The sequence below is a fragment of the Triticum aestivum genome, chromosome 3A, assembly GCF_018294505.1.
Source record: "Triticum aestivum cultivar Chinese Spring chromosome 3A, IWGSC CS RefSeq v2.1, whole genome shotgun sequence".
In the NCBI taxonomy this organism is placed as follows: domain Eukaryota; kingdom Viridiplantae; phylum Streptophyta; class Magnoliopsida; order Poales; family Poaceae; genus Triticum; species Triticum aestivum.
The window spans coordinates 6,797,497-6,869,585 of NC_057800.1; the positions used below are offsets into that span (position 1 = coordinate 6,797,497).

Here is a 72,089-nt window from a genome sequence, read left to right on the forward strand (position 1 = left end):
TGCTCCCATCCGGGCTAAGCGAGGGTTTCGGCAAGGCGACTCCTTATCCCCTTACCTCTTCATTATTGTTACAGACGTACTGCAGAGAATGTGCTGCCATTTGTTCCAGGATGGCTCCCTGGTTCACCCACTCGGTTCGGACAGTTTCTTCCCGGTTCTGCAATACGCGGATGACACGCTGATCCTTTTTCAAGGCACTACGCAGCAGGCTGCAGTTGTTAAGTCAGCCCTCACAGCTTTCTGTGCGTTTTCTGGGCTCACCATAAATTTCCACAAGAGCACTCTCGTACCTGTTGCTGTGGACTCCAGCACCGCTTCGGCCATTGCCCAGATCCTAGGCTGCCCCGTTTCATCCTTTCCATGCAACTACCTGGGTCTGCCTCTCTCTCTGCACAAAATTACGCACGGTATGTTACTGCCTATTATACACAAGGTTGACCGTCGTCTTTTAGGCTGGTTAGCTACCTTCTTATCCTTAGGGGGTAGACTGACTCTCATCAACTTAGTTCTCACTGGTATACCAAGCTACTTCATGTCATGCTTTGCTTGGCCCAAGGAGTCTCTGGGGAAATTAGAAAGTCTCTTACGTGCTTTCTTCTGGCAAGGCAAGAACAAAGTCAAGGGTGGCCAATGCCTAGTGGCTTGGGATACAGTATCGTTGCCTCGTATCAATGGAGGGTTGGGAATCCGTCAGCTGCAAGCTCACAATCAAGCTATGATGTGCAAGTTTGTCTCCAAAGTTCTACAAGGTTCAGACATACCATGTTATAACTGGTTTGCCACACATTACTGTCGGGCTGTTCTTCCACAACGTGCTAGTAGCAGAGACACTACCATCTGGAAAGGGTTCAGAGATCTCGTTCCTATGGTCATCAACTCCTCTAAATGTGTTCTGGGATCTGGGCTTTTGATTTCCTTCTGGAAGGACCAATGGCTAGAAGTGGGCCGTTTATGCCAGCTCTTCCCGACGTTGTATTCCTTCGCGGCACAGCCAGCTTGCTCAGTACAATCACAGCATTCTAATGGTTCATGGGCTATTCAGCTCCACCCTAATCTCTCACAAACAGCCTCAACTGAGCTAGCTGCCCTGCAGGTTTTGTTGATGGGCATTGCTCCAAACTTACTGCATGAGGACAAACGGTCTGCTTCTGTGAGCTCAGGACAGCTTTGCACTGGATACTTCTACAGGCTACTCACCTTCCTAGGGGTTTTGACAACCTTTCACACTTGGGTTTGGGATGTGGTGATCCCCCTCAAACACAGAATCTTCCTAAGGCTTGCTTTCCGTGGCCGCCTAAACACTAAGGATAACATGGTAAAGAAAGGCTGGTCGGAGGCTGCCCCGTTTGCACATTGTGACAGTTGCCCCGCTGTTGAGTCAATCGATCACTTACTACTATGTTGTGCACCTGCCAGCGTTCTTTGGGGCAAGATGGAGCTGGACGTTCTGGCTTGCTCGGCTACTAATGTTCTTTCTTTTGTGGAGCAAGCACAACACCAGATCAGTTTCAGGCACAAATGGAATGTGGCTTTCGCGGCTTGTGCTATTGCCTTGTGGCATGCTAGGAATGACAGAGTCTTCAACTCCAAAATCTGGTCTGTAACATATACATGCCTTTATGCAGCAGACATGCTCCGTCTTTGGAGTTTCAGAACTCCAAATCAGCGCACCAGGGAGGTTCTCCAGGTTTGGAGACAAAAGCTGCTGCATAGTGTGTAGACGAATGATGTAATCCTTCTCCCCTCCCTTCCCCTTCCTCTTCCTCTTCCTTCCTCTTTTCTTCTTTCAGCCTGCTTGTATGTTGCACCTTGGTGCACCAAACAAGCTGTACTTGTACTGATACTTGTTACTTCATCAGGCTCTGGCCTGTTTTGAAATATAAGGTCGGCAGCCTGCTACCTTCTTTGTTTCATTTTGTTCCAAACAGTGATTTCACTTTTTTGACTCATCATTTTGTGTTGTTCAACTGTCTTGGATTGGCTTGCTTCTAATCGATACCTTAATAAACACACCAGCTACAACGCTTTCAGATACAGTATGTGAGACCAACTGATTTTACTTTTTTCATTTGTTGGAGACGTACTTTAAGGCTAGAGGGACATCAAGCTCGGAGACAGCAACTCTTATGCTTGAAGTGTATGGAGGCTGCCTTTGTAGGACAAAACTACCGTGGATGCTTTTATTAAACGAGATGATACCCCGCACGTTGTTGCGGGAATATTTGCAATACATTTCGATGATATGTGATTTCTATGGAACGTGAATAGTGATACTACAAAAACTAAAATTGCAAATCCATATGCTTTATTGTGTTTGATTAATGTATTGTAAAATATCTAATATATGTTTGCATGTTGAGGTGGACATTTTCATGTGCATGAATGCATGTTGTGATGGGCCTTTTGCCATGCATGTTGCTTGATGATGTGACATACTTGCATGTTGAGAGAAATATGTTAGTGGGGGCTAGCTATTTAGATATAGAAGATTAGGCCATGTTGACATCGTAGCCCTTTTAGTTTCAATTGCATTTTAAAAGTCCTTATCTCATTTTAGTATATAATTTCAAAGTTTTTTTATCTCTACTGTGAGTCTTGAAAACGTGTTCATTTAGTAGGAGGATGAGTCCATGCGGGGATAATACTTTTTCACCGGTTGCAACGCACGGGCATATTTTAATTGTTGTAATCTATCCCTATAATAATAAAGCACGGATTGACTCCGTGGGTTCACCGTCACAATACGCTTCTTTCCGTGAATTTACGCTTTCAGTTTTTTCACCTATATTATTTTCTACATCCGAGGTGGTACTATCCACCATCGCAAACTTCGTGGCTGGCCTCCTTATCTTCGTTTCATACGTCGTGTGCTTGGTTTCCGGAAATCAATCGCTACGTATGGGCCGGCCCAGTTAATTAGGAGCCACGGCTGATCGCATGACTAAGCAGCCAGCGACGCACGGCTGATCATATGTAATATACGTGGCATAGGGGTGCCCTGATCGTATGTAATATACAATGCACCAAGCCAAGCACACGACGGCTGGGCCGTCGGCATAGGTGCCCACGTGTCAGTTACTGGGATCTCTGCTTGAAGGACTATGCCGACGGCCTGGCCGTCGACTTAGTTTCAAACTATGACGACGGGCCAGCCGTCGGCATAGCCCTGGTCCACGAGAAGCGGCTGGTCGCCACGTGGCACCCCTATGCCGACGGTCTAGCCGTCGGCACAGTTTTTGACTAAGCCGACGGCGACGCCGTCGGCATAGGTGCTCATGTGTCAGCTACTGGGAGCTCACGCTAGCCCTATGCCGACGGCCTAGCCGTCGGCATAGTTTGCTTTTGCTTTTTTTTCTTTTTTCTGTTTGTTTTCAAATCAATTCAATTCAAATAGCAGCACATATCAGCAGATATATATATGATGGGATAGACATATAAAACACAACAGGATATCATCCGACACCATCACAACAATATATGCATAAGCATCATCACACACAAGTCTCTAAATGAACATCATCACAACCAACATAAGCATAAGCATATAGAGAAGCACACAAGTCATCTAAATGATCATCACCACACACAAGTCATCTCAAGCATCATCACCACACAAGGATCATCAAGCACCGCGGAGGTCGTCACCGCCAAGACGGCCAAAGCCCAGGTCGTCACTGCTAGCGGCAGCGCTACCGCCTCTGCCCCCACCTCCTCCTCCACCTCCGTGGACCGGAGTGGTCGGGCTCCGTGTCTCCAGAGTGCTGCGAAGACCACCGCCAACGGTAGATCCACCTGTTCCCTGCATGTTGAAAAGACATATGCACGGGATCTATGACTGTGTTGAAAGGCATGGCATGCTTTGGGTGAATAGATTGTGGATGAACTAACCGGCGAGGGGCCAGCGTTCTGTGCCACAAACTCCTCAAAGCTCATCAGCACTGGTTGTGCTGGAGGGCATTGTGCTGGAGGGACTATGTACTGGTCACTGGCTGGCTCGTGCGCTGGCTCAGGCTCGGGTCGATCCGACGAAGCTGTGTGTAGGAGATACTAGGAGTGATCACAGCATCGAGAACTGCGTCCCGACCGTGCTCCTTGGGCCCCATCCTCACCACCGCCATGTCGTCCAGAGGCGCCGCAATGGGGTCAGGTGTGTCAGGATGTAACTCCAGATACGCTTCGGAGTAGGCCTTCTTCCTCCCTGCGGTCTTCTTGCCATAGTACTTGGGCTCGCCAGGCTTGGGATCCTTTCGCGTATGGGCGATCTCCCACGCCTGCATGTGTGAGAGCGGCCGCTTCAGTTTCTCCTCCTGCACCACCAAACAGAGGTTAGTCATACATAAGAAAGTGATGGTAAATAGAAGAAGAAGAATGTTTAATGGGGTTAGTCATACATTAACTGCCTTGTGGAGATAGTGGTTTCGGTTTCCCTGAGCATGTACTCCCTCCGTCCCTCGATTAGCCTTATTTTGGGTTCTCATAGCCGCCCAGGCTCCAGCCTCATCACACCAAAGATCCACCAATGCCGCCCAGGACTCGTCTTTTCCATAACACCAATTTGGACACACCTACATAATAAAAGCATAATGGCATGTAGGTGTGTCCAAATTGGTGTTATGGAAGCATAAAGCATAATGTACCACAAGGTAATGAAAGCATAATGAAAAATCTTTTATACTTACTGCCAAGAACTCGGGCCTCTCCAAGGTAATGCCCATCCTCCGCGCTTCTTCCTTGGTCATCTTCACACCAAGATAGTCGTGGTAGTATGTGGAGATAGCCACATAGCGCACCTCGTACTGCATCTGGCGGGCCTTCTTCTTGCATTGGCGCAGCACGATCTGGTCCGCTCTAGCCCTGTGCTCTGGAAGAACTCGATAGAATTTCTACAATCATGCATGAAACAAGAATGGGAGAAGCCATGAGTTAAATCATTCATGAAACTAGAATGGACTTGTGCTTCTGAAGAGAACTCACCCAGAAAGTAGTGATCACGGCCTTGGCATGGGTCTCATGGTCCGCGTGGCGGGCCGCTTCCCAGTGGTCCCAGCTCGTGGCCAAAACCCGACGGTTCGGCTGCCTGACTGGATCAGGATAGTACAACCTCGGCCAATATAACTTCAGCAAGACGGTGATGAGGCCGTTGGGAATACAGACCCCTTTAGAATATATCCAGTTGCTGCAAAAGAATGAACTATTAGCATGTGACAAGAAAAATAAATAACAACCGGAATAAGCATGTGACAAGCAACATAATGAACCACTTACTCTTTTCCCGTGGGCTCAATGAGCCACTTCTGCTCCTTAGTAGCAGGAACCTGCTTTGGTAGCTTTGCGTTGCCACGCAGCCACCCCTTCGTGTCAACCCCCTTCCCGTCACCACCATCATCCCCGCCACCACCCTCCTCCTCGCCTGCCTCCCCCTCCCCAACCTCCGCCCCAACCTCCTCCTCCTCCTCCTCGCCCGCCTCCTCCTCCACCACCTCCTCCTCCTCCTCCTCCTCCCTAGAGTGTACCTCACTAGAGGAGGGTACCTCACTAGAGGAGGGTACCTCACTAGAGGAGGGCCTCGAAGACAACACCCCTAAGTCGGTGAGGGTGCGCTGTTTCTGGCCGCGACCCCCTGTAGTGGCTCTCCCCCCAGCACCTCGTCCTCTAGAGGCTCTCCCCCCGCCCCCTCCTCCTCTAGGGGCACCTCTCCCTCGACCTCCCCGTGAGGAGTCATCGTCAAGTAGCCGAGGGGGAGGATTACGTGCTCGACCCATATGAATCATCACTGTTGTAACCTCTTTCTCGGTGCTCGACCCAGAGGTGGAGGCTCTTCCTCGTCATCAGCGTCTTCGTTTAACTTTTCTAGCATAAGTATGTCATTTTCATTGACAATGGTCTCACCATCATTCCGTGCATCGTCGACGTTTGGGTCCACATCATCATCACCCAATGGTCTAGCGTCATCGTTTCTAACCACATCATCATCATCATCATCATCAGGTTGCTCTTGATAGAACACTCCCTCGTATGTCATGGGGTTAATGTTGCAGTAATCGTCTTCATTCGGGTCTGGTAGCTTACCATGTGGAGACACCTTGAACACAACTTCCCAACCCTTTAGATACACTTTCTGGCATGGGTAAGGCAGATAATATACTTGTGTAGCTTGGGTAGCCGCAATGAAGAGATCGGCTCCGGCATAGACGGTTGATGGTTTAACTTCAACCAAACCAATGGAAGCCGTATGTTTTACCCCCTCCCGCAGATCGAACCATCGGCATTTGAACACATGCAGACTTAGGGTCTCACGCCCCTGGCGGAATTTAACCTCGTATATATTTTGTACCCTTCCGTAGTAGTCTACTTCATTTTGACCGGGGGTGTACACTCCAGTATTTATAGTTTTGGGATCGGGGCGGCTGTTTTGGTGCTCCTCTGTATGGAAGCGATACCCATTCACATCATACTTTTTACATGTCATGACGGCAGGGTCAAAACCCATGGAAACCCATCTCAATTCATCATCCATAGATATGTTCGGATCTTTTCCCTAAAAGTATAATGGAAATTGTTGCATGCATTAGTTCGGTTAACTAATAAATGTTGAAGTAGGTATTTAATAGGGGAGTGTGGAAAATTACTTTGTCCATGAACCAAGCAACAAAATTTTTACGTCCAGGGTTTCCATGACGGAGAAGAGTAAGTGCCTCCGCCTCAGTAGGAGGATTCACTCCCGTCCATTCCTCTTGAATGAAATCACTAAAAAAAGATAAGCGGTGTTAGACCGGGACTAAGTGAACATGAAACATGATGATGTGGATGACATAAAGGAATGGTGTAGTGGAATTACCTCATCCACACTTCCTCAACTTCCTTGATGTTGTGCAAGATATAGAACATGAGGTCCTCCCACTCTTGTCGTGGAATGTTATAAGATTTCGAGGCCCCAGCCCTCCCACCTTGCGCGTTGAATAGATCGAGTCTGGGTTGATACTTGGGCTCTTCTATATTGTATCGAGGCACCTTGTTATGCAGATGGGGAACGTGGTCTGGATAGTATGATGTCCTGAGGTCTGACACCTCCTCTAGGATAACTGCCTCAGCTATGGAAGCTTCAATCTTAGCTTTGTTTCCACATTTCCGTCGGAGATGCTTATTCTGCCTCTCAGGGCCGTACTGCCAGCGATTTTGCACAGGGCCCCCCAACAATACCTCGTTCGCGAGGTGCAGAATGAGATGTGTCATCGGAGTAAAGAAGCCTGGCGGAAAGATCTTCTCTAGCTTGACTATCAACTCCGGTGCCTTCTTATGCAATTTTTCAATCACCTCTTTACTTACTTCTTTAGCACAGAGCGTGCGGAAGAAATGGCTAAGCTCGGCAAGCACTCGCCAGACATGCTCGGGGACATAGCCTCGAACCATCACCGGCATTATCCGCTCAATCCATACATGGTAGTCATGACTCTTCAGGCCGGTCACTTTGCCCGTTGAAAGATTGACTCCCTTACTTATATTCGATGCATAACCATCGGTGAACTTCAAAATTTGTTTCAACCAGATAAGTACTTTTTTCTGGCGGTTTAAGGACAAAGTCAGCATCTGGCTTGAACCAGTTTTTTCGACCGCTTGTGGGAGGCTTCATGTTCAGGCGTGGTCTATCACAAATTCTCTGTTGATCGGCTCTAGCTTTTACGTTATCCTTCGTATTATCAGGAATGTTGAGGATCGTGTGGAAAAGGGACTCTGCCACATTCTTTTCGGTGTGCATCACATCAATATTGTAAGGAAGTTTGAGGTCCTTGAAATAGGGAAGCTGCGAGAAGGGGGTAATGTGCGTCCAGTTGTGCGTCTCACCATATCCCTCGAAGCCTTTGGCTTTGGCTTTGCCTTTGCCTTTGACTTTAGGCTTGAGAGCTTTTAGCTGAGCAAGAACATCTGCCCCCGAAAATGTTGGAATCTCGGTTACTTCATGAACAACCCGGCCTTTCGTGAAGTTCTTCTTGTCTTCCCTGTCTGGATGGTCTGGAGGAGGAACTGTCGATGCAGGTCAAAGGCTACATACTTGCCACCCTTACTCAGCCAAATCATTCGCAGAGCCTGCATGCACACTGGGCATGGCATCTTACCACTTGTACACCATCCGCAGAATAGAGCATAGCCGGGAAAGTCATGCATGCAATAGTGCAACCAAACTTTCATCAAGAAATTTCTCTGCAGATCCCGGTCGTATGTCAACCTCGGAAAGTACCAAGAATGGTGCAAAGCATCCACAAGCGGCTGCATAAACACACCCAATTGCTTCCCCGGGTAGTCAGGCCCCGGAATGATGAGCGACAAGAACATGGTCTTCCGTTGCATTAGGGCACCGGGAGGAAGATTGAGCGGAATTACAAACACAGGCCAGCAGCTGTATGGATTGGACGACATACCATATGGATTCAACCCATCACCTGATATGGCTATTCTGACATTCCCAGCCTCGGCTGCTTCCTCGGGGTATTCTTCATCGAATGACTTCCATGCTTCCCCTCCCGATGGACGTATGATTTTTTTGGATTGTACCTTATACCTTCCTTGTGCCACTTCATCATTTTGGCAGACTCCTTCGTGATGAAAAGGCACTGCAGTCTTTTTATAAAATCAAGATACCGAAGAACCTTAACGGGGATGGTTAGCTGCTTTTTCTCACCATCCTCACCGACCACCTCAATGTACCGAGACGAACTGCACTTCCTACAGTACTTGTCATCCGCATACTCGTGCCTAAACAAAAGGCAATTCTTCGGGCAAACATCTATTTTCTCATAATCCATAGAGAGTGCCTTCATGATTTTCTTTGTATCGTACATGCTTTTCGGCAGTTCATGACCCTCAGGGAGGATGTTAGCCCATACTCACAGGAATGCTTCGAAGCATTTCTGGCTACAGCTGTACTCAGCCTTGACTGCAATCAGTTGTGAGATGGCATCCAGCTGAGATATTTTCGCACCCGCATAAAGAGGTTTCTTCGACGAGGCCAAGACCTCCAAGAAGGCCTTTGCGGTTGCCTCCGGCTCCTCCGGTTCATTCTCTGAAGGTGTCGCATTTGCCGTTTCTGCAACAATGACATCATCTAGCATGTCCCTGACCCCGTCGTCCTCATATCCATCGATGCGTTGTCGCATCACCTCCTCTCTACCACGGTCCTGCTCGGCTATGTTTATCAGCGGCATGTCAAAGTTTGGCATATATCCGTACGTGCGAAGGTGCTCACTCATGTCCGTTTGATTTCTACGGTGACGTCTGGCACATCTCGCACAGGGGCATGGTGGGATAATTCTCATTGGGCGACGGAATATCTCCTTCAAATAGACATCGGTTTTCGCAATCCACTCTGATGTTACTCGATTCCGACGGATAAAACCACTGTACATCCACTGATTATCTGCCGTCCTCTGCTTTTTTGCAACCCACACAACATAATTAAGGATTCACTTAAATTAATCACATCAAATTTTCAGTTTCTACCGCGTTTAATCCACCTACATCTCTAATAGGTAAAGATGGGTCCTAATCCCACCCGAGGATGTGTAGATTGAGTACGTTCTCCATTCTACCCCGTTCTGAGACAAAATTTCGGCAGCACCTCCCCGCTGTTCTCCAGATACACGTCTCGGCAAATTGCCGAGAGAATGTGCTCCGGAGAACAATGGGGAGGCGCCGCCAAAATCCTTTCTCGAAACGGGGTAGAACATGGAGAACATACCCAATCTACACATCCTCGGGCTGTCCGTGGAAAACGCTGGACAATCCGAAAGAGCTGCGATGATAAATATGCAATTGAATGCATATTTATCGATGCAAACCTTTCGGACGGGAGACACCTAGGGTACGCCAGTTGACTTGAAAATGAAATCTAGTGACATGATTAAAAGAGCGTAGGAGGTGTAGGTGGATTCGTAGCTCACCCTCGGCTGTAGAGGAAGTAGTCGAACAGAGGAGGGACGATCCTTGACCAACAACTCCGATGACGATCACTCCACTGACATGAAACTCTACAAAACCTGCAAATTCCAACGCGACAAAAATTTAGAACATCACAACTCATAAAGCATATTCATCATCAACTCACAAATTTAGGTGCATTCATTTATTCTTGAATCATGTAGTGTTATTTCATCACATATTCATCATCATCATCACAACTAACAATATTAAATAAATATTCATCATCATCATCATCACAACTAACAATATCAACAATATATTCATCATCATTGTCTATTCATCATCATCATCGATTCATCTCATCGAACAAAAAATTTATCTATTGATCTATCTATTCATCTGATCTAACAATCTATCTATCTAACAATCTATCTATCTATTGATCTATCTATCGATCTATCTATCTATATATCTAACAATCTATCTATCTAACAATCTATTCATCTCATCTCATTTATCATCATTTATCTATCTATATATCTATCTATATATCTAACAATCTAACAATCTATCTATCTAACAATCTATCTATCTATCTATCTATATATCTATCTATCTATATATCTAACAATCTATCTATCTAAAAACAGAAAAAAAAGTGGAGGTCTCACCGGAGTGGCAGGGCCGGGGTGAGGCGGAGCCAGGCAGGGCCGGGGCGAGGAGGCGACCGATGGGGCGACGCGGTGGTGGAGCGCGGGATGGGGGCGAGGTGGCGGCCGGCGGGGCAGGGCAGGTCGGGGCGAGGTGGCGACGACGCGGAGGAGGGGGCGGAGCAGCGCGGGTGGGGGGTCCGACGGAGGGGGGTGGAGATGGCGGCGGCGGAGAGGGCGTCCGACGGAGGGGGTGGAGATGGCAACGACGCGGAGGAGGGGGCGGAGCAACGCGAAGGAGGGGCGGAGGAGAGGGCGTCCGACGGAGGGGGTGGAGATGGCGGCGGCCGGTGGCGGGGCGAGCGGCTAGGGAGGCGTCGACGGCGCGGAGAGGGTGGCGGCGGCGGTTGGCTGTCGAGGAGAGGGAGTTGGATCGGGGTGCGAGGAGAGAAACGAGTGGAGGAGGAGGGCCGGGTCGAGGATAAGGTGGCCCTATGCCGACGGCTAGGCCGTCGGCATAGGAGTGGCCCCACCTGACAGCGAGAGGGCATTGAGTGGATAAGGGTGGCTCTATGCCGACGGCCAGGCCATCGGCATAGATAGGAGGCCTATGCCGACGGCTATGCCGTAGGCATAGATGGAAACTACTTTCTTATAAAAAATTGTCCCACCTCGCCGAGGGAAAAGAAATTAGACCTGTTTAAATAGTTCACTAATTCAATTATTACATTTTTAGATTCTTAGTTTACCGTCTGTATGGGACCCGGTACCCCGCACCTGGAGGGGGGAAACGGACGCGTGGGGTCGCCGACGGCGCCGTCCGTGAGGGGGGGCACGCCCCGGACACGCGTCCCGCCTCTTCGGACATGCCACTGTTGGGGAACGTAGTAATTTCAAAAAATTTCCTACGCACACGCAAGATCATGGTGATGCATAGCAACGAGAGGGGAGAGTGTTGTCTACATACCAACGCAGACCGACTGCCGAAGCGATCTCACAACGTAGAGGAAGTAGTCGTACGTCTTCTTCCCGATCCGACCAATCCAAGCACCGTTACTCCGGCACCTCCGAGTTCTTAGCACACGTTCAGCTCGATGACGATCCTCGGGCTCCGATCCAGCAAAGCGTCGAGGAAGAGTTCCGTCAGCACGATGGCGTGATGACGATCTTGATGTTCTACCGACGCAGGGCTTCGCCTAAGCACTGTAACGATATGACCGAGGTGGAATTTGGTGGCAGGGGGCACCGCACACGGCTAAGGAAAGATCTCAATGATCAATTGTGTGTCTAGAGGTGCCCCCTGCCCCCGTATATAAAGGGGCAAAGGGGGAGGGGTGCGGCAGCCATAGGGGCGCGCCAGGAGGAGTCCTACTCCCGCCGGGAGTAGGACTCCCCCCCCCCCCCAATCCTAGTCCAACCAGGAATCCTCAAAAGGGAAAAGAGGAGGAGGTGGACGGCCCCCTCTCCTAGTCCTAATAGGACTAGGGGGAGAGGGAGGCGCGCAGCCCATCTAGGGCAGCCCTTTCTCTCTTCCACTAGGGCCCATGTAGGCCCATTTGGCTCCCGGGGGGTTCCGGTAACCTCCCGGTAATCCGTTAAAATTCCCGATTTCACCCGGAACAATTCCGATGTCCAAATATAGGCTTCCAATATATCAATCTTTATGTCTAGACCATTTCGAGACTCCTCGTCATGTCCGTGATCACATCCGGGACTCCAAACAACATTCGGTACATCAAAATGCATAAACTCATAATAACTGTCATCGTAACGTTGAGCGTGCGGACCCTACGGTTCGAGAACAATGTAGACATGACCGAGACACGTCTCCGGTCAATAACCAATAGCGGGACCTGGATGCCCATATTGGCTCCTACATATTCTACGAAGATCTTTATCGGTCAGACCGCATAACATACGTTGTTCCCTTTGTCATCGGTATGTTACTTGCCCGAGATTCGATCGTCGGTATCCAATACCTAGTTCAATCTCGTTGCTGGCAAGTCTCTTTACTCGTTCTGTAATGCATCATCCCGCAACTAACTTATTAGTTGCAATGCTTGCAAGGCTTAAGTGATGTGCATTACCGAGAGGGCCCAGAGATACCTCTCCGACAATTGGAGTGACAAATCCTAATCTCGAAATACGCCAACCCAACATTTACCATTGGAGACACCTGTAGTACTCCTTTATAATCACCCAGTTACGTTGTGACGTTTGGTAGCACCCAAAGTGTTCCTCCGGCAAACGGGAGTTGCATAATCTCATAGTCATAGGAACATGTATAAGTCATGAAGAAAGCAATAGCAAAATACTAAACGATCGGGTGCTAAGCTAATGGAATGGGTCATGTCAATCAGATCATTCAACTAATGATGTGACCTCGTTAATCAAATAACAACTCTTTGTTCATGGTTAGGAAACATAACCATCTTTGATTAACGAGCTAGTCTAGTAGAGGCATACTATGACACTCTGGTTGTCTATGTATTCACACATGTATTATGTTTCCGGTTAATACAATTCTAGCATGAATAATAAACATTTATCATGATTTAAGGAAATAAATAATAACTTTATTATTGCCTCTAGGGCATATTTCCTTCAGTCTCCCACTTGCACTAGAGTCAATAATCTAGATTACACAGTAATGATTCTAACACCCATGGAGTCTTGGTGCTGATCATGTTTTGCTCGTGGAAGAGGCTTAGTCAACGGGTCTGCAACATTCAGATCCGTATGTATCTTGCAAATCTCTATGTCTCCCACCTGGACTAGATCCCGGATGGAGTTGAAGCGTCTCTTGATGTGTTTGGTCCTTTTGTGAAATCTGGATTCTTTGCCAAGGCAATTGCACCAGTATTGTCACAAAAGATTTTCATTGGACCCGATGCACTAGGTATGACAACTAGATCGGATATGAACTCCTTCATCCAGACTCCTTCGTTTGCTGCTTCCGAAGCAGCTATGTACTCCGCTTCACATGTAGATCCCGCTACGACGCTTTGTTTAGAACTGCACCAACTGACAGCTCCACCGTTTAATGTAAACACGTATCCGGTTTGCGATTTAGAATCGTCCGGATCAGTGTCAAAGCTTGCATCAACGTAACCTCTTACGGTGAGCTCTTTGTCACCTCCATATACGAGAAACATATCCTTAGTCCTTTTCAGGTATTTCAGGATGTTCTTGACCGCTGTCCAGTGATCCACTCCTGGATTACTTTGGTACCTCCCTGCTAAACTTATAGCAAGGCACACATCTGGTCTGGTACATAGCATTGCATACATGATAGAGCCTATGGCTGAAGCATAGGGAACATCTTTCATTTTCTCTCTATCTTCTGCAGTGGTCGGGCTTTGAGTCTTACTCAATCTCACACCTTGTAACACAGGCAAGTACCCTTTCTTTGCTTGATCCATTTTGAACTTTTTCAAAATTTTGTCAAGGTATGTGCTTTGTGAAAGTCCAATTAAGCGTCTTGATCTATCTCTATAGATCTTTATGCCTAATATGTAAGCAACTTCACCGAGGTCTTTCATTGAAAAACTTCTATTCAAGTATCCCTTTATGCTATCCAGAAATTCTATATCATTTCCAATCAGCAATATGTCATCCACATATAATATCAGAAATGCTACAGAGCTCCCACTCACTTTCTTGTAAATACAGGCTTCTCCGAAAGTCTGTATAAAACCAAATGCTTTGATCACACTATCAAAACGTTTATTCCAACTCCGAGAGGCTTGCACCAGTCCATAAATGGATCGCTGGAGCTTGCACACTTTGTTAGCTCCCTTTGGATCGACAAAACCTTCCGGTTGCATCATATACAACTCTTCTTCCAGAAATCCATTCAGGAATGCAGTTTTGACATCCATCTGCCAAATCTCATAATCATAAAACGCGGCAATTGCTAACATGATTCAGACAGACTTAAGCATCGCTACGGGTGAGAAAGTCTCATCGTAGTCAATCCCTTGAACTTGTCGAAAACCTTTTGTGACAAGTCGAGCTTTGTAGACAGTAACATTACCATCAGCGTCAGTCTTCTTCTTGAAGATCCATTTATTCTCAATTGCTTGCCGATCATCGGGCAAGTCAACCAAAGTCCATACTTTGTTCTCATACATGGATCCCATCTCAGATTTCATGGCTTCAAGCCACTTTGCGGATTCTGGGCTCACCATCGCTTCTTCATAGTTCGTAGGTTCATCATGATCTAGTAGCATGACTTCCAGAATAGGATTACCGTACCACTCTGGTGCGGATCTCACTCTGGTTGATCTAAGAGGTTCAGTAGTATCTTGATCTAAAGTTTCATGATCATCATCATTGGCTTCCTCACTTATTGGTGTAGGTATCTCAGAAACAGTTTTCTGTGATGTACTACTTTCCAACAAGGGAGTAGGTACAGTTACCTCGTCAAGTTCTACTTTTCTCCCACTCACTTCTTTCGAGAGAAACTCCTTCTCTAGAAAGTTTCCGAACTTGGCAACAAAAGTCTTGCCTTCGGATCTGTGATAGAAGGTGTATCCAATAGTTTCCTTTGGATATCCTATGAAGACACATTTCTCCGATTTGGGTTTAAGCTTATCAGGTTGAAGCTTTTTCACATAAGCATCGCAGCCCCAAACTTTCAGAAACGACAACTTTGGTTTCTTGCCAAACCACAGTTCATAAGGCGTCGTCTCAACGGATTTTGATGGTGCCCTATTTAACGTGAATGCGGCCGTCTCTAGAGCGTATCCCCAAAACGATAGCGGTAAATCAGTAAGAGACATCATAGATCGCACCATATCTAGTAAAGTACGATTACGACGTTCGGACACACCATTACGCTGTGGTGTTTCGGGTGTCGTGAGTTGCGAAACTATTCCACAATTTTTCAAATGTACACCAAACTCGTAACTCAAATATTCTCCTCCACGATCAGATCGTAGAAACTTTATTTTCTTGTTACGATGATTTTCAACTTCACTCTGAAATTCTTTGAACTTTTCAAATGTTTCAGACTTGTGTTTCATTAAGTAGATATACCCATATCTGCTTAAATCATCTGTGAAGGTGAGAAAATAACGATATCCGCCACGAGCCTCAATATTCATCGGACCACATACATCGGTATGTATGATTTCCAACAAATCTGTTGCTCTCTCCATAGTACCGGAGAACGGTGTTTTAGTCATCTTGCCCATGAGGCACGGTTCGCAAGTACCAAGTGATTCATAATCAAGTGGTTCCAAAAGTCCATCAGTATGGAGTTTCTTCATGCGCTTTACACCGATATGACCTAAACGACAGTGCCACAAATAAGTTGCACTTTCATTATCAACTCTGCATCTTTTGGCTTCAATATTATGAATATGTGTATCACTACTATCGAGATTCATCAAAAATAGACCACTCTTCAAAGGTGCATGACCATAAAAGATATTACTCATATAAATAGAACAACCATTATTCTCTGATTTAAATGAATAACCGTCTCGCATTAAACAAGATCCAGATATAATGTTCATGCTCAACGCTGGCACCAAATAACAATTATTTAGGTCTAATATTAATCCCGAAGGTAGATGTAGAGGTAGCGTGCCGACCGCGATCACATCGACTTTGGAACTGTTTCCCACGCGCATCGTCACCTCGTCCTTTGCTAGTGTCCGCTTATTCCGTAGTCCCTGTTTCGAGTTGCAAATATTAGCAACAGAACCAGTATCAAATACCCAGGTGCTACTGCGAGCTCTAGTAAGGTACACACCAATAACATGTATATCACATATACCTTTGTTCACCTTGCCATCCTTCTTATCCGCCAAATACTTGGGGCAGTTCTGCTTCCAGTGACCAGTCTGCTTGCAGTAGAAGCACTCAGTTTCAGGCTTAGGTCCAGACTTGGGTTTCTTCTCTTGAGAAGCAACTTGCTTGCCGTTCTTCTTGAAGTTCCCCTTCTTCTTCCCTTTGCCCTTTTTCTTGAAACTAGTGGTTTTGTTAACCATCAACACTTGATGCTCCTTCTTGATTTCTACCTCCGCAGTTTTCAGCATTGCGAAGAGCTCGGGAATAGTCTTGTTCATCCCTTGCATATTATAGTTCATCATGAAGCTCTTGTAGCTTGGTGGCAGTGATTGGAGAATTCTGTCAATGACGCAATCATCCGAAAGATTAACTCCCAATTGAATCAAGTGATTATTATACCCAGACATTTTGAGTATATGCTCACTGACAGAACTGTTCTCCTCCATCTTGTAGCTATAGAACTTATTGGAGACTTCATATCTCTCAATCCGGGCATTTGCTTGAAATATTAACTTCAACTCCTGGAACATCTCATATGCTCCATGACGTTCAAAACGTCGTTGAAGTCCCGATCCTAAGCCGTAAAGCATGGCACACTGAACTATCGAGTAGTCATCAGCTTTGCTCTGCCAGACGTTCATAACATCTGGTGTTGCTCCAGCAGCAGGCCTGGCACCCAGCGGTGCTTCCAGGACGTAATTTTTCTGTGCAGCAATGAGGATAATCCTCAAGTTACGGACCCAGTCCATGTAATTGCTACCATCATCTTTCAACTTTGCTTTCTCAAGGAACGCATTAAAATTTAACGGAACAACAGCACGAGCCATCTATCTACAATCAACATAAACAAGCAAGATACTATCAGGTACTAAGTTTATGATAAGGTTAAGTTCAGTTAATCAAATTACTTAAGAACTCCCACTTAGATAGACATCCCTCTAATCCTCTAAGTGATCACGTGATCCAAATCAACTAAACCATAACCGATCATCACGTGAGATGGAGTAGTTTTCAATGGTGAACATTGTTATGTTGATCATATCTACTATATGATTCACGCTCGACCTTTCGGTCTCTGTGTTCCGAGGCCATATCTGTATATGCTTGGCTCGTCAAGTATAACCTGAGTATTCCACGTGTGCAACTGTTTTGCACCCGTTGTAGTTGGACGTAGAGCTTATCACACCCGATCATCACGTGGTGTCTGGGCACGACGAACTTTGGCAACGGTGCATACTCAGGGAGAACACTTCTTGATAATTTAGTGAGAGATCATCTTATAATGCTACCGTCAATCAAAGCAAGATAAGATGCATAAAAAGATAAACATCACATGCAATCAATATAAGTGATATGATATGGCCATCATCATCTTGTGCTTGTGATCTCCATCTCCGAAGCATCGTCATGATCACCATCGTCACCGGCGCGACACCTTGATCTCCATCGTAGCATCGTTGTCGTCTCGCCAATCTTATGCTTCCACGACTATCACTACCGCTTAGTAATAAAGTAAAGCATTACATCGCGATTGCATTGCATACAATAAAGCGACAACCATATGGCTCCTGCCAGTTGCCGATAACTCGGTTACAAAACATGATCATCTCATACAATAAAATTTAGCATCATGCCTTGACCATATCACATCACAACATGCCCTGCAAAAACAAGTTAGACGTCCTCTACTTTGTTGTTGCAAGTTTTACGTGGCTGCTACGGGCTTAAGCAAGAACTCATCTTACCTACGCATCAAAACCACAACGATAGTTTGTCAAATAGACTCCGTTTTAACCTTCTCAAGGACCGGGCGTAGTCACACTCGGTTCAACTAAAGTTGGAGAGACAGTCGCCCGCAAGCCATCTATGTGCAAAACACGTCGAGGGAACCGGTCTCGCGTAAGCGTACGCGTAAGGTTGGTCCGGGTCGTCTCGTCCAACAATACCGCCGAACCAAAGTATGACATGCTGGTAGGCAGTATGACTTGTATCGCCCACAACTCACTTGTGTTCTACTCGTGCAAATAACATCAAACCATAAAACCTAGGCTCGGATGCCACTGTTGGGGAACGTAGTAATTTCAAAAAATTTCCTACGCACACGCAAGATCATGGTGATGCATAGCAACGAGAGGGGAGAGTGTTGTCTACGTACCAACGCAGACCGACTGCGGAAGCGATCTCACAACGTAGAGGAAGTAGTCGTACGTCTTCTTCCCGATCCGACCAATCCAAGCACCGTTACTCCGGCACCTCCGAGTTCTTAGCACACGTTCAGCGCGATGACGATCCTCGGGCTCCGATCCAGCAAAGCGTCGAGGAAGAGTTCCGTCAGCACGACGGCGTGATGATGATCTTGATGTTCTACCGACGCAGGGCTTCGCCTAAGCACTGTAACGATATGATCGAGGTGGAATTTGGTGGCAGGGGGCACCGCACACGCCTAAGGAAAGATCTCATTGATCAATTGTGTGTCTAGAGGTGCCCCCTGCCCCCGTATATAAAGGGGCAAAGGGGGAGGGGTGCGGCAGCCATAGGGGCGCGCCAGGAGGAGTCCTACTCCCGCCGGGAGTAGGACTCCCCCCCCCCCCAATCCTAGTCCAACCAGGAATCCTCAAAAGGGAAAAGAGAAGGAGGTGGCCGGCCCCCTCTCCTAGTCCTAATAGGACTAGGGGGAGAGGGAGGCGCACAGCCCATCTAGGGCAGCCCTTTCTCTCCTCCACTAGGGCCCATGTAGGCCCATTTGGCTCCCGGGGGGTTCCGGTAACCTCCCGGTAATCTGGTAAAATTCCCGATTTCACCCGGAACAATTCCGATGTCCAAATATAGGCTTCCAATATATCAATCTTTATGTCTAGACCATTTCGAGACTCCTCGTCATGTCCGTGATCACATCCGGGACTCCGAACAACATTCGGTTCATCAAAATGCATAAACTCATAATAACTGTCATCGTAACGTTAAGCGTGCGGACCCTACGGTTCGAGAACAATGTAGACATGACCGAGACACGTCTCCGGTCAATAACCAATAGCGGGACCTGGATGCCCATATTGGCTCCTACATATTCTACGAAGATCTTTATCGGTCAGACCGCATAACATACGTTGTTCCCTTTGTCATCGGTATGTTACTTGCCCGAGATTCGATCGTCGGTATCCAATACCTAGTTCAATCTTGTTGCTGGCAAGTCTCTTTACTCGTTCTGTAATGCATCATCCCGCAACTAACTTATTAGTTGCAATGCTTGCAAGGCTTAAGTGATGTGCATTACCGAGAGGGCCCAGAGATACCTCTCCGACAATTGGAGTGACAAATCCTAATCTCGAAATACGCCAACCCAACATTTACCATTGGAGACACCTGTAGTACTCCTTTATAATCACCCAGTTACGTTGTGACGTTTGGTAGCACCCAAAGTGTTCCTCCGGCAAACGGGAGTTGCATAATCTCATAGTCATAGGAACATGTATAAGTCATGAAGAAAGCAATAGCAACATACTAAACAATCGGGTGCTAAGCTAATGGAATGGGTCATGTCAATCAGATCATTCAACTAATGATGTGACCTCGTTAATCAAATAACAACTCTTTGTTCATGGTTAGGAAACATAACCATCTTTGATTAACGAGCTAGTCTAGTAGAGGCATACTAGTGACACTCTGGTTGTCTATGTATTCACACATGTATTATGTTTCCGGTTAATACAATTCTAGCATGAATAATAAACATTTATCATGATTTAAGGAAATAAATAATAACTTTATTATTGCCTCTAGGGCATATTTCCTTCAGCCACCACACCACCCCGCATGTATGAGGGCCCGGCGCGACGCTCCGGTGGCATTGCTACCCCCCCCCCCCAGTGCCCCCGTCCCGCCTAACCCTGTAGCGTTTGACCACGGGATCTAGCCCTTTGACTTTGCACGGACGGGTTTTGACCAGTGGACCTCCCCACCCGGTTGTGTTAGGTCAGCCTATAGGAACACTTTGGAGCAACATCCGGGCCAGACCCACAGCAAGATCCCCTCCGTGTAGACCCCACGCGTCCGTTTCCCCCTCCTGGTGCCTGCGGCGGCGCCGTCCGTGAGGGGGGGCACACCCCGGACACGCGTGCCGGGCGTTTGCAACCGCCACAATACTTCCAGACTTGTGAGAGGCCGCCTATGCAAGATTTGGCGGCATGCTAGCCCCCGGAGGCCGCCAGCCACAGCCGTAGACGCGCGAAGGGCAATCCGCGTAGAGGGAATTTTTCGGAGACTTCTCCATCACCAAAAATTATGAAAAAATACCATCGTTCCTATAGCACATGTGCCCGCGTCGTGCAAAAAAACTCATGATTTTATCGCGCTTCGAGTATTTAGTAATATTGACGCCGCATTGTTACCGCAGAACGTCTACTACCGTGTCATCGCCGTCCATGAGGGGGGGCCATGCCCCGGAGACGCGTCCCGCCTCTTCGGACATGCCACCACACCACCCCGCATGTATGAGGGCCCGGTGCGATGCTCCGGTGGCATTGCTACCCCCCAGTGCCCCTGTCCCGCCTAACCCTGTAGCGTTTGACCACGGGATCTAGCCCTTTGACTTTGCACGGACGGGCTTTGACCAGTGGACCTCCCCACCCGGTTGTGTTAGGTCAGCCCATAGGAACACTTTGGAGCAACATCCGGGCCAGACCCACAGCAAGATCCCCTCCATGTGGACCCCACGCGTCCGTTTCGCCCCTCCAGGTGCCGGCGGCGGCACCGTCCGTGAGGGGGGCACACCCCGGACACGCGTTCCGGGCGTTTGCAACCGCCACAACACTTCCAGACTTGTGAGTGGCCGCCTACGCAAGATTTGGCGGCATGCTAGCCCCCGGAGGCCGCCGGCCACAACCGTAGACGCGCGAAGGGCAATCCGCGTAGAGGGAATTTTTCGGAGACTTCTCCATCACCAAAAATTATGAAAAAATACCATCGTTCCTATAGCACATGTGCCCGCGTCGTGCAAAAAAACTCATGATTTTATCGCGCTCCGAGTATTTAGTAATATTGACGCCGCATCGTTACCGCAGAACGTCTACTACCGTGTCATCGCCGTCCGTGAGGGGGGGCCACGCCCCGGACACGCGTCCCGCCTCTTCGGACATGCCACCACACCACCCCGCATGTATGAGGGCCCGGTGCGACGCTCCGATGGCATTGCTACCCCCCAGTGCCCCCATCCCGCCTAACCCTGTAGCGTTTGACCACGGGATCTAGCCCTTTGACTTTGCACGGACGAGCTTTGACCAGTGGACATCCCCATCCGGTTGTGTTAGGTCAGCCCATAGGAACACTTTGGAGCAACATCCGGGCCAGACCCATAGCAAGATCCCCTCCGTGTAGACCCCACGCGTCCGTTTCCCCCCCTCCAGGTGCCGGCGGCAGCGCCGTCCGGGGGGGGGGGGGGGCACACCCCGGACACGCGTGCCGGGCGTTTGCAACTGCGACAACACTTCCAGACTTGTGAGAGGCTGCCGGCGCAAGATTTGGCGGCATGCTAGCCCCCGGAGGCCGCCGGCCACAGCCGTAGACGCGCGAAGGGCAATCCGCGTAGAGGGAATTTTTCGGAGACTTCTCCATCACCAAAAATTATGAAAAAATACCATCGTTCCTATAGCACATGTGCCCACGTCGTGCAAAAAAAATCATGATTTTATTGCGCTCCGAGTATTTAGTAATATTGACGCCGCATCTTTACCGCAGAACGTCTACTACCGTGTCATCGCCGTCCGTGAGGGGGGGCCACGCCCCGGAGACGCGTTCCGCATCTTCAGACATGCTACCACCCCACCCCGCATGTATGAGGGCCCGGTGCGACGCTCCGGTGGCATTGAGGGCCATGGGGGGACGGGGGCCCTGGGGGTAGCAATGGCACCGGAGCGTCGCACCGGGACCTCAACCGTGAGGGGGGCACTCCCCTGAGCCACGTGTCGGGTGCCTGCGCCTGCCACCATGCTTCCACAACCGTAGGAGGGCCCACCGCAACGCCTAGCGGCATTGCTACCCCCAGGTACCCCGTCCCGTCTAACCCTGACAAAGACGACCGCTGGGTCTAGCCCTTTGACTTTCGCCGGACGGGGTTTGACCGGTGGACCTTTTCACCTGGTTTTCATAGCCCAGCCCATAGCTAGACCCCCCAACACCGTCCCGGCCCAACCCACCCCAAGATTCCCTCCGTGTCGGCTCGACGTGGTCGTTTCCCCTCTCCGTGACACGGTGGCAGCGACGCCCGTGAGGGGGGCACACCCCGGAGCCGCGTGTCGGGTGCCTGAGCCTGCCACTATGCTTCCACAACCGTAGTAGGGCCCACTACGACACCTCGCGACATTGCTACCCCCCAGGTACACCGTCCCGTCTAACCCTGACACAGACGACCGCCGGGTCTAGCCCTTTGGCTTTCACCGCACGGGGTTTGACCGGTGGACCTTTTCACCTGGTTGTCATAGCCCAGCCCATAGCTACACCCCCAACACAGTCCCGACCCAACCCACCCCAAGATTCCCTCCATGACGGCCCGACGTTGCCGTTTCCCCCCTCCGGGACACGGCGGCAGCGACGCCCGTGAGGGGAGGGGCACACCCCGGAGCCGCGTGCCGGGTGCCTGCGCCTGCCACCATGCTTCCACAACCGTAGGAGGGCCCACCGCAACACCTGGCGGCATTGCTACCCCCCCAGGTACCCCGTCCCGTCTCCCCTCTCCATAACACGACGGAAGTGACGCTCGTGAGTGGGCAATTGATATATATATATATATATATATATATATATATATATATATATATATATATATATATATATAAGGCACATTTTAGTTAATCTAATTATTTTGAAAAAAAAATAAAAAGGAAAAAGAGAAAATAAATAAAATATGAAAAAAAAATTAGAAATCTATGCCTACGGCTATGCCGTCGGCATAGCTACAGCCACAGAAGGGTAGAGCCATGGATCGATGATGTGGCATATGGCGCGGATCGATGATGTGGGACCGTCCATGGGCCAAGCCTATGCCGACGGCAAGGCTGTCGGCATAGATATGCCACCCCACGGACGAGTGAGCGTTACGGATCGTTGACGTGGCAGATCACGCGGATCGATGACATGGCAGATATGCCGACGGCGACCGTTAGGCCCCGTCGGCGTAGGCTTCACGCCGTCAAAGGATGTCGCCGCCCGGGCAGTCGGGCACACAGATATGCCGAAGACAGCCTCTATGCCGACGGCCGCCGTAGGCATATTTATTGGGATGCCGACAGCCCATCTGTGCCGACGGCCCCTGTCGGCATAGGTGGACGTATGCCGAAGGCTTTTCTACGCTGACGGCCTGACCTGTGCCGTCGGATAGATCCGTTGATGCCGACGGGGGCCGTCGGCATAGATTTGGCCGTCGGCAATTGGGTAAATTCTGGTAGTGACGTTGTTCGTTTTGTAGTACAAAATCGCTTGCCTCTTTTTCCGTCGCCCCGCACATCCCTTTTTCCAGATCCGAGGTCAAGATCGAAGTGTTCGGCATCCAAACTCTTGCCCTCACATACCTATATATTACTTCAGCCAGGGCAGAAAACCAACTATGCGCCCGAGAATTCTGAGCATATGGCAGGCCTCGCCTGCGATCCGTCCTCGCCTCCATGACTCGCGCTGTCCCGGATAACTCATGTGCTCACGATGCGATCCGCCACCTCCGTACGAGCCCCAATCACAAGATCATCGGCCCCTCTCACGCCTTCCACCAGTCGCACTTCGGGGAGATGTCGTCCAATCAGGAAGGAGGGGATCGATGAGAAGGTCGCGAGAGGTGGCACGGCTGGGGGAGGAATTATGCTTCCATTGGTCCCTTCTGCAGGAGTGGAGGAGAAACAGGAAGCCATCGATTCGCCATGCAGGTCGGGTAGCTGGCTAGAGCAAGCATACCAATGCATGCATGACCTATGAACATACATGTATGCATGCGTGCGACCTCGCCGGCCTAGCCGATGCAAACTTGCACAGCGGCACGGCCTCATCCGTCACCACGGAATCCGGTGAGCTCTCTCTTCCGCCGTTGCCACTGTCACCATCACAAGGATACACTCGAGGCGATTATTCCCCCGACAAGTACTCCTTCGACTCCCCCCGCCCCCCGCTCGCCTCGCCATCTGCTGTCCGAGCTCGAGGAGGCTTCGGCGTCCTGCATCGCTGTGTGCAGGAGATCTCGGCACTCTGTGGTAAATAAGGTCACCACCCTCGAGGCCACGTTGGGCACGAGGCAGCCTTCCTCGCCAAACTGATCGGGTATGCCTTTAGGCTCTAACATGAGCTGAACGAGCTGATGCTGCAAGCCTCAACATGTCAGTGGACGTGACCAGGATGGCCTACTTGTAGAAGGTCACGCACGTTATGGAGCAATGGAGTCCTGCGAAACAAGTGCATACACAATAGCCATGCATTGGTAAAACCTTTATGCGTGATAATTATGATCAGAGATCTATGCATGCGTCAATGTACGGACTACTATATATTTTCTTCACTTTTCGGTCAAAAAATTGCACTGCACAAGATAAATCATACATGGCGGATCATCAAAGACACCATGCTGAAGTAGCAGAGAAACCCACGTGGCCAGTTAAGATGAATTCTTATATTAACTCGATCCACTCCATACAGGTGAGAGAGCCCAAGAGGTTTTTTTATATATGTATGATCAGTGGAGCAATCTTTCCATGTTGACTGTTTTTAACGAGGATGCCCTATAGTAATTCATTGTGTTGTTTGTTGACCACGGATGCAAATTGTTAATAGGCTTATATTGATATTATGATGCATAAAAATATTAAGTGGCTTGATGCATTGTATATTACATACAACAAGGGTAGTTAGCTGCTCTTTCTTGCACAGTGATTACTCGATGGTGATTGTCATTTTTTGATGTCTGGTTCTATGATTTTTTTTATCCTCAATTATGCCTTTCTCAGCGATTTAACATCTTTATCACCTATAGTTTCAAGAAGAAAAACTATACCAGAAATTGTTGACAAATTAATATTTAATGCAAACCTGCTACCCCCTCCATCCACACATATATAGGGCCTAATGCATTTTTCGAGATTGTCTTTGACTATTAAGATTAATTGTATATGAGATGTATAATGTCAAAATTATATCATTGGAAGCACCTTTCATGTACGTATTTGAGAGTATGCTTTGTCTATAACTTGCATAATCATATATTTTGGCTCTAACATGCGGTCAAAGTTACATCAAAAATGCATTAGACCCTATATAGATGGATGGAGGGAGTATATACAATTGAGCAGTCACAAGGTGACCTTGATTTGAAGGTGAACAAATGACCTAGGGGCTCTTTTATCCCGTTGCAACGCACGGGCTCTTTTGCTAGTTTTCTATCCCTAATAATAATAATAATAATAATAATAATAATAATAATAATAATAATAATAATAATAATAATAATAATATATAATGCACAGATTGACTCCGTGGGTTCACCGTCACAATACGCTTTTTTCCCATGAATTTACGCTTTCAATTTAAATTTGAAACATATTCAAGGTGGTACTAAATTTCTGTCTCGGTAATTCAACGAGGCGAATTCTGCGCCGGTTCGCCAACTGGCGCGCTTGTAATTGGGCCGGCCCGTTTTTCCTTTATATTTTTCAAACCCAAGTAAAAAAGGTAGTTAATGCGTCAGAAGGGTTCGAACTCAGGATCTCTTCGCGGAGACCGTAGGTGCACTAACCACTAGGACACTAACTCATTTGTGCACAAATACATGTTACCTTCTTTTATTCTTTCCCCGGTCGCGGTTCTTATTCCTTATTCCTTTTTCTGTTTTCTTCATTGCACGAATTTGGTTCAATAAAACGTACGTGTCGTGTCAAAGTCATGTACTACTACTAGAAAACCAATTAAATAAGAAAACAAAGAAACTCACGATGAGGACTTCCAGTTGAACCTTCCTAACCCTCCCATATATATGATGCCCGGGATCGCGTGCTCTCCTATACCTAGGCGAGACGCCGAGACCTCGCATCGAGGAAGAGCAGCGCCGAGTTCGAGGAAGCACGATGGGCGTCCTTGGTCTTCCTCCCGATCGAGATCGGCCACGGTGTTGCCCGAGGTCGTGTGCATGACTTCCTTGATCTCTCACGACGCGTATGTTTGTTACCTTGCTCACGTCCTCCTCGACTCGATCGGCTCCAGAGAGCTGGATCGTCTCTTGTGATATATAGATCGCAATGGCGGCAAAGGTCCCAAGAACGCCCGCTGGACTTCACTCCAGATCGAGCTCTACCAGTACCCGTTCACCCCATGAGATTTGTCCGCCGACCGTCTCCTCTGCTCAGCGCCGCCCCCGCTGGACTCTCCCGCTCCCGCCTAGCGCGTCCGTCAACCATGATCGGGCTCTTCTCTATCGGCACCGATCATCAGTAGGTCGCCGCCTCCCAACCCCATGCATCGATCATCCTCCACTCATTGCTCCCTTCATTGGCAGTTGCAGACGTATGTTCTCGCTGTTCGTCATGGTGCAGTGCTTAAGGTGTTCCGGGAGCCGCTGGCTGGCGCAGGAAGAAGCGTCTCGCCGGTTTACCACTCCATCGCCTATTAATGGCACCACCAAGGTATGTTGATCGAGGTCGAGGTTCACACAACATTGTGAATTAGAGATAGAGTCGTGTGCTTGGTGTAGTGTGGAGTGGCCTGTGACTCTGAACGTTGTTCCAGCTTTCCTTTTTCTCATATACTTCCCAAGCAGGTAGAAGAGCGTTGATCCCAATTTTCATGTTCTAACCTTGCTATGAGATGTAGAAGAGCGTGAACTACATCCTGGTGAGGTGATGGCTTTTCATGCAGGATGCAGCAGCAGCAGCAGCATGCAGGGATGGATGAAAGTAAGTAGCAGACTAGCATTTTGCACGTCTTATAGTTCTCCCTAATTGGTGATACGTTGCATCAGTAACGTATCCGTTCAACAATCCTTCTGTTATTGCTGCTGCTCCGGCCTATGAAGATATCTGTCCATGCATATCTTCTTGATGGACAGACATAATATCTTGGATGCCCATAAATATGTTAGAAAACATGGGTTGTGGGAATCACTTCCTTTTACTTAACATATATTTACATACAAGTTTTGGCTTTTATATGCTTCAACTGCAGTGCCAACTGGGTGAGACTTCGCGGCGAGGACAAGAGCCCAATTGGAGTGTCTGATAAGAAAAAATCCCGACATCATTTATGCATGAAAAAATAACTCTAACCTGCATGAGCAGACAGGGCCAAGCAAAGGTTGCATGGACGTGTGAATTAGTATACAAGTCTCCTATATATGCTTCAAAGAAAAACTCTGAGATCCATAGATGAGCTAGGTAAGTACAAAGCTACGAATTTTCCTGTAGCTATGTGAGTTTGTGATGTTTTCCATATGTATTTCCTTAAGACAACAAAAGCATCCTACTTTTCAGTCTATAAGTTAGTTTATGAGTTGATCCAGTGCCAAACACAGTTCAGTTGAACATGTTTGTTACAATATTTTTACGACATGAGCGTGAATTTTGAAGAAGTAATTGCCGGGTTAGATCGAAATATTATAGTATGTCTTTTAGAAAACGTTTCTTGAAATTCAGAATAATTCTTTGAATTATCAATTTCTTTTGACAACCAAGATATTTTTTCAAAAATGCGAACATTGCTTTAGTTTGTGAATAAATTTGAAAAAGGGTACATTTTCTTGCATTTGTAAATAAATTTTAAAAATCATGAGATGAGATGTGAACAAAATGTGGTCATAACCACTGAAGAATATGATTTTTTTTCTCCCGTTGCAACGCACGGGCCCTTTTGCTAGTAATAATAAAGCACGGATTGACTCTGTGGGTTCATCGTCACTTTTCATTAATAAAGTTGCAAATAATTACCCACCACTGCCATCCATAGGTGAAAAAAATGTTTCGCTAAAGATCTAAAAAAAGACATTAGAAAAAGATAAAAAAGAGAAAGAGCTACCCGACCCAACCCTTCACGACCCTGCCTCCCAAATCCCAATCCCATCTCGACTCCAGCGCGCCGACTTTCAAAAAAAAAAGACTCCAGCGCGCCGCCACCTCTTGCCCCGCCCGGCCGGCGCTCCGCCTCCCGTCGCCGAGCGCCGTCGCCCCTCCTCGCCGCGCCGCCGGACCGCCTACCGTCGTCACGCGCTGCCATGGCCTACCTTGCCGCCCCGCCTACCCCTACCCCAAGTTCCCCCACACCCGCGCCCATCACCGGCATCCATACGCGCGACCTGTTTCTCCGTTGCCGGGCGGCTGCAGGAGGTGGCCGGCGTCGCCCCGTCATCAAATCCCCTAGCCGCTTGGTCTCATCCGCCGCATGCTGGCTGCCCGTACAGGATTGACGCGCCCTATATCTGGCGACCCGCGGCTACTCCTCCCAGCCCCGGATCTCCTCTCCTGCCACCTACGACCCACGGCTTCAATGATCCACGACAAGGGATGATGACCAACTCGGCTGCCCCCTTCCCCGTGCAGCTGCCTCTGAGGCTGCAGCAGCCTTCGCACGAGGCCACTACGGCGCCACCTATGCTGTCCTGAAGTTCCGTCAGATTTGTCAATTTCAGTTTCATCAGTTTTTGTCAGATTAAGTTCATCAGATTCAGAAAATTCAGTTTCGTCAAAGTTTCAGTTGTAAGTTAATTTCTCGCGCACGTTGGCGCTCGGCGCTCGACGTCGTCCACTTCCTCACATCACTCGAGCCCAAGTGCATGCAGGTTACACCAGCCTTTGATTTATATACCTACCGTATGTCCACTGATCAGTGACATGAAGGTTGGGCGCTCTGAGCTAGAACATAAGCTGATTGATGAGATGAGTTAAAATGCTTCTGATTGGTTAGACCCTCAATATTCCAAACTGAAGTCCAAGGAAGAAGGATCAGGAATAGCAGGTACGAAGCCCATGAGTTATTTGTCTTACAGGCATGCACGTGAACAAGGTTCTACATAGTTCCAGATTTCCAATGGACGCTGGTGTTGTTGGCTGACATCTCTGGGGTTGTACATCATGATGGTTACCAAGACACGACAATGATCTAAATGCTACAGACCTGAATGAAATACCATGACCGCAGGTCGTTGCTTATTTGCGTTCGAAGAGGTGCAGCAAAAAGTGAGAAGCAACTGAGGTAATCGCTGATTGAAAAAAATACATGATGCACTGATGGATTATCATGTATATAATGCCTGTTATTGGAAAGACTGATGTTTTGCTCTGAACTTGTTTGTGTTAATTTTTGGAGAGCGGTTTTTTGTAGGACGGGCTACACGGTACCCTCTATCATAGCCGTCCAATGTGGGCTTTAGTGTATTTGGATGTGTGCCTAGATTTGAAAATAGTGGACGAGATGTCTCAAATATCCATGGTCTGTCAGAGCTTGCCAGTAATTAACAGAGGAGGAGCAGTGCACTCCTTGCTGCAGTGGTCATATGTTTGTCCGTGCACTTTCTCACCTTTAAATGACATCTTTTTTTTCACTCACGCACGTCACCTCTCTCTCTCTTCTCATTTCTCTCACACAACACCTCTGCTCCTTCATCTCTCACATCACCTCTCTCTCACGAGAAAATGTTATATGCTCTCTATCTCTAAAAACATGCTCTTTCTCTCTGCTCTCTCTCTCTCATAGCACCTCTCTTCTGTCTCACATCACCTTTTTCTCAGAAAAAATACGCTCTCACATCACCTCTCATAAAAAAAATGTTTTCTGTGTGCTCTCTTTCTCAGAAAACACACTTCTTTCTCTCTCTCATAGCATCTCTCTCTTCCCTCACGTCACCTCTTTCTCAGAAAAACACGCTCTCTCACCTCCCCTGCCCACCGCTTCCCTGGATCCCACTCCCCCTACCATAATATTCCTATTTCAAGGCATGCAAAGTGTTTGATGAAATTTGACAGTAAAATTGTTTTCTGTGCTGGCCGGTAGAACGGCCGCGTCGCCAAGCTGCAGCGGGTGCCGCGGCGGACGAGGCGCCGCTTGTGTCGGAGCCCGAAGCGCCCGCGGAGCTGGCACGGTGGTGGCTCTGCTGTATGTGGGAGCTCGGTTCCGTCCTCAACTTCCTCCACGTGCGTGTCCCTTTTCTACCATCATACCCTACCCCCAGCGGCCGGCAGATCGGCGTACTGGGTTTGCTTCTTCGCTTAGGCTTCTAGGAATTTACTGCTAATCTTTAGTTTTCTTACATTGACTATTTGAGCACATGGTACAGTAGCAGCATGGCTGATGCCTGCTATTTCATCGCTGGAACATACTTCATTCATTGATTTACTAGAGTAGATTTGATTGGCACTGTATTTGATCACATGCTCTGCTTAGGCAATACATGTTGTTCAGCCAGCATCTCTGGGATTGGTTATGTTGGAAACAATTTAATGCCAGTATTGATATTCCATTCACTAAACTAATAGAGATCCAAACTGCAGGTTGCAGAAGGTGATGTACCAATAGTTGCATCACATGGCTTAGTCCTGTACATGAGAATTGCTTGATCAGATATTCAGATTCAGTCTTATCTTCATAGTTTTTCTAATTGTTCGATCTTGTGCAGAGCTGAAATTGAATTGTACAAGGAGCTTGAACCATCGACTCGCTTACTGATCTTGAAAGCAATATGCGACATACGTGTCGAGGTCCGTGCTATTGCCATCCTAGGGAGGCAATGAAGTTTTTCAAAGTGCCAATCTTTTAAAATGTGCATTGCGGTAGAGAACTGTTACACCATTCTGATGTTGTATGTCTCAATTGTGTTTTGTGTTAAGTATATCAATCCTAACTTGGACTGACAGTTTAAACCGAGTTCCATTATGTTGATTCAGATTGTTAGAAAGCTTATTTCACTATGCTGAGAAGCGATACAGGGGCATAAAGCAAGCGAGCAGGTGTGTGCAGCGACCTGCTACTGCACTAATAGCCTTGACAGAGCACCGGGGCCGGCTCGACAGGGCATGCCGCCTGCCGGTGGACACCTGGATGTGCGCGCCGGAGATGGACCCGCTTCGTTGCCTCTGCAGCCTAGACAGAGCTCCGCCAGTGCTGGTGATGGCGCTCTCCATCTACTTTCTCCACCGTCTATCAGAGAGTAGAGATCATATCGTGGATTTGTTTTTTCTTCAGAGACGTGCTCCCGTCGTTGTTGGCTGTCGAATTTGCAATGCAATCCATCCCTATGTCGATGTCTTAACCACTTCGTATTTCGGCACAATCCGCAGAACATAGCAGCTGCCGCAATTTACCCATTGATTTCTTGGAGTGATCCAAACCTAGGAAAGCCTGCTACTTGTGCAAACAACAGGGTAAGAAGTTTCAGTTTTCTTACTAATGCACCTCAATTTGAAAGGTTAGAACATTTTATTCACCCGTCCTATTTTTTATCTATACTGATGATCATTTTTTCATCTCTGTGATCTTCTTTGCTCCAGTTGTGTTAATACTTTGTTTGCACGTCAGTGGAAATTAAAATTTCTTGCTACCATGAGAGTTACTCCATGTCAGTATGTACATGCAGATGTAAGCAATGGAGAAACTCGTGCAGATGATGATTGAAGCATTCTTCACGAATTTTCCAACCTAAACTGGCTACAGAGTTGGGGAAAAGACGAGTCTAGGCTCTTGATGAACACATCTTCTTTCCCAGATGACTAACAGTTGGCACCTCTATACATTACATCAGGCCAACGCTACAAAGCCCCTGTATGCCTCTGCCTGCCTGCCTCAATGGACATTCCGGTCACAAAAAAGTAGATAAAAATACTAATCAGTTTGTCAAAATACATGTTGGTTATCTTATGACCAAGTATAGCTGTCAGCAGAGTACAAGAAAATATGTTTCAATTTTTCCATGAAGCAAACTTATATTATGATTATCACATTTTGATCTTGGAGTAATGGTCGACTTTAGTAGATGTTACTGCAGTATACACCAGTCCCCTATTTCTACCTACAAGTCTGAGCTCCATCGGAATAATCAGATTAGTGTATCACAACCTTGATGTTTTTAAACATGCATATTTTGTAGTTATTTTAGTATTATGCAGAATGCATACCTATCCCTCGAATTTATGTATAAATTCTGCAATTTCTTGGCATTTCAGGTTTGGGAATATTTGACTCAGAGCTTTTGCTGAATGGTATTGTCGTCCAGAAGCTAGAGTTCGAAAGGTATGTCCTGGTGCTCCTCACTTTCTGGGATGATCAATCTCCTATTATACATGGCGACGTACACAGGACAAGCCCAAGCTAGCTGATCAAAAGGCACACAATCTGTGTATGCAGCAAGAGTTGTTGGCGGCTAAAATCATGAAGCAACGGACTAACAAATTGTGGCCAGCATATACGCAGGCGAAGATAGCCAATGTATTTGCATGTTTTCTTGACTTAGACTACAATGCATTTTCCATGAAATAAATTATCTTGCCATCTGCTCTTTAGATACAGACATACAATAGATTAAATGTATAGACGTCGGCACAAATTTCAAATTTTGGGACGTAACCAAAATAGTTGGCTAAACTTTGGGAGACAAAGAGAATAATTGTAGTTGTGTACAACGAGAAGCTCCCTTTCTTTTGAAATCATAGTCTGAAATCATACTATATAAGAGGGTATTTTTGCAACATGTGCATTTTCTTACTTCCGAAATCATACTATATCTTCCCTAATACTTATATATATATATATATATATATATATATATATATATATATATATATATATACTAATAATAAAGCAGTTACTGTTTCTGGGCGTCCGTCGTCGCTAGCGATTTTGCATAAAAGTCCCTTGGTTTATAAGAAATTAACCCGCAGTCCCTGTTTTAGTAGGTCTCTATATAACATTTCAATTTTACAAAAAAGCCCCTCTAATCCCGCACGGGCGCGAAGCGGACCGCGCCGCCGCCCGCAGCTCCCGCCTGCCCTCGCTCCCCTCGCGCCCGCAAGCTCCCGCCTGCCCTCGCTCCCCTCGCGTCCGCAAGCCGCCTCGCCGGCGACCCCACCCCTCCGCCACGCCCCGCCATCGGCGACCTTCACCGCCAGACCTTCGTCTGCTTCGCTGCCTCGCCCCTCTCGCTTCTCCTCCTTCTTCTCAATCTCCTCTCACCTCTCTCCCTCTTTCTTGCTGGACAGGGGCCTCCATGGTGCCGCCGACCCTCAATCTCGCCGGATCCGGCCGCCCCCACGCCAAATCCGCTGCAAATGGATCCACCCCCGGCCGGATCCGACCGGGCCCCGCTGTCGTTGCCACCGGAGCGCTCCTCCTCCCCACCGTGGCACATCCTCTCTAGGTCGCCGGATCCAGTGCCATGCCGGCCACGGCCAGAGTTGGAGGAGCTGTTGTCTACTACCTTTCCCTAAAGCGGTGAGCCCTCTACAATGGAGACGACGTCGTCTCGTCGTGCACACCACGGGGGTTAACGGCGGAGCAGAAGCCCGCGCCCCTACTCCCCACCGCGCCATATCCTCTCCAGGTCACCGGATCAGGCGGAGATCCCTGCCAGCCGATGATGAATCATACCCTTCATATATATACATCCCCACCCCCCTCAAGAGAAATCTGGAGGCAAGAATAGGTTTAAGTTCTCCCACGGCTGCTCTTCTAATTTTTTACTTAAATTAGGTAAAGATTTGCTTGTTCTCTCTCTGCAATTCAAATGTGCTAGACGCTTGAAATACTTAACCTCATTTGGTTTAGAGAAATAAATAATTCACCCAGATAGTAGAATACTTAGACGACTTTGAGAAACTTTGGTCATTAAAACTGAGGATATATGAGTGAGCATAGAAGAACACAAGTCTATTCAAAGCAACAGAATGTAGTAGTTACTTAACAGGCCAGATTAGTTTCTGTAGTTACCTATTTTTGCTCTGTCAAAGTGTAAGATAATGTTCATCTCAATCCAAGAGGTGTAAATGATCATGCCATCTAATAATGGTATCGATGTTTGGCTTTGTTTGGCGACTGGAATTTTCTATTTCGAAAAGTTACTGGTGATGGTACATCAGAATCGGCAAACTCTACAGGGTTTAAGCAAGTGGTACTAAAAAGTACTTCTAGAAATTTACAATGCCTAGGTGGTTTGATGTTCCATGTTCATCACTTTTGCGAATACTTTGATAGGACTAAATGAATAACAGAACCCTTTGTGCTCTATATGATTTACCGAGAGGATTGGGCTAGGAGTTAGTTTAATTTGTATGTTAGGACAAAGATGATTCAGTGATGAAATTACAGTTGCTAATTCAATGTATAGATCCTACTCTGTACACATTGACATTCTTATCAGCAATTTAATATGTCCTATCTTTTTGACCTCGGAACAGTAGGGGAGCCCCTATGGTATTTTAATATGACCTATCTCATTCGCCGTTATTTCTGCTGAAGATTATTTGAAATTATCAGGCAGTGGCCCTCTTCAAGTCCTACTTTGGTGGAACTTTTGATCAAGATGCTATCAGGAATAACTTGGTGCTAATATACAAACTTCTTGATGGTAAGGGCACATCCAGTTTTGGACTTTGCTTGCTGCTTCACTTTCCACCATGGAATGTTTTTTGTTTGTAATATTGACTCTGTGCAACAGTGCAGAGATTATGGACTTTGGTTATCCTTAGAATCTCTCACCTAAATTTTTGAAGTTATACATAACCCAGGAACGTGTACGGTCGCCATTTTCCTCCAAGGTCAGGAGTATATGAATAATGAGTCTGCTGTATTGGATTTACAAAAATAATTATGTATGTTCCTATTTATTTTCTAGGTAAGTAACTAAATCACATATCCTTTTCTCTATATTGATAGCCTTCAGATAAGCCTGTTCTAAATGCGACCCTGCAAGTTATCGGTGTTGTTGGTTGGAGAAGAGATGGTATTGTGTACAAGAAGAATGAGGTATTTGAATTAAATTGTAGGGAGGCTTCAGTTGTATTCAGAAAAAAAACATAGCACCAACATTTATAATGGTCCTAGGTTCCTATCAGAGCGGGGGCTACTAGCAATGCCATCATCCTACATACATTTTAAAATGCATCTCAGTTCTAATACATATTGTACATGAACCAGCATTCGTGTTAGAACAATGGCCCATATTTTCCTCTGTTTTTGTTTCTTTGTTTTCTTTAATGTCATCTCATTTTTACATTCTGTTCTTCTCGCATGTTAGGTTTTCTTGGACATTATTGAGAGCATAAACCTTCTTATGTCTTCTAAAGGGATTTTATGGACCATCAAATTTTACTTATCTGGTCTGAGGTTTCTCGTGTCTTTCCTGTTCAGCTATTTGATGTCCATTGTGTATATTTCTTACATTTCTGCAGGGCGTGTTCTATGATGTGACGTGACTGGAAAGATTCCAATGAAGTGTTTCCTTTATGGAATGCGCCTATCTGAAGTTGGGAATAAATGCCAAAATTTAAATGGCTTAGTAACATCATTTTTTCTTTGGGATGTGTGTCTCCTATTGAGTGTCATGGCTATTGGCATTCTTATATTCAACATAAAAAGGTATTCATAGCTTTTTCAGGCTATTGGCATTCTTATATTCAGCATAAAAATTATATTCATAGCTTTTTCAGAGTACGCATAAATGCTCAATAAACTATTGCATAGAATTTTAATTAAGCGACATGTGAGAATTTTTCTGGTTATAACCTTTAAGAGGAAATTAGTTTATTTTGGTAGTATTTTTCTCCTAACTTGAATGAATGCAAACTTTGTATGTTAAGGTTATAAGCACGCTTACTTGGATGGTTGGATGCACAAACCTCTAACCACATTAGTGAACTACAGTGTCATTTTTCTGGCCCTGTAAAATTGTAATTATGCATATTCAATGCGACATTTGCACGCTATAATTCTGTATTCGGTGCTAATATGCTCGCTACCATGTTGGTCTTCTGAAGCCTTCATCTCTGCAGGGTCAAACTTTTGATTTTGGCACTTAGTAAACTGCATCTTGTGCATTGGAGGAGGTAGCCCCTGGACTGGTGAAGACGTGAAGGGCGACACGAGGAGGCTTGTGGTGGTTCCAGGAGCATCTCTTCGACAAGTAGCAGTGCACTACGTTGGACAGCTACCAACCGAGACGGCCGGCTGCCTGACAAGGACACCATTTCTGGTCTTACAGTCCTGGAGCGGTGAGCATCTGAGCTTCCATCACCGATCTGAATAACAAACTTGCGGCGCTCCTTAGCGTCACTGATTGAAACATTAGCAACAACAATACTTGCTTCAGGTGTGTGCTCCTCCAATCAATATATTTACAACTGTGTGTCACACGCTGTTTATTGATGAAATTCAGGATAGACACCTTAGCGTCACTGATTGTAGCATTGTCCATCTAATCTTCCTTTTTCTGTTCATAATACTTGATATGTCTGATTACTAGGCTTAAGGAGTAAAGAACGGCAAGCATGGATGACAGAGGGACAACACCTGCTCCAAATTTGAAAAATCCAGGAGGTTTACAACAGGCATGCAAGGTCCTCGAAAAGTTCAAGTAAGTGCTATACGTGACGTAGAGGAGAATGCTATATAGGACATGCACATGTAGTTGCTGCTTCTAAAGAACGGCACAAGTTTAGACCAAACGCTGGGAGAATACAAAAGGTATAATTGCATAAAGTTTACTACTGTAATAGATCCAGGTTGCAGTGATGAAGAGGACAATGATGTGTAGGACATAGTGGTCGTTACTTCTATAGATTCAGAAGGATGCAGGTTCGGATCAATTGTCAAGATGATACAAAAGGTGTTGCACAAATTTTACATACTACGTTGGGTGATTTGTTTGGCATTCATTCTCTGTTATGCCTGATGCATGTGTCTTAAGCCTACTAATAACTTTTTGGATCAATGGTAAATCTACTGAACAAACTCCTGTCTTATCCCTATTGTGTGTCTTAAGGTTAATCTATTCATGGTTAGTTTTCCTTACTGTACAAATATCTTCTCTTTTTTGTATATTTTCTCTTCTCTGTCCTTTACGGTAATATAGACCGTGCTCACATTGTTGCAGCTTGCAATTAGTTCTAGATTTGTTCATGAGTGTCATTCGAGGTCAGAGTAAATATTTTGGCAGAGTAAACAATGATGGAAGTGTCATACAATTTCGTCTTATATAGCTATAACAATTTTGATACATATTTTTATCTGATTAACTTGCACTTCTGCACCACCATAACAAGCGGTGGAGATCTGCCTCTTTGTTTTCAATTAATGTGAGAACTTCTAGCCTTCTAGAACAAGAGTGGTAGTTTCTTTAACTTTGTGTTGTAACAAATATTGTATATGGTCAATCCAGGATGATCTACTTATTAACTTTGTTAATCTGGTTACAGTCAATCTAGGGGGTGCTTCTTTCGCTTCGGTATTTATCAGTAATATTGGTAGTTCTCTGTAGTACTCTGTATTAGTTTTTACCTCTTTGTCCTTCATGATTGCTTAGTTGCATTGTTTTTGCTTCTGACTATACTGCTCTGCTACAGATGATAACGCCATTTGATAAACGTTTGGAAATTCAAGCCTGGTCTTGTTCCGCAACATGTGACCTTCTACTTCTTAATGGACTTTAAGTTTTAGTCACCCTTATATAGTTAGGTAATATAACAAGGTTATTGTTTAGATCATATAATCAAGCATGTCTGCTTATCGAAAAGTTAAGCTTTCCCACCTTGCACGCAACTGCTACCATTATTGCTTAGAAGAGGCAACTTAGTGATACAATCTCTTGACTATAATGCAGTTAGTGATTGCCATGTTTGTTGAATTAAAGTTTCACCTGTCAGATCAGTTTACACACATTGAATTTTACTTAGTGTGCCTCTAAGGTTTTACCTTCTACAAAGCTATAGCACCTACAGGTGATCCGCTTTTTCTTCTTCTAGATCCCCCTGTGTGTGTATAATCTTCTTCTAGATCCCCCTGTGTGTGTGTATAATCGACAGACATTGTCCTTCTAATTTCTTTTTCCAGTAGATGATTGTGGACAAAGTTTCCAATCCATGCCTTTTTGCTATACTAATTTTTTTGGGTGATGCAGCATAAGTTATATAATTGCTGCACTTAAGTAACTGATTTATCTGGCAATAGATTGTCACAATGATAGATCTAACCTTTGTGCCAACAGTCTGAAAATTGTAGCATTATGCTTTAATATTTTTTAATGTTCTTTAGGTGGTTGTTTCTCAGAAGTAGTACACTTGGCATAGCTTTTCAGAAGACAACAGTTCAGTAGGAAGCAAGTGAATGAAACATTTTCGTTGTTTTCTACTCCATAGTTATGTACAAACACACAAGTGGTGCTTAAACATTTTGTTGCTATTTATCCTTTCATGAGCCGGATGTGCCATTGACGGCGGTGGCAAGCCTGGATTAGTTGGATTCAGAAGGTGGATTGAATTACCAAGTTGTTTTACCACCATGATATTTTTTTAAAATTTTGAACATTTCTTCAATTTGTGAATAAATTTTAAGAAACACTTTCTTGCATTTCTTAATAAATTTTCAAAATCATGCGATGAAATGTGAACAAAATATGGTCATAGCTATTGAAGATTATGATTTTTTTTCTCCCGTTGCAACGCACGGGCCCTTTTGCTAGTATTATTTAAAAAATGTCGTGCACACAACGTTTCTTGGCCGATATGCACATGACACTCTACTTGAGTGGGGTAGAAGTGCTGGCCAACTGCATCCGATGGTTGCCACAGCGTGTCGACCATAAATCAGACACAGTTTTGTGGTTCTCATGGCACTGTTCTATTATTTTCTCCCTTCCCCTCTCATCTTCTTGATTTTGAATAGTTTATATATTAATTCAAGCTCAGCCTTACCTTCAAGCCTTAAAATTATTGTTCTGCCAGGTTTAGACAGAGCTGGTGGACAGGAAGCCAATGGGCTACATTTTAGCTCTTTAATTTGTTCATGCTTGTCTTATGCTGACAAGTTTTTTCTTCCTTTGTTTCCTAGGAAAAAGTAATCAAACAATCCCACTCGCAACTGCAACATAGCATTAGTTACACACGAACGCTCATCCCCTCTTGAAAATTTCCAATTAGTTTAGTACTACCTTTTTATGCAGGTAAACAATCTGTTGATTGTGTGTAGGATAAGCTGTGACGTGTGTTGGGCGTTGTGTTGAAATAGAGGACATGGACGCGTTGTTGTGTGTGGGAGACGAGGGTGTGTGTGTTTGGCGTACAGGCCTATGATATATTTTATTTTTCCCGTTGCAATGCACGGGCATGTTTCCTAGTCCCTAATAATAAAGCACGAATTGACTCCATGGGTTCATCGTCACAATACGCTTTCTTCATATGAATTTACGCTTTTAGTTTAAATTTAAAACATATACGCGAGGTGGTACTAAAGCGTTGATAGATTTCGCTCGGATCGTTCGGCACCAAGAAAACGAATGAAACAACCCATCGAGAAAAGGCCAAGCGAAGAAACAGCCCATATCAACCGGGGAGCCTCTCCACCGTCATGTTCCACATGGGCACGCAGTTGAACTGGTACTTGACGCCGGTGAACGATGAGAAGCCGAAGTAGGCCCGCTTGCCGAGGAGCACTGCCGAGAGGTCCAGCGGCGCATCGAGCAAGGCCACGCCATGGCGACGTACGCCCGCGCGCGCCGCGACGCACCGTCGTAGTTGACCCAGACCATGTAGAAGCCGTCGTTGACTGTGGTGTCGATGGGAGCGAGCTGGATGCCGAAGGGCGTGAGCGAGGTGGCGTGGGTGCAGCGGACGCCGTTCACGTCGAGGCCGACGTGGTTGTCATCGAGGTTGTAGGGCTGCTTCACCCTGTCCAGCTCCACGACCGCGAACCCGTTGGCGGGGTTGCCGTCCATGGACGCGTTGGTGAGGCCTAGGTACCCGCCGTGGCTGCCGGGGGGCAGGCCGCCGCCGCCGTTGCTGGACGCGACGGCGAACGCGAGGCCTTCGCCCTTGCTTGTCGCGTTGGTGCGGTAGAGGTTAATCCGGAACACGGTGGAGAAGGAGGCGACGTACCTGCCACCGGAGGCCGCCTACGCAAGATTTGGCCGCCTACGCAAGATTTGGCGGCATGCTAGCCCCCGGAGGCCGCCAGCCACAGCCGTAGACGCGCGAAGGGCAATCCGCGTAGAGGGAATTTTTCGGAGACTTCTCCATCACCAAAAATTATGAAAAAATACCATCGTTCCTATAGCACATGTGCCCGCGTCGTGCAAAAAAACTCATGATTTTATCGCGCTCCGAGTATTTAGTAATATTGACGCCGCATTGTTACCGCAGAATGTCTACTACCGTGTCATCACCGTCCGTGAGGGGGGGCCATGCCCCGGAGACGCGTCCCGCCTCTTCGGACATGCCACCACACCACCCCGCATGTATGAGGGCCCGGTGCGATGCTCCGGTGGCATTGCTATCCCCCCAGTGCCCCCGTCCCGCCTAACCCTGTAGCGTTTGACCACGGGATCTAGCCCTTTGACTTTGCACGGACGGGCTTTGACCAGTGGACCTCCCCACCCGGTTGTGTTAGGTCAGCCCATAGGAACACTTTGGAGCAACATCCGGGCCAGACCCACAGCAAGATCCCCTCCATGTGGACCCCACGCGTCCGTTTCCCTCCTCTAGGTGCCGGCGGCGGCGCCGTCCGTGAGGGGGGCACACCCCGGACACGCGTTTCGGGCGTTTGTAACCGCCACAACACTTCCAGACTTGTGAGTGGCCGCCTATGCAAGATTTGGCGGCATGCTAGCCCCCGGAGGCCGCCGGCCACACCCGTAGACGCGCGAAGGGCAATCCGCGTAGAGGGAATTTTTCGGAGACTTCTCCATCACCAAAAATTATGAAAAAATACCATCGTTCCTATAGCACATGTGCCCGCATCGTGCAAAAAAACTCATGATTTTATCGCGCTCCGAGTATTTAGTAATATTGACGCCGCATCATTACCGCAGAACGTCTACTACCGTGTCATCGCCGTCCGTGAGGGGGGGCCACGCCCCGGACACGCGTCCCGCCTCTTCGGACATGCCACCACACCACCCCGCATGTATGAGGGCCCGGTGCGACGCTCCGATGGCATTGCTACCCCCCAGTGCCCCCGTCCCACCTAACCCTGTAGCGTTTGACCACGGGATCTAGCCCTTTGACTTTGCACGGACGAGCTTTGACCAGTGGACCTCCCCACCCGGTTGTGTTAGGTCAGCCCATAGGAACACTTTGGAGCAACATCCGGGCCAGAACCATAGCAAGATCCCCTCCGTGTAGACCCCACGCGTCCGTTTCCCCCCCTCCAGGTGCCGGCGGCAGCGCCATCCGTGAGGGGGGGGGCACACCCCGGACACGCGTGCCGGGCGTTTGCAACCGCGACAACACTTCCAGACTTGTGAGAGGCTGCCGGCGCAAGATTTGGCGGCATGCTAGCCCCCGGAGGCCGCCGGCCACAGCCGTAGACGCGCGAAGGGCAATCCGCGTAGAGGGAATTTTTCGGAGACTTCTCCATCACCAAAAATTATGAAAAAATACCATCGTTCCTATAGCACATGTGCCCACGTCGTGCAAAAAAAAAATCATGATTTTATTTGCGCTCCGAGTATTTAGTAATATTGACGCCGCATCTTTACCGCAGAACGTCTACTACCGTGTCATCGCCGTCCGTGAGGGGGGGCCACGCCCCGGAGACGCGTTCCGCATCTTCGGACATGCTACCACCCCACCCCGCATGTATGAGGGCCCGGTGCGACGCTCCGGTGGCATTGAGGGCCATGGGGGGACGGGGGCCCTGGGGGTAGCAATGGCACCGGAGCGTCGCACCGGGACCTCAACCGTGAGGGGGGCACTCCCCTGAGCCGCGTGTTGGGTGCCTGCGCCTGCCACCATGCTTCCACAACCGTAGGAGGGCCCACCGCAACGCCTAGCGGCATTGCTACCCCCAGGTACCCCGTCCCGTCTAACCCTGACAAAGACGACCGCTGGGTCTAGCCCTTTGACTTTCGCCGGACGGGGTTTGACCGGTGGACCTTTTCACCTGGTTTTCATAGCCCAGCCCATAGCTAGACCCCCCAACACCGTCCCGGCCCAACCCACCCCAAGATTCCCTCCGTGTCGGCCCGACGTGGCCGTTTCCCCTCTCTGTGACATGGTGGCAGCGACGCCCGTGAGGGGGGCACACCCCGGAGCCACGTGTCGGGTGCCTGAGCCTGCCACTACGCTTCCACAACCGTAGGAGGGCCCACTGCGACACCTCGCGGCATTGCTACCCCCCAGGTACACCGTCCCGTCTAACCCTGACACAGACGACCGCCGGGTCTAGCCCTTTGGCTTTCACCGCACGGGGTTTGACCGGTGGACCTTTTCACCTGGTTGTCATAGCCCAGCCCATAGCTACACCCCCAACATAGTCCCGACCCAACCCACCCCAAGATTCCCTCCATGTCGGCCCGACGTTGCCGTTTCCCCCCTCCGGGACACGGCGGCAGCGACGCCCGTGAGGGGAGGGGCACACCCCGGAGCCGCGTGCCGGGTGCCTGCGCCTGCCACCATGCTTCCACAACCGTAGGAGGGCCCACCGCAACACCTGGCGGCATTGCTACCCCCCCCAGGTACCCTGTCCCGTCTCCCCTCTCCATAACACGACGGAAGCGACGCTCGTGAGTGGGAAATCGATATATATATATATAAGGCACATTTAAGTTAATCTAATTATTTAGGAAAAAAATAAAAAGGAAAAAGAGAAAATAAATAAAATATGAAAAAAAATATTAGAAATCTATGCCTACGGCTATGCCGTCGGCATAGCTACAGCCACAGAAGGGTAGAGCCATGGATCGATGACGTGGCATATGGCGCGGATCGATGACGTGGGACCGTCCATGGGCCAAGCCTATGCCGACGGCAAGGCTGTCGGCATAGATATGCCACCCCACGGACGAGTGAGCGTTACGGATCGTTGACGTGGCAGATCACGCGGATCGATGACGTGGCAGATATGCCGACGGCGACCGTTAGGCCCCGTCGGCGTAGGCTTCACGCCGTCAAAGGATGTCGCCGCCCGGGCAGTCGGGCACACAGATATGCCGAAGACAGCCTCTATGCCGACGGCCGCCGTAGGCATATTTATTGGGATGCCGACAGCCCATCTGTGCCGACGGCCCCTGTCGGCATAGGTGGACGTATGCCGAAGGCTTTTCTACGCCGACGGCCTGACCTGTGCCGTCGGGATAGATCCGTTGATGCCGACGGGGGCCGTCGGCATAGATTTGGCCGTCGGCAATTGGGTAAATTCTGGTAGTGACGTTGTTCGTTTTGTAGTACAAAATCGCTTGCCTCTTTTTCCGTCGCCCCGCACATCCCTTTTTCCAGATCCGAGGTCAAGATCGAAGTGTTCGGCATCCAAACTCTTGCCCTCACATACCTATATATTACTTCAGCCAGGGGAGAAAACCAACTATACGCCCGAGAATTCTGAGCATATGGCAGGCCTCGCCTGCGATCCGTCCTCGCCTCCATGACTCGCGCTGTCCCGGATAACTCATGTGCTCACGATGCGATCCGCCACCTCCGTACGAGCCCCAATCACAAGATCATCGGCCCCGCTCACGCCTTCCACCAGTCGCACTTCGGGGAGATGTCGTCCAATCAGGAAGGAGGGGATCGATGAGAAGGTCGCGAGAGGTGGCACGGCTGGGGGAGGAATTATGCTTCCATTGGTCCCTTCTGCAGGAGTGGAGGAGAAACAGGAAGCCATCGATTCGCCATCCAGGTCGGGTAGCTGGCTAGAGCAAGCATACCGATGCATGCATGACCTATGAACATACATGTATGCATGCGTGCGACCTCGCCGGCCTAGCCGATGCAAACTTGCACAGCGGCACGGCCTCATCCGTCACCACGGAATCCGGTGAGCTCTCTCTTCCGCCGTTGCCACTGTCACCATCACAAGGATACACTCGACGCGATTATTCCCCCGACAAGTACTCCTTCGACTCCCCCCGCCCCCCGCTCGCCTCGCCATCTAGCTGTCCGAGCTCGAGGAGGCTTCGGCGTCCTGCATCGCTGTGTGCAGGAGATCTCGGCACTCTGTGGTAAATAAGGTCGCCACCCTCGAGGCCACGTTGGGCACGAGGCAGCCTTCCTCGCCAAACTGATCGGGTATGCCTTTAGGCTCTAACATGAGCTGAACGAGCTGATGCTGCAAGCCTCAACATGTCAGTGGACGCGACCAGGATGGCCTACTTGCAGAAGGTCATGCACGTTATGGAGCAATGGAGTCCTGCGAAACAAGTGCATACACAATAGCCATGCATTGGTAAAACCTTTATGCGTGATAATTATGATCAGAGATCTATGCATGCGTCAATGTACGGACTACTATATATTTTCTTCACTTTTCGGTCAAAAAATTGCACTGCACAAGATAAATCATACATGGCGGATCATCAAAGACACCATGCTGAAGTAGCAGAGAAACCCACGTGGCCAGTTAAGATGAATTCTTATATTAACTCGATCCACTCCATACAGGTGAGAGAGCCCAAGAGTTTTTTTTATATATGTATGATCAGTGGAGCAATCTTTCCATGTTGACTGTTTTTAACGAGGATGCCCTATAGTAATTCATTGTGTTGTTTGTTGACCATGGATGCAAATTGTTAATAGGCTTATATTGATATTATGATGCATAAAAATATTAAGTGGCTTGATGCATTGTATATTACATACAACAAGGGTAGTTAGCTGCTCTTTCTTGCACAGTGATTACTCGATGGTGATTGTCATTTTTTGATGTCTGGTTCTATGATTTTTTTATCCTCAATTATGCCTTTCTCAGCGATTTAACATCTTTATCACCTATAGTTTCAAGAAGAAAAACTATACCAGAAATTGTTGACAAATTAATATTTAATGCAAACCTGCTACCCCCTCCATCCACACATATATAGGGCCTAATGCATTTTTCGAGATTGTCTTTGACTATTAAGATTAATTGTATATGAGATGTATAATGTCAAAATTATATCATTGGAAGCACCTTTCATGTACGTATTTGAGAGTATGCTTTGTCTATAACTTGCATAATCATATATTTTGGCTCTAACATGCGGTCAAAGTTACATCAAAAATGCATTAGGCCCTATATAGATGGATGGAGGGAGTATATACAATTGAGCAGTCACAAGGTGACCTTGATTTGAAGGTGAACAAATGACCTAAGGGCTCTTTTTATCCCGTTGCAACGCACGGACTCTTTTGCTAGTTTTCTATCCCTAATAATAATAATAATAATAATAATAATAATAATAATAATAATAATAATAATAATAATAATAATAATAATCTTTACCTACTAATAAAGCAAATAGTGCTTCTGCCCGTACGTCATAGAAATTGCCCTCGAATTTGGCATAAATTACCCGCCATGCCATCCATAAGTAACATGATTCGGATTTATTTCAAAATCACCGCAGGTTTATTTCTTACAGGGCGATACACTTATATTGCACAATCCTCCGGTAGCGCAATGGCCATGGCGTCGGCCTACCACGCAGGAGACCAGCGTTCGATCCCTGGTTCCTACACCTTTTTGCCACGCAGGTCTTCCACCCCCGCGCGCTAATAGGCCGGCCCATAATTGGCTGGGGGTGGGCCTGTTTACTATTCTTTTTTTTGCTTTTTATTTCCTTATTTCTGTTTTTATTTTTTCTTATTTAAATTAATTCAGGATTTTTTAAAGAATAAAATTCCGAAAAGCTGCGGGATTTATTGAGAAGTAATAAAATATTCATGACTTCAAAATATTTTTTGCATATCATAGAAAAAATTCGGAATATCAAATAGATGTTCATGAAATAAAAAAATCATGATTTTTAAAATAATAATCCAGTAGTCTGGGATATCAATTAGAAAAAAATGTACATGGCACGCCCATGTGCGGCTGGTTGCGCCTGTTTTCTGTTTCGTTTTTTGCTTTTTACCTTTTTAATTCTGTTTTTGTTTTTCATTCTTTACAATCATTCAGGATTTTCAAAAGAACCAAATTTCAAAAATCTGCGAGATTTATTGAGAAATCATAAATTGTTCATGATTTCAAAGAAAAATCGCATATCATAAAAAAAAATCACAATATCAACTAGATGTTCATGAAAAAAACATGATTTTTTTGAAATGTTTCCAAAATTAAAACAGGCCCGTAAATGATGAACAAAACGAAACATCGCCTGCGTCGAAGTTTTAATAGGGGATCTGTAGAGGTCAATTTATGATTTTATTTAGTCCCTCGCATCGGGTAAAAAAAAGGTTTCCATGTTTCGTACGACGCTGAAGCCAAAAAATATTGACACAATTTTCTATGGGTTAGTTTTTGTAAACTATATAAAATGACTAAATGTCTATTTTGCCTCCATACACAGCTATGTTTATTCTGGTACCATGGTAATTGTTAGGACAACCACCGCTACGCTAGGTCAAGATTATATACATCATTCATCAGTCTAGCTTAGGTAGGGTTCATCAATGCAGTTTACTCAGCCAAAACTAATTCGTTGTGGCGCCTTAGGAAATCAAATCATGGTCAAACCATCACTTTTTTTTAAATGACTTTTCAAAAGTCTCTTATCTCATCATGACATCACTTAGACATAGTTTTTGAAATGACATTTTAAAAGCCCTTATCTCACCTTGGCATTTTAAAAGCCATTATCTACCACTCCCGCATAGTTTGATAGTTTTTCCTCCCGTTGCAACGCACGGGCATATTTGCTAGTAATAATAATGCACGGATTGACTCCGTGGGTTCACCGTCACAATACGCTTTCTTCCCGTGAATTTACGCTTTCAGTTTAAATATGAAACATATTCAAGGTGGTACTAAATTTCTGTCTCGGTAATTCAACGAGGCGAATTCTGCGCCGGTTCGCCAACTGGCGTGCTTGTAATTGGACCGGCCCGTTTTTCCTTTATATTTTTCAAACCCAAGTAAAAAAGGTGGTTAATGCGTCAGAAGGGTTCAAACTCAGGATCTCTTTGCAGAGACCGCAGGTGCACTAACCACTAGGACACTAACTCATTTGTGCACAAATACATGTTACCTTCTTTTATTCTTTCCCCGGTCGCGGTTCTTATTCCTTATTCCTTTTTTTGTTTTCTTCATTGCACGAATTTGGTTCAATAAAACGTACGTGTCGTGTCAAAGTCATGTACTACTACTAGAAAACCAATTAAATAAGAAAACAAAGAAACTCACGATCAGGACTTCCAGTTGAACCTTCCTAACCCTCCCATATATATGATGCCTGGGATCACGTGCTCTCCTATACCTAGGCGAGACGCCGAGACCTCGCATCGAGGAAGAGCAGCGCGAGTTCGAGGAAGCACGATGGGCGTCCTTGGTCTTCCTCCCGATCGAGATCGGCCACGGTGTTGCCCGAGGTCGTGTGCATGACTTCCTTGATCTCTCACGATGCGTATGTTTGTTACCTTGCTCACGTCCTCCTCGACTCGATCGGCTCCAGAGAGCTGGATCGTCTCTTGTGATATATAGATCGCAATGGCGGCAAAGGTCCCAAGAACGCCCGCTGGACTTCACTCCAGATCGAGCTCTACCAGTACCCGTTCACCCCATGAGATTTGTCCGCCGACCGTCTCCTCGGCTCAGCGCCGCCCCCGCTGGACTCTCCCGCTCCCGCCTAGCGCGTCCGTCAACCGTGATCGGGCTCTTCTCTACCGGCACCGATCATCAGTAGGTCGCCGCCTCCCAACCCCATGCATCGATCATCCTCCACTCATTGCTCCCTTCATTGGCAGTTGCAGACGTATGTTCTCGCTGTTCGTCATGGTGCAGTGCTTAAGGTGTTCCGGGAGCCGCTGGCTGGCGCAGGAAGAAGCGTCTCGCCGGTTTACCACTCCATCGCCTATCAATTGCACCACCAAGGTATGTTGATCGAGGTCGAGGTTCACACAACATTGTGAATCAGAGATAGAGTCGTGTGCTTGGTGTAGTGTCGAGTGGCCTGTGACTCTGAACGTTGTTCCAGCTTTCCTTTTTCTCATATACTTCCCAAGCAGGTAGAAGAGCGTTGATCCCAATTTTCATGTTCTAACCTTGCTATGAGATGTAGAAGAGCGTGAACTACATCCTGGTGAGGTGATGGCTTTTCATGCAGGATGCAGCAGCAGCAGCAGCATGCAGGGATGGATGAAAGTAAGTAGCAGACTAGCACTTTGCACGTCTTATAATTCTCCCTAATTGGTGATACGTTGCATCAGTAACGTATCCGTTCAACAATCCTTCTGTTATTGCTGCTGCTCCGGCCTATGAAGATATCTGTCCATGCATATCTTCTTGATGGACAGACATAATATCTTGGATGCCCATAAATATGTTAGAAAACATGGGTTGTGGGAATCACTTCCTTTTACTTAACATATATTTACATATAAGTTTTGGCTTTTATATGCTTCAACTGCAGTGCCAACTGGGTGAGACTTCGCGGCGAGGACAAGAGCCCAATTGGAGTGTCTGATAAGAAAAAATCCCGACATCATTTATGCATGAAAAAATAACTCTAACCTGCATGAGCAGACAGGGCCAAGCAAAGGTTGCATGGACGTGTGAATTAGTATACAAGTCTCCTATATATGCTTCAAAGAAAAACTCTGAGATCCATAGATGAGCTAGGTAAGTACAAAGCTACGAATTTTCCTGTAGCTATGTGAGTTTGTGATGTTTTCCATATGTATTTCCTTAAGACAACAAAAGCATCCTACTTTTCAGTCTATAAGTTAGTTTATGAGTTGATCCAGTGCCAAACACAGTTCAGTTGAACATGTTTGTTACAATATTTTTACGACATGAGCGTGAATTTTGAAGAAGTAATTGCCGGGTTAGATCGAAATATTATAGTATGTCTTTTAGAAAACGTTTCTTGAAATTCAGAATAATTCTTTGAATTATCAATTTCTTTTGACAACCAAGATATTTTTTCAAAAATGCGAACATTGCTTTAGTTTGTGAATAAATTTGAAAAAGGGTACATTTTCTTGCATTTGTAAATAAATTTTAAAAATCATGAGATGAGATGTGAACAAAATGTGGTCATAACCACTGAAGAATATGATTTTTTTCTCCCGTTGCAACGCACGGGCCCTTTTGCTAGTAATAATAAAGCACGGATTGACTCTGTGGGTTCATCGTCACTTTTCATTAATAAAGTTGCAAATAATTACCCACCACTGCCATCCATAGGTGAAAAAAATGTTTCGCTAAAGATCTAAAAAAAGACATTAGAAAAAGATAAAAAAGAGAAAGAGCTACCCGACCCAACCCTTCACGACCCTGCCTCCCAAATCCCAATCCCATCTCGACTCCAGCGCGCCGACTTTCAAAAAAAAAAGACTCCAGCGCGCCGCCACCTCTTGCCCCGCCCGGCCGGCGCTCCGCCTCCCGTCGCCGAGCGCCGTCGCCCCTCCTCGCCGCGCCGCCGGACCGCCTACCGTCGTCACGCGCTGCCATGGCCTACCTTGCCGCCCCGCCTACCCCTACCCCAAGTTCCCCCACACCCGCGCCCATCACCGGCATCCATACGCGCGACCTGTTTCTCCGTTGCCGGGCGGCTGCAGGAGGTGGCCGGCGTCGCCCCGTCATCAAATCCCCTAGCCGCTTGGTCTCATCCGCCGCATGCTGGCTGCCCGTACAGGATTGACGCGCCCTATATCTGGCGACCCGCGGCTACTCCTCCCAGCCCCGGATCTCCTCTCCTGCCACCTACGACCCACGGCTTCAATGATCCACGACAAGGGATGATGACCAACTCGGCTGCCCCCTTCCCCGTGCAGCTGCCTCTGAGGCTGCAGCAGCCTTCGCACGAGGCCACTACGGCGCCACCTATGCTGTCCTGAAGTTCCGTCAGATTTGTCAATTTCAGTTTCAGCAGTTTTTGTCAGATTAAGTTTCATCAGATTCAGAAAATTCAGTTTCGTCAAAGTTTCAGTTGTAAGTTAATTTCTCGCGCACGTTGGCGCTCGGCGCTCGACGTCGTCCACTTCCTCACATCACTCGAGCCCAAGTGCATGCAGGTTACACCAGCCTTTGATTTATATACCTACCGTATGTCCACTGATCAGTGACATGAAGGTTGGGCGCTCTGAGCTAGAACATAAGCTGATTGATGAGATGAGTTAAAATGCTTCTGATTGGTTAGACCCTCAATATTCCAAACTGAAGTCCAAGGAAGAAGGATCAGGAATAGCAGGTACGAAGCCCATGAGTTATTTGTCTTACAGGCATGCACGTGAACAAGGTTCTACATAGTTCCAGATTTCCAATGGACGCTGGTGTTGTTGGCTGACATCTCCGGGGTTGTACATCATGATGGTTACCAAGACACGACAATGATCTAAATGCTACAGACCTGAATGAAATACCATGACTGCAGGTCGTTGCTTATTTGCGTTCGAAGAGGTGCAGCAAAAAGTGAGAAGCAACTGAGGTAATCGCTGATTGAAAAAAATACATGATGCACTGATGGATTATCATGTATATAATGCCTGTTATTGGAAAGACCGATGTTTTGCTCTGAACTTGTTTGTGTTAATTTTTGGAGAGCGGTTTTTTGTAGGACGGGCTACACGGTACCCTCTATCATAGCCGTCCAATGTGGGCTTTAGTGTATTTGGATGTGTGCCTAGATTTGAAAATAGTGGAGGAGCTGTCTCAAATATCCATGGTCTGTCAGAGCTTGCCAGTAATTAACAGAGGAGGAGCAGTGCACTCCTTGCTGCAGTGGTCATATGTTTGTCCGTGCACTTTCTCACCTTTAAATGACATCTTTTTTTTCACTCACGCACGTCACCTCTCTCTCTCTTCTCATTTCTCTCACACAACACCTCTGCTCCTTCATCTCTCACATCACCTCTCTCTCACGAGAAAATGTTATATGCTCTCTATCTCTAAAAACATGCTCTTTCTCTCTGCTCTCTCTCTCTCATAGCACCTCTCTTCTGTCTCACATCACCTTTTTCTCAGAAAAAATACGCTCTCACATCACCTATCATAAAAAAAATGTTTTCTGTGTGCTCTCTTTCTCAGAAAACACACTTCTTTCTCTCTCTCATAGCATCTCTCTCTTCTCTCACGTCACCTCTTTCTCAGAAAAACACGCTCTCTCACCTCCCCTGCCCACGGCTTCCCTGGATCCCACTCCCCCTACCATAATATTCCTATTTCAAGGCATGCAAAGTGTTTGATGAAATTTGACAGTAAAATTGTTTTCTGTGCTGGCCGGTAGAACGGCCGCGTCGCCAAGCTGCAGCGGGTGCCGCGGCGGACGAGGCGCCGCTTGTGTCGGAGCCCGAAGCGCCCGCGGAGCTGGCACGGTGGTGGCTCTGCTGTATGTGGGAGCTCGGTTCCGTCCTCAACTTCCTCCACGTGCGTGTCCCTTTTCTACCATCATACCCTACCCCCAGCGGCCGGCAGATCGGCGTACTGGGTTTGCTTCTTCGCTTAGGCTTCTAGGAATTTACTGCTAATCTTTAGTTTTCTTGCATTAACTATTTGAGCACATGGTACAGTAGCAGCATGGCTGATGCCTGCTATTTCATCGCTGGAACATACTTCATTCATTGATTTACTAGAGTAGATTTGATTGGCACTGTATTTGATCACATGCTCTGCTTAGGCAATACATGTTGTTCAGCCAGCATCTCTAGGATTGGTTATGTTGGAAACAATTTAATGCCAGTATTGATATTCCATTCACTAAACTAACAGAGATCCAAACTGCAGGTTGCAGAAGGTGATGTACCAATAGTTGCATCACATGGCTTAGTCCTGTACATGAGAATTGCTTGATCAGATATTCAGATTCAGTCTTATCTTCATAGTTTTTCTAATTGTTCGATCTTGTGCAGAGCTGAAATTGAATTGTACAAGGAGCTTGAACCATCGACTCGCTTACTGATCTTGAAAGCAATATGCGACATACGTGTCGAGGTCCGTGCTATTGCCATCCTAGGGAGGCAATGAAGTTTTTCGAAGTGCCAATCTTTTAAAATGTGCATTGCGGTAGAGAACTGTTACACCATTCTGATGTTGTATGTCTCAATTGTGTTTTGTGTTAAGTATATCAATCCTAACTTGGACTGACAGTTTGAACCGAGTTCCATTATGTTGATTCAGATTGTTAGAAAGCTTATTTCACTATGCTGAGAAGCGATACAGGGGCATAAAGCAAGCGAGCAGGTGTGTGCAGCGACCTGCTACTGCACTAATAGCCTTGACAGAGCACCGGGGCCGGCTCGACAGGGCATGCCGCCTGCCGGTGGACACCTGGATGTGCGCGCCGGAGATGGACCCGCTTCGTTGCCTCTGCAGCCTAGACAGAGCTCCGCCAGTGCTGGTGATGGCGCTCTCCATCTACTTTCTCCACCGGCTATCAGAGAGTAGAGATCATATCGTGGATTTGTTTTTTCTTCAGAGACGTGCTCCCGTCGTTGTTGGCTGTCGAATTTGCAATGCAATCCATCCCTATGTCGATGTCCTAACCACTTCGTACTTCGGCACAATCCGCAGAACATAGCAGCTGCCGCAATTTACCCATTGATTTCTTGGAGTGATCCAAACCTAGGAAAGCCTGCTACTTGTGCAAACAACAGGGTAAGAAGTTTCAGTTTTCTTACTAATGCACCTCAATTTGAAAGGTTAGAACATTTTATTCACCCGTCCTATTTTTTATCTATACTGATGATCATTTTTTCATCTCTGTGATCTTCTTTGCTCCAGTTGTGTTAATACTTTGTTTGCACGTCAGTGGAAATTAAAATTTCTTGCTACCATGAGAGTTACTCCATGTCAGTATGTACATGCAGATGTAAGCAATGGAGAAACTCGTGCAGATGATGATTGAAGCATTCTTCACGAATTTTCCAACCTAAACTGGCTACAGAGTTGGGGAAAAGACGAGTCTAGGCTCTTGATGAACACATCTTCTTTCCCAGATGACTAACAGTTGGCACCTCTATACATTACATCAGGCCAACGCTACAAAGCCCCTGTATGCCTCTGCCTGCCTGCCTCAATGGACATTCCGGTCACAAAAAAGTAGATAAAAATACTAATCAGTTTGTCAAAATACATGTTGGTTATCTTATGAACAAGTATAGCTGTCAGCAGAGTACAAGAAAATATGTTTCAATTTTTCCATGAAGCAAACTTATATTATGATTATCACATTTTGATCTTGGAGTAATGGTCGACTTTAGTAGATGTTACTGCAGTATACACCAGTCCCCTATTTCTACCTACAAGTCTGAGCTCCATCGGAATAATCAGATTAGTGTATCACAACCTTGATGTTTTTAAACATGCATATTTTGTAGTTATTTTAGTATTATGCAGAATGCATACCTATCCCTCGAATTTATGTATAAATTCTGCAATTTCTTGGCATTTCAGGTTTGGGAATATTTGACTCAGAGGACAAGCCCAAGCTAGCTGATCAAAAGGCACACAATCTGTGTATGCAGCAAGAGTTGTTGGCGGCTAAAATCATGAAGCAACGGACTAACAAATTGTGGCCAGCATACACGCAGGCGAAGATAGCCAATGTATTTGCATGTTTTCTTGACTTAGACTACAATGCATTTTCCATGAAATAAATTATCTTGCCATCTGCTCTTTAGATACAGACATACAATAGATTAAATGTATAGACGTCGGCACAAATTTCAAATTTTGGGACGTAACCAAAATAGTTGGCTAAACTTTGGGAGACAAAGAGAATAATTGTAGTTGTGTACAACGAGAAGCTCCCTTTCTTTTGAAATCATAGTCTGAAATCATACTATATAAGAGGGTATTTTTGCAACATGTGCATTTTCTTACTTCCGAAATCATACTATATCTTCCCTAATACTTATATATATATATATATATATATATATATATATATATATATATATATATATATATATATATATATATATATATATATATATATACTAATAATAAAGCAGTTACTGTTTCTGGGCGTCCGTCGTCGCTAGCGATTTTGCATAAAAGTCCCTTGGTTTATAAGAAATTAACCCGCAGTCCCTGTTTTAGTAGGTCTCTATATAACATTTCAATTTTACAAAAAAAGCCCCTCTAATCCCGCACGGGCGCGAAGCGGACCGCGCCGCCGCCCGCAGCTCCCGCCTGCCCTCGCTCCCCTCGCGCCCGCAAGCTCCCGCCTGCCCTCGCTCCCCTCGCGTCCGCAAGCCGCCTCGCCGGCGACCCCACCCCTCCGCCACGCCCCGCCATCGGCGACCTTCACCGCCAGACCTTTGTCTGCTTCGCCGCCTCGCCCCTCTCGCTTCTCCTCCTTCTTCTCAATCTCCTCTCACCTCTCTCCCTCTTTCTTGCTGGACAGGGGCCTCCATGGTGCCGCCGACCCTCAATCTCGCCGGATCCGGCCGCCCCCACGCCAAATCCGCTGCAAATGGATCCACCCCCGGCCGGATCCGACCGGGCCCCGCTGTCGTTGCCACCGGAGCGCTCCTCCTCCCCACCGTGGCACATCCTCTCTAGGTCGCCGGATCCAGTGCCATGCCGGCCACGGCCAGAGTTGGAGGAGCTGTTGTCTACTACCTTTCCCTAAAGCGGTGAGCCCTCTACAATGGAGACGACGTCGTCTCGTCGTGCACACCACGGGGGTTAACGGCGGAGCAGAAGCCCGCGCCCCTACTCCCCACCGCGCCATATCCTCTCCAGGTCACCGGATCAGGCGGAGATCCCTGCCAGCCGATGATGAATCATACCCTTCATATATATACATCCCCACCCCCCTCAAGAGAAATCTGGAGGCAAGAATAGGTTTAAGTTCTCCCACGGCTGCTCTTCTAATTTTTTACTTAAATTAGGTAAAGATTTGCTTGTTCTCTCTCTGCAATTCAAATGTGCTAGACGCTTGAAATACTTAACCTCATTTGGTTTAGAGAAATAAATAATTCACACAGATAGTAGAATACTTAGACGACTTTGAGAAACTTTGGTCATTAAAACTGAGGATATATGAGTGAGCATAGAAGAACACAAGTCTATTCAAAGCAACAGAATGTAGTAGTTACTTAACAGGCCAGATTAGTTTCTGTAGTTACCTATTTTTGCTCTGTCAAAGTGTAAGATAATGTTCATCTCAATCCAAGAGGTGTAAATGATCATGCCATCTAATAATGGTATCGATGTTTGGCTTTGTTTGGCGACTGGAATTTTCTATTTTGAAAAGTTACTGGTGATGGTACATCAGAATCGGCAAACTCTACAGGGTTTAAGCAAGTGGTACTAAAAAGTACTTCTAGAAATTTACAATGCCTAGGTGGTTTGATGTTCCATGTTCATCACTTTTGCGAATACTTTGATAGGACTAAATGAATAACAGAACCCTTTGTGCTCTATATGATTTACCGAGAGGATTGGGCTAGGAGTTAGTTTAATTTGTATGTTAGGACAAAGATGATTCAGTGATGAAATTACAGTTGCTAATTCAATGTATAGATCCTACTCTGTACACATTGACATTCTTATCAGCAATTTAATATGTCCTATCTTTTTGACCTCGGAACAGTAGGGGAGCCCCCTATGGTATTTTAATATGACCTATCTCATTCGCCGTTATTTCTGCTGAAGATTATTTGAAATTATCAGGCAGTGGCCCTCTTCAAGTCCTACTTTGGTGGAACTTTTGATCAAGATGCTATCAGGAATAACTTGGTGCTAATATACAAACTTCTTGATGGTAAGGGCACATCCAGTTTTGGACTTTGCTTGCTGCTTCACTTTCCACCATGGAATGTTTTTTGTTTGTAATATTGACTCTGTGCAACAGTGCAGAGATTATGGACTTTGGTTATCCTTAGAATCTCTCACCTAAATTTTTGAAGTTATACATAACCCAGGAACGTGTACGGTCGCCATTTTCCTCCAAGGTCAGGAGTATATGAATAATGAGTCTGCTGTATTGGATTTACAAAAATAATTATGTATGTTCCTATTTATTTTCTAGGTAAGTAACTAAATCACATATCCTTTTCTCTATATTGATAGCCTTCAGATAAGCCTGTTCTAAATGCGACCCTGCAAGTTATCGGTGTTGTTGGTTGGAGAAGAGATGGTATTGTGTACAAGAAGAATGAGGTATTTGAATTAAATTGTAGGGAGGCTTCAGTTGTATTCAGAAAAAAAACATAGCACCAACATTTATAATGGTCCTAGGTTCCTATCAGAGCGGGGGCTACTAGCAATGCCATCATCCTACATACATTTTAAAATGCATCTCAGTTCTAATACATATTGTACATGAACCAGCATTCGTGTTAGAACAATGGCCCATATTTTCCTCTGTTTTTGTTTCTTTGTTGTCTTTAATGTCATCTCATTTTTACATTCTGTTCTTCTCGCATGTTAGGTTTTCTTGGACATTATTGAGAGCATAAACCTTCTTATGTCTTCTAAAGGGATTTTATGGACCATCAAATTTTACTTATCTGGTCTGAGGTTTCTCGTGTCTTTCCTGTTCAGCTATTTGATGTCCATTGTGTATATTTCTTACATTTCTGCAGGGCGTGTTCTATGATGTGACGTGACTGGAAAGATTCCAATGAAGTGTTTCCTTTATGGAATGCGCCTATCTGAAGTTGGGAATAAATGCCAAAATTTAAATGGCTTAGTAACATCATTTTTTCTTTGGGATGTGTGTCTCCTATTGAGTGTCATGGCTATTGGCATTCTTATATTCAACATAAAAATGTATTCATAGCTTTTTCAGGCTATTGGCATTCTTATATTCAGCATAAAAATATATTCATAGCTTTTTCAGAGTACGCATAAATGCTCAATAAACTATTGCATAGAATTTTAATTAAGCGACATGTGAGAATTTTTCTGGTTATAACCTTTAAGAGGAAATTAGTTTATTTTGGTAGTATGTGTCTCCTAACTTGAATGAATGCAAACTTTGTATGTTAAGGTTATAAGCACGCTTACTTGGATGGTTGGATGCACAAACCTCTAACCACATTAGTGAACTACAGTGTCATTTTTCTGGCCCTGTAAAATTGTAATTATGCATATTCAATGCGACATTTGCACGCTGTAATTCTGTATTCGGTGCTAATATGCTCGCTACCATGTTGGTCTTCTGAAGCCTTCATCTCTGCAGGGTCAAACTTTTGATTTTGGCACTTAGTAAACTGCATCTTGTGCATTGGAGGAGGTAGCCCCTGGACTGGTGAAGACGTGAAGGGCGACACGAGGAGGCTTGCGGTGGTTCCAGGAGCATCTCTTCGACAAGTAGCAGTGCACTACGTTGGACAGCTACCAACCGAGACGGCCGGCTGCCTGACAAGGACACCATTTCTGGTCTTACAGTCCTGGAGCGGTGAGCATCTGAGCTTCCATCACCGATCTGAATAACAAACTTGCGGCGCTCCTTAGCGTCACTGATTGAAACATTAGCAACAACAATACTTGCTTCAGGTGTGTGCTCCTCCAATCAATATATTTACAACTGTGTGTCACACGCTGTTTATTGATGAAATTCAGGATAGACACCTTAGCGTCACTGATTGTAGCATTGTCCATCTAATCTTCCTTTTTCTGTTCATAATACTTGATATGTCTGATTACCAGGCTTAAGGAGTAAAGAACGGCAAGCATGGATGACAGAGGGACAACACCTGCTCCAAATTTGAAAAATCCAGGAGGTTTACAACAGGCATGCAAGGTCCTCGAAAAGTTCAAGTAAGTGCTATACGTGACGTAGAGGAGAATGCTATATAGGACATGCACATGTAGTTGCTACTTCTAAAGAACGGCACAAGTTTGGACCAAACGCTGGGAGAATACAAAAGGTATAATTGCATAAAGTTTACTACTGTAATAGATCCAGGTTGCAGTGATGAAGAGGACAATGATGTGTAGGACATAGTGGTCGTTACTTCTATAGATTCAGAAGGATGCAGGTTCGGATCAATTGTCAAGATGATACAAAAGGTGTTGCACAAATTTTACATACTATGTTGGGTGATTTGTTTGGCATTCATTCTCTGTTATGCCTGATGCATGTGTCTTAAGCCTACTAATAACTTTTTGGATCAATGGTAAATCTACTGAACAAACTCCTGTCTTATCCCTATTGTGTGTCTTCAGGTTAATCTATTCATGGTTAGTTTTCCTTACTGTACAAATGTCTTCTCTTTTTTGTATATTTTCTCTTCTCTGTCCTTTACGGTAATATAGACCGTGCTCACATTGTTGCAACTTGCAATTAGTTCTAGATTTGTTCATGAGTGTCATTCGAGGTCAGAGTAAATATTTTGGCAGAGTAAACAATGATGGAAGTGTCATACAATTTCGTCTTATATAGCTATAACAATTTTGATACATATTTTTATCTGATTAACTTGCACTTCTGCACCACCATAACAAGCGGTGGAGATCTGCCTCTTTGTTTTCAATTAATGTGAGAACTTCTAGCCTTCTAGAACAAGAGTGGTAGCTTCTTTAACTTTGTGTTGTAACAAATATTGTATATGGTCAATTCAGGATGATCTACTTATTAACTTTGTTAATCTGGTTACAGTCAATCTAGGGGGTGCTTCTTTCGCTTCGGTATTTATCAGTAATATTGGTAGTTCTCTGTAGTACTCTGTATTAGTTTTTACCTCTTTGTCCTTCATGATTGCTTAGTTGCATTGTTTTTGCTTCTGACTATACTGCTCTGCTACAGATGATAACGCCATTTGATAAACGTTTGGAAATTCAAGCCTGGTCTTGTTCCGCAACATGTGACCTTCTACTTCTTAATGGACTTTAAGTTTTAGTCACCCTTATATCGTTAGGTAATATAACAAGGTTATTGTTTAGATCATATAATCAAGCATGTCTGCTTATCGAAAAGTTAAGCTTTCCCACCTTGCACGCAACTGCTACCATTATTGCTTAGAAGAGGCAACTTAGTGATACAATCTCTTGACTATAAGGCAGTTAGTGATTGCCATGTTTGTTGAATTAAAGTTTCACCTGTCAGATCAGTTTACACACATTGAATTTTACTTAGTGTGCCTCTAAGGTTTTACCTTCTACAAAGCTATAGCACCTACAGGTGATCCGCTTTTTCTTCTTCTAGATCCCCCTGTGTGTATAATCTTCTTCTAGATCCCCCTTCCTCTTCCTCTTCCTTCCTCTTTTCTTCTTTCAGCCTGCTTGTATGTTGCACCTTGGTGCACCAAACAAGCTGTACTTGTACTGATACTTGTTACTTCATCGGGCTCTGGCCTGTTTTGAAATATAAGGTCGGCAGCCTGCCACCTTCTTTGTTTCATTTTGTTCCAAACAGGGATTTCACTTTTTTGACTCATCATTTTGTGTTGTTCAACTGTCTTGGATCGGCTTGCTTCTAATCGATACCTTAATAAACACACCAGCTACAGCGCTTTCAGATACAGTATGTGAGACCAACTGATTTTACTTTTTTCATTTGTTGGAGACGTACTTTAAGGCTAGAGGGACATCAAGCTCGGAGACAACAACTGCTTGAAGTGTATGGAGGCTGCCTTTGTAGGACAAAACTACCGTGGATGCTTTTATTAAACTAGATGATACCCCGCATGTTGTTGCGGGAATATTTGCAATACATTTCGATGATATGTGATTTCTATGGAACGTGAATAGTGATACTACAAAAACTAAAATTGCAAATCCATATGCTTTATTGTGTTTGATTAATGTATTGTAAAATATCTAATATATGTTTGCATGTTGAGGTGGACATTTTCATGTGCATGAATGCATGTTGTGATGGGCCTTTTGCCATGCATGTTGCTTGATGATGTGGCATACTTGCATGTTGAGAGAAATATGTTAGTGGGGGCTAGCTATTTAGATATAGAAGATTAGGCCATGTTGACATCGTAGCCCTTTTAGTTTCAATTGCATTTTAAAAATCCTCATCTCATTTTAGTATATAATTTCAAAGTTTTTTTTTATCTCTACTGTGAGTCTTGAAAACGTGTTCATTTAGTAGGAGGATGAGTCCATGCGGGGATAATACTTTTTCACCGGTTGCAACGTACGGGCATATTTAATTGTTGTAATAATAATAAAGCACGGATTGACTCTATGGGTTCATCGTCACTTTTCATTAATAAAGTTGCAAATAATTACCCACCACTGCCATCCATAGGTGAAAAAAATGTTTCGCTAAAGATCTAAAAAAGACATTAGAAAAAAGATAAAAAAGAGAAAGAGCTACCCGACCCAACCCTTCACGACCCTGCCTCCCAAATCCCAATCCCATCTCGACTCCAGCGCGCCGAATTTCAAAAAAAAAAGACTCCAGCGTGCCGCCACCTCTTGCCCCGCCCCGCCCCGCTCGGCCGGCGCTCCGCCACCCATCGCCGAGCGCCGTCGCCCCTCCTCGCCGCGTCGCCGGACCGCCTACCGTTGTCACGCGCTGCCATGGCCTACCTTGCCGCCCCGCCTACCCCTACCCCAAGTTCCCCACAACCGCGCCCATCACCGGCATCCATACGCGCGACCTGTTTCTCCGTTGCCGGGCGGCTGCAGGAGGTGGCCGGCGTCGCCCGTCATCAAATCCCCTAGCCGCTTGGTCTCATCCGCTGCATGCTGGCTGGCCGTACAGGATTGACGCGCCCTATATCTGGCGACCCGCGGCTACTCCTCCCAGCCCCGGATCTGCTCTCCCGCCACCTGCGACCCACGGCTTCAATGATCCACGACAAGGGATGATGACCAACTCGGCTGCCGCCTTCCCCGTGCAGCTACCTCTGAGGCTGCAGCAGCCTTCGCACGAGGCCACTACGGCGCCAGCTATGATGTCCTGAAGTTCCGTCAGATTCGTCAATTTCGAGTAAATTGCAAAAAACCGTCACAATTGGGGACCCTAATTCAGAAAACCACCACCATTCGATTTTTTTTCAAAAAACCATCACCATTGTGCTAACTGTTTTCAGAAAACACATATCACAGGATTAGAGATGTTTGACGCAAAATCTGACTGCTGGGTCCCACTTGCAAGTGATGACATGGCATGAAAAATTGACGCCGTCCGCATGGACCGTTAACTTGATGTGAGCCCACTTGTCAGCATCTCCTATCTCTCTTCGTCCCTTTCTCTGGCATTCCATCGAGCAGTTCGTGAGCTCTCTGCCGGCGGCGTCCGGACAAGGAAAGAGAACTGCCTGGGTGGCCGGCGCCGTTTGGATCCGTCGTCGGAGATGTCACGGATCGCTGGAGGTCGGCGGCAAGCGAAGGAAGCAGCAGGTGGCAGGCTACAGCCAGCGAGGTGGCTGGTCGTGGCCGACCCGGGCGGCGCGGTGCGGCGGGCGCGCCTGCGTCCCCCGGCGGTGGCAGCCACCGCCTCCAGTCATGCCCATCGGAGTGGAGCCGGGCTGGATCTCCTCATGCCAGGAGCTGCCCCACAATGCCGGCGAGATCACGAAGTGAAGGAGCCCTGGCGCACAGCAGTGTGCAGCGGGGAACCACGACGGTCTCCACTGGATGTCCCTCCCGTCGACCAGCAGGTGGGGGCTCAGGCGGGAGGACGAGGCCGGAGAGGCCCTGGTGCTTGCTGCCGGCGCGAGCTGGTATTCGCCGTTGCCCTCCTGCATGCTGGATCCGGCGGTCGGCATGCCCGCTGGCACAGGGGGAGGTCGCATCGCCCCGGATCCGCCGTCGGGGCTGCGCTCGGGGCCGACACCGCTTGGATTCGTCGCCGGGCGGCGCACGGAAGCCGGCAGTGCTTGAATCAGTCGCCGGGACATGGAGAGTGGCGACGGTCATGGAGCGACGGGGCAGTTGCGGCACGGTGCCAGGCCGCGGCGGCTTTGCAGCGACGGTGTGGCGTCTCCGTTGACCCGACCATGTGAGACCTCCTCGTTCAGGCAGTGGGCGCCGCCGGCAGTTGGATCCTGGGCGGCAGCAAAGGGTGAGTCGGGGTGGGGAGATGCGTGAGGTGGGAGGTGGGCCGGTTTTGTTTAGTAGCGGCGTTATCTCGTCCTCGCTACGTGGCACCTGACCATGGGACCCAGCGGTCAGTTTTTTGTCAAACGTCTCTAATACAGTGATAATCCAGTGATAAGTGCTTTCTGAAAATTGTTAGCACAATGGTGGTGGTTTTTTGAAAAAAATTCGAATGGTGGTGGTTTTCTGAATTAGGGTCCTCAATTGTGGTGGTTTTTTGCAATTTACTCGTCAATTTCAGTTTCATCAGTTTTTGTTAGATTAAGTTTCATCAGATTCAAAAAATTCAGTTTCGTCAAAGTTTCAGTTGTAAGTTAATTTCTCGCGCACGTTGGCGCTCAGCGCTCGACGTCGTCCACTTCCTCACATCACTCGAGCCCAAGTGCATGCAGGTTACACCAACCTTTGATTTATATACCTACCGTATGTCCACTGATCAGTGACATGAAAAGGTTGGGCGCTCTGAGCTAGAACATAAGCTGATTGATGAGATGAGTTAAAATGCTTCTGATTGGTTAGACCCTCAATATTCCAAACTGAAGTCCAAGGAAGAAGGATCAGGAATAGCAGGTACGAAGCCCATGAGTTATTTGTCTTACAGGCATGCACGTGAACAAGGTTCTACATAGTTCCAGATTTCCAATGGACGCTGGTGTTGTTGGCTGACATCTCCGGGGCTGTACATCATGATGGTTACCAAGACACGACAATGATCTAAATGCTACAGACCTGAATGAAATACCATGACTGCAGGTCGTTGCTGATTTGCGTTCGAAGAGGTGCAGCAAAAAGTAAGAAGCAACTGAGGTAATCGCCGATTGAAAAAAATACATGATGCACTGATGGATTATCATGTATATAATGCCTGTTATTGGAAAGACTGATGTTTGCTCTGAACTTGTTTGTGTTAATTTTTGGCATTTTCCATTGCTCTTCAGTGCACTGAAGAATAGTGAAATCTTGGCATCCGATTCCTTTTGCAGGCTATGCTTTTAACTCAACCAAATCTGCATTGTTAGTTGCTCTTATAGTCTGTTTGTAGCTAATTGGGGGACAAACATGGGCAATGACCAGCTTATTTTGATGACAGTACAATCAAGGACTCACATGTTCACTGATGAATCTACCTCTATTTGCATGGTTATTTTCCGAATCAGCAACACTTTATGAGGGTCTTCATCGGCAATGTACATAGTGATGCATAACTGTTGGTTTGAATTATTTGGATGCTTCAGTTGTCAGACATGTATGTGCAGAGAGTTGAGGCTTTGAAATTAGATAATATGTCTAATGAATATGCATGTTTATTCATGGAACTATGCTCCATCTGTTTGATCAATTTGTTCGATGCATATGCTCATTCATGTGTTGTCACAGTGACTTGCCTGCGCTCATTGTTGATCGCAAAGAAGTGAGTTGGTCCAGAAATTGCAGCTGAGATGGAGCTCGGCAGGATGGCTAGACAGGCCCAGCTTGGTATTAGTCTTCTCTAAAATTTTACGTATAAGTTTTTTCCTAGATCCAAGTACATTGTATCATTATTTTGCAGGTGTGATCCACAGCAGAGATCACATTTTCTATGATTATAATTTATTTACTCATGTTCATACTAAATGTTTTTTTAGCAAAGTTCATACTAAATGTTAAAAGGGTCAATCCACAAGCTTGTCTGATCCCCGGTTCATTTTTGAACTATGTCAACGTGTTCTATCAAGGATCATTTTGTCGCATATGGAAATGACAAGCAATTTTCTTACCAGAATTATCATATTTGTAAGGTCGATCACCCATGGGTTCTGCACTTCACTAGAAAAAATTTGTAGCCTTGACCTGATAAGTTAGTGTTGTTGTATTATGAATTATTCATAGTATGAGACCAAATTTATAGTTTTAGTTTCATACAATTTTTTGTTCTTTGATAAATGGAGATTGTCATTGTCTTCTGTTTGCATGCCAGAATTTGGCGGTCCATTGTAACAATTTTTTGGCTTGATATTTATCTGTGTAGATGCATGGGTTCAAGGGTATTCTTTCTCCCATTGCAACGCCTCCCTGACATTGGGTGGCAACATTTCGATGTTGTCGTGGCGTGCAGTCAGGTGTTTTGGGTTCGTTGTTTTGGTGGACAGGGCATCTAGCACTTTCTTCGTAGCGAAACATGGGGGTTGTGCTTGCACATACAATTCTTAGAAAAATTGAGTGCATGCTAAACTTTTTCTCTCCCACGGGGCATCTAGCACTTTCTTCGTAGCAAAACATGGGGGTTGTGCTTGCACATACAATTCTTAAAAAAATTGAGTGCATGCTGAATGTTTTCTCTCTCGTTGCAACGCGATAGCGATCAGGCTGCCATGTGTACGCTGCTCCGAAAGATTAGCTTCGCCCCCCCATGGGCTGATCACTCCCTAATCACGTGAAAAATGAAGCCTGATTCTCTACTCCCCAAAGCCCAAGCCCACACATACCAAGCCGAGATCCAGCAACAGTAGGCCCACAATTTATGAAGACAAATCGATCGGTCTAGGTCACATATGTTTCTTTTCCTCTGACCTTGCTGTTCGATGCTGCCGCCACACATCTAGGGCGGTTTTGCATCAGTTCTCCTTCCAGCCGACGCAAAATCTAAGAGAGTTCGCGATCCATGGTTGTGGTTGCGTAGGCGCACGGCCGGCCGGTCGTTCTCACAGCAAAGATGAACGGCATGGCAACAATGGGTAAGTTTACTTCCGTCTCTCGCTCTCTCTTGGGAGTAATTTCTTTTTGCGGGGAACTCTCTTGGAGTAAGTTTACATTCATCTCTAATTCTTACTTATATCTCGTTAGTTTGTCGAATCTAATTTTTCAATGCGACAAATTTGTAGAAACTACAAACATTGGAAATTAATTAGGGGTAATCTGATTGACCAGTTCTGCTTGACGCTTGTGTTGATAACTTGCATCAAAAGAGAAAACGAACAATATTCATAGTATGTACTGATGATATGGTTTCCTATATATGGTTACAAATTTTGGTGCTTATAGTTCTTGCCCCCCCCCCCCCCCCCCCATCGCCGATTTCTGGCTCCGTCCCTGGTGCTAGTAAGTATAAAACCTCTCCATCAGGAGCAGCAGGCATCTCTCGTGTCAGATTTACAGTCAGGCAAGTTTCAAAGTGTTGTGAACATAAGCCATGCAGAAAGGTGCGTTTGTAACAAGCTAAGAGTCAGACTGAATTCAGGTTAGAGATGAGATGACATAGGAAGTATATCTCTCTCTACCTAGTAGCAATTTTGACCCTACTAAATTCTACTCTCTATCTCCACCGATTGACCCTATTGTTTGTAACAAGCTACAAGGGTTTAGGGGTACAAGACCAATTTGACACTCAAACAATCCTAAATTCACCTATGCTTGAAAGAAGTTTGCTTTTAACCTTTTCTTTCACATTACCAAGGACAATCCTATATGGAATCCTCGTTTATCAGATAGGCTCGGCTCTAGAAGCTTTCGGAAGCTTGACCGGCCTATATTAGATTCTGTGAACAACATTTTCCTTAGTTGACTACCACTTGGAGTTCGACTCATATGTGATGATGCTGGACGACAACCAGGAGACTGCACTGGACTGTGACTCTCCTCACTTCTTTCTGTTGGAATTTGGATTCCCTGGAGAAGACAGTCAAAGAATTAGTGGATACAACAAAATAAGAATTACAGTGACACCTGTCTATCCCGGCATCCAGGCTAATGCTTGCTAACTACGGTCATTGAATCTGGGTGACGCGATGCAGCCATAATCCATGGCACTTATGTTTTCACCTCATTTCATAATACCAGTTCCCAACATACATGTTTATACCTAATCCATGGTACTTATGTTATCAACCTAAATTTTCATCAACCAATTCCCACAGCAACGCGTGGGGTATCCTCTAGTTTCATAATAACAGTCCCCAACATACATGTTTATACATATTGCACCAGATGTGACGATGCACTTTGGGGAAGCCAGAATGTTATCACACGAGCTATGATACGAGACATTAGAATAGTTCAAACCTGATGTTTCGGGTTGCATGGAAGTTTTACCATTCTGAATTGAGATTCGCTATCATTGCATTCTGCATCAGATACAAGTCCTAGATTAGAAAAGGGTGAAGATATAAGCTAAGACATGACTAACAACTGCCACTGCAAATTTTACATAGATTTTGGAACAAGAAATTCAGGTGTTAATATAGACCAAAAAATTGTGAACTTTAAGTGAAATGATTGTATCTGATGCAGCAGCACATAAAGTTTTAAGTTGAGCAGATCACATGACAGAGATTCTACCTGTCAATGATGGAAGATCAGCACCAGAAGGAAGCTGAGCAGGCATCCCCAACCTAGGCGGCAGTTTTAAGTTGTTTTCTGGTCCTGTTTTGGTCCAAGGACTGGCCTTCTTCTCTTCCGATGTCGACTCTGAGTCTGAGAAATCCACTCGTATTATCAACATAAATAAAAAATGTGATCTGAAATATGTGCTTTAAAGGTGATATTGGTGTAAGACATATACATATTGACTATTGCTATTACACCAAGGAGGCGTGGTCTTCAAATTAAATGGGCATTTCCGACAGTGCCATAATTTGGCCATACCAAAGCAGTCTCTGGTAATAGGCTTTGATCATTAACAAAGATTGGAAAACTTGGGTTGATAATCATGAAACTAATTAACCTTCGAGCAAGATTTCATTGGCTAAGGTTACAAGCTTATCGCTACATTTCCTGATGGATAACTCAAAGCTGAGACTGTCTAGTTGTCGGATGTACAGGTCAATTGCCATCCAACGGGCCATCAGGGAAACATCCCGAGTCACCTGCTCATAGAAATGACAATTGTTTCAATCAAGTATAACCCCTCTAATATGGAAAGAAAAAGGAAAAAACCATTAATCATATACACAGTTAAACACAAGCAAGACTAGTGAATAAGCATCATCAAACTAGTAAGCTTACTTTTGATGTGACATTAGGATTCCTGTCTCGGTCGCCACCCATCCTTGAACCAAATTTGATTGGTGTGTGGGTTAGTGGAAGAGGCTTGCCAGTATGCTATATGCAAAGTGTTAAAAAGAAAGATTTAAAATTGCTCGAGGGAGTGATGTAAGGTATTGTGGGAAGCATAGAACCCTTCATCTGGGCCGCATTGCATTATATAGAAACATTGCCGTGGCTTACAAGGAACGGTCGATCGTAACGAGAACAGATCGATCAAGATTACAGGAGTTGGAACAGAAGAAAGGATAGAAGACAAAGTACAATTTAAACTACTTTCCTCTCCCTATACAACTTATCCTAACACTCCTCCTCAATCTAAACCTCAAGTAATTTTGCCAAGGTTAAGATTGTACTTAAACTCATCCAGTCTCTTCATAGTAAGTGGTTTTGTGAAGCCACTCGTTCTCTTAAAAAATGAAAATCAACTTCAATGTGCTTTATACGTGCATGAAAAACAGGGTTAGCTGAAAGATAAGTTGCACCAATATTGTCACACCATAATCTTGCAGCTTGAGGAATTTTAATTCCAAGTTCACGAAGCAATGTCTGAATCCACATGACTTCAGCTGTAGCATTTGCTAAAGCCTTATACTCAGCCTCAGTACTTGACCTTGAGACAGTAGCCTGTTTTCTTGCACTCCATGATACAAGATTTGTTCCCAGAAACACAGCAAAGCCACTTGTAGACCTTCTGTCATCAGCACACCCTGCCCAATCTGCATCAGAATAGGCAGACACAAGAAGAGATGAGGACTTGACAATCTGAAGACCAAGTCCCTCTGTATATCTAAGATACCTCAAGATCCTTTTTACTGCAGTCCAATGAGCTGTAGTAGGAGCATGCAAATACTGACAAACTTTGTTCACAGAATAAGAAATATCAGGACGTGTAAGGGTTAGATACTGAAGAGCATCTACAACACTCCTATAGTTAGTTGCATCCTTTGTTCCAAGTACTTCTCCAGCTTCAATAGTATGCTTTTCTGACGTGGAGATAGGTGTACTCACTGGCTTACACTTTTCCATACGTACCCTTATCAGAATGTCAGTAGCATATTTTTCCTGAGTAAGAAGTATACCATCTTTTGCCTTCTTGACCTCAATCCCAAGAAAATAATGAAGATCTCCCAAGTCCTTGAGAGCAAACTCTAGTTTCAAATCCTTAAGGAGACAGGTAGTTGCATCTGAATTTGAACTGGCAACAATTATATCATCAACATAAACAAGAACAAACATGGTAATATTGTTCTTACTGTAAAAGAATAATGAGGTATCTGCCTTTGATGGTGTAAACCCAACCCGTTGTAATTGTGTGCTCAACCTTGAATACCAAGCTCTTGGGGCCTGCTTCAACCCATACAAAGCTTTATCCAACTTACAAACATAGTGTGGTGTGTTTTTATTTTCATATCCTGGTGGCTGTCGCATGAACACTTCTTCCTCAAGAACACCATGAAGAAACGCGTTCTGAACATCTAGCTGCCGTAGGCTCCACCATCCTCTAGAAATAGCAATAGATAATACAAGTCGAATAGTAGTTGCTTTGATAACTGGACTAAAAGTATCTTCATAGTCAATGCCAAACATTTGCTTGAAACCCTTTGCAACCAACCTAGCCTTGTATCTGTCTATACTCCCATCTGCTTTCCTTTTGATCTTATATACCCACTTACAATCAATCACATTATTATCTTTTTTTGGTGGTACTAAATGCCAAGTTTTATTTTTCATGAGTGCATCATATTCATTATCCATAGCCTTCTTCCAATCTTTGTGAGCAAGGGCATCATGCAAATGTGTTGGCTCACCGGTACTAGCAAAAAATGCTTGCTTGGTTTAATCATAACTGATTGTACCATCAGTATAAACCTTCTACTTTGTAATCCCAGACTGAGATCTTGTATGGCGACACGGTAGTACTGTTTGTTGCACCACTGTAGACCTTGCCACAGAAGATCCGGGAGATGCATCCGAATCAGGCACCAGATCCTACACGCCGCATGCTAGCCCGCACGCCCTGCTGGGCTCGCGGGATCAGCGCCTTCTGGCGCAGGAGAACTCGCGCGGCCACCCGCCCCGTTATAGCTGGTGGGGTCCGCTCCTGAGGGGTTGTCGGCCACCCGCCCCGCAGAAGCGCGTGGCAGTCCGTCTGCACGTGGCCCCGCGCCCGGTGTGCAGGCAGCATCAGCCGCAGCGGCGCCGATTCCCTCCTGGGATCGCGCGCGTGCAGGCAAATCTGCCTCGGATCGCTGTGCCTCGGATCCCGTGCCTGCAGAGAAATCCTCCTGGGATCCAGCGCCAGTTTCGGCAGTTTCTGAACACATAAAATCACGTCCTGCTGCTGCACAAGTATCAAAATTCTCCAAATTTTCCATGGATTTTTGCACATGATCAGTTCTAATTAATTCACCCTCATGATCAGAATTAGATGTAGAGTTTGAAAGAAGGGAAATTTCAGAACGAAGTAAGGCTCCGGCATTGAGATGAAGTTTTGCAAAAGGAAACAATGTCTCATCAAAAACAACATCTAGAGAAATATAGATGCGACCTGTTGCAACTTCTAAACACTTATATCCTTTATGAAGATTACTATAGCCAAAAAAACAGAGTGGAACAAAACTCAAGTTTGTGGCGATTATAAGGACGCAAATTTGGGTAACAAGCACACCCAAATTTTTTTAGAGAGTTGTAGTCTGGTTTTTGATGAAACAGACATTCCAATGGAGTTGTATTGCCAATAACTCTACTAGGGAGATGATTAATGAGATAGGTAGCTATGATGAAGGCTTCATCCCAATATTTAAGTGGCATGGAAGCATGAGCTAATAAAGAGAGACCAACTTAAAAAATGTGACGGTGTTTTCTCTCAGCCGAGCCGTTCTGTTGATGAGCATGGGGGAAAGATACATGATGAATAATACCTATGTCACGAAAGAAAGCATTGAGTTTCTCATACTCTCCTCCGCAGTCACTTTGGACCGCAAGAATTTTCCTATCAAAATATCTCTCAACAAGTTTCTGAAACTCTTGGAAGACTGAATATACTTCTAACTTAAACTTAAGCAAATATATCCAGGTGAACTTGCTATAATCATTAATGAAACTAACATAATATTTCTTCCTTCCAAAAGAATCTCTTGCATGACCCCATACATCACTGAAAATAAGCTTTAAAGGAGCATGAGACACACTACTGGACACAGGATAGGGAAGTTGGTGACTCTTGGCACATTGACAAGCTTCACACACAGACTCGTCATTGGAACTATTTGACAATTACAAATTGCCTTTATTGACTACTTGCTGGACTACTATTGAAGAAGGATGTCCTAATCTTTGATGCCACCTTGCCAAGGAGGGCTTGATGACGGAGTAAACTCGACGACGCTTGCGACTAAAGACACTTGATGTGATGGGGTAAAGCCCTTCGATGCATCTACCATGATAAATGAGCTCCCTCGTTGCCCGATCCATTATGAAAAAATAGGTGGGATGAGTCCCAAAGAAAACATTATTGTCGAGAGTTAAACGAGACATAGATGCTAGATTTTTGTCGGCTTCAGGAACACGAAGGACATCTTTGAGAACTAGATCTCGTTTAAGATTAGGTGAATTAATACAAGCTTGACCAATGTGCTGGATTTCCATACCTCCACCGCTTGCGGTGTGAATTTGATCATTGCGATGATATCTCTCACGAAGAGCAAGCTTTTCTAGCTCGTTTGTGACATGGTCCGTAGCGCCGGAGTCCGCATAACAGACCGTATCACCATCACCTCCTACTTGCTCCCGGATGGCAGCGACTGCATGACATGCATCAGGTACAAAGTCCTCGTCATACCGGTGCCAGCAGTCGATGACTTCGTGGCCCAGTTTCTTGCATAGTTGACACCTAGTGCGGCGAGAGTTGGAGGAGGCGCCATAGTTGTTGTTGTTGTTGTAGCCACCACCACGGTCACCACCACCAGAGCGGGGCGGACCCTGATTGTTGCTGCGCCCGCCATGATCGCCGCCACGGCCACGACCTTGGTAACCACGGCCGCGACCACTGTTGTCGTGCCCACGAGAAGCACTGTTAACAGAAGATTGGCGGTGATGTGTACCTTGCAGAAGATTGACGCGCGCCTCAAAGCTAAGGAGTTCTGGGGTGGTGATGGGCTCGACATGGGCTTGCAGGGCTGACACCACGATGTTGTACTCGAGGTCAAGTCCCTTCAGGACATAGGAGGTCATCTCCCGATCTGTGAGAGGAGAGCTGATGGTGGCGATCTCATCCGCCAGTGCCTTGATCTTGGTGAGATACTCCACCATAGTGGAGTTCCCTTTGTGAAGATTTGCGAGCTCGATGTGGTTGTTGATCTCTTGCGCCTGGGTGTGAGCAGCAAAAGTGGCATGGATCGCCGCCCACACTTCGGTCGGCGTCTGGAGAGTCACCACCTAGGCAAGAACCTCATGGGACAGAGACACCATTAGATAACCTTGCAATTGTTGCTGTTGAGCGTACCAGATTGTGCGGGCGTAGTTGAAGATCTGCTCGTCTTTCCCATCCTTGTTGATGGTGAGAGTGGGAGGGGGCGCCGGTGTTGCGGCGTCCAGGAGTGCTCCCTTGATCTAGGGTAGCACGATGGCCTT

The 72,089-nt window shown here is 46.2% G+C and overlaps 2 long non-coding RNA genes across 20 annotated transcripts; both read left to right on the plus strand.

Moving 5' to 3' along the window:
* Positions 1-30,346: 30,346 nt before the first annotated feature.
* LOC123059760 (uncharacterized) lies at positions 30,347-37,662 on the plus strand. 9 transcript variants are annotated; one of them, XR_006427561.1, is made up of 12 exons: positions 30,347-30,505; positions 30,863-30,872; positions 30,988-31,141; positions 31,256-31,475; positions 31,554-31,732; positions 31,945-32,129; positions 32,531-32,597; positions 34,818-34,926; positions 35,017-35,116; positions 35,235-35,324; positions 36,350-36,666; positions 36,820-37,662. It is a non-coding gene; the product is annotated as an uncharacterized lncRNA (long non-coding RNA). The 9 variants fall into 9 exon arrangements; XR_006427562.1 differs by having other exon boundaries at positions 31,972-32,129; XR_006427556.1 differs by having other exon boundaries at positions 31,554-32,129.
* Positions 37,663-51,685: 14,023 nt separating this feature from the next.
* Positions 51,686-58,570, plus strand: LOC123059762 (uncharacterized). 11 transcript variants are annotated; one of them, XR_006427568.1, is made up of 11 exons: positions 51,688-51,845; positions 52,203-52,212; positions 52,328-52,409; positions 52,596-52,815; positions 52,894-53,072; positions 53,285-53,469; positions 53,871-54,022; positions 56,082-56,190; positions 56,281-56,380; positions 56,499-57,929; positions 58,083-58,570. It is a non-coding gene; the product is annotated as an uncharacterized lncRNA (long non-coding RNA). The 11 variants fall into 11 exon arrangements; XR_006427570.1 differs by having other exon boundaries at positions 51,686-52,409; positions 56,499-57,200; positions 57,613-57,929; XR_006427567.1 differs by having other exon boundaries at positions 51,687-52,409; positions 56,499-56,588; positions 57,014-57,929.
* The last annotated feature ends 13,519 nt before the right edge of the window (positions 58,571-72,089 follow it).